At 37.5% G+C, this 72089-nt stretch overlaps 1 pseudogene; it reads right to left on the minus strand.

The window, feature by feature from the left end:
- Positions 1-35580: 35580 nt before the first annotated feature.
- Positions 35581-36864, minus strand: LOC140519336 (heme oxygenase 2 pseudogene; annotated as a pseudogene).
- Between the last annotated feature and the right edge of the window lie 35225 nt (positions 36865-72089).

Below are 72089 nucleotides of genomic sequence, written 5' to 3' on the forward strand. Positions count from 1 at the left end.
TTCTCATCTTCCACTTCAAATCCACCATCCTCAAATTATTTTTGCTTTTTATTTTTTTTGGAGGGGAGGGTTTTTTTTTTTTTTTGCCAGAACTACAATTATTTAAGTTAAAGAACTTCTACCAAAAGAGATCAGCACCATCTCTGCATTGCATAGATTCTTAGAGAGTTTCCTGGATCACTGAAAAGAACAGAGAAGCAATGTGGAATGGGAGATAAAAATGTGACTCTGGAGCCAGAAAGTCTTGAATTCAAATCCTGCCTCTGATATTTCCTAAGTAAGTGACAGAATCTTTCTGGGTGTCAGTTACGTCCTCTATAAAAAGATATTATAAGGATAGATTACCTCTAATGTCAATTACAGTCCTAAAATTTTATGGACAATTCCTGTATATTTTGGCCTCCTGACTTAATCTTGACAGGCCGGCAAAGTTGACATAAACAGGGTTTAACACTGTGGGTAAATTAGAAAAAAATAAAATTGTGTTTCAAAGATGTCAGGGAGGCAATGTCCACAGAAAAACAGAGTGGGACCATGTTTCTTAAGAGTAATCAAACATGTGGGTATCTCCAATTAAACTTCATCGATTTAGCTCAGGGGTCTGAGCACAGGAATAAAAATTAGGGTATCAATAGCAAAGATGCATGGGCTTTGACAGCAAAATTCCTTCCCTACCATGGCAAGTGGAGCAGTTTGCCAAGAGATTTATAACATTTCAAATTTGTCTAATTTTAAGTCTAGACTTTGGAAAACTGAAAAATTTCTGAAATAAAATTCTTTTTGAAAATTCAAGGTCAAAATGGTTGTTAGGTACTTGGAGAGACATCAAGGAGGTATGGTGTGGTAGAAAGAGCACTGGAATTGGAGTATAAAGTCTTGAATTTGATCTCTGTCTCCCACCCTTGTAACAAGGGCTTTGGACAAGTAGAGGCAGTTGTTGGTGCAATGGAAAGAATACTGGATGTGGAACCTGATTTTGCCATTTTACCTGGAATACTTTTTGCCATAGTCAAATCTAAAGAAATTGAGTTATTTTCTAGCTGTAGTGTTGGGAAAGACTTCTAACCTCTTTTAGTCTTAGCTCCCTGTAAAAAATGAGAAGGGCTATATGATATGCTTACTAAATCTTATCTGCCACTTAAATTATCTGAACCTCAATCTCATCATCTATAATATGAGAATAATAGTCCTCATAAAATCTGCCTCACAAGATTGTGGGAGTAGGGGAAGAGTAGTTTGTAAATCTGAAAGCACTCTAGTAACTCATAGGATACAATGAATATCTCTATTTTTGTCAAAAGAATCCCCATCCTTTTGGTCATCAAAGTGACTTAGAGGCAGTCTTGACCATTCTTCCTGGTTCAACCTCTAAACCCAATTAGTTACAGGTAGCTCTACAACACCATTGGTGTTTGTCCCATTTCTCTCCACTCACATGACTACCACCCCAGTTTAGTCTCTTCTCAAATTTTATTTGGATGACTGCAGTAAACTCTTAATTGGCCTCCCTTACACTAATCTCTCCCTTCTTCAAGCTATCCTCTAGACAGCTACCAAATTGATATTCCTAAAGCATAAGTAGGGTCATGTTACTCCTCTTTTCAAGAAGCTTCAGTGGTTCCCTATTGCTTCTAGGCTAAGACTCAAACTCCTCTGTTTGGCATTTAAAAACCCTCCACAACCTTTCTCCAATCTTAATTTCCAAATTTAATTCACAAATTTAATTCTTCTCCCCATCCAGCCCAGATAGTCTATCTGGGCTTCCCTCTAAATTGAATTCCATCTCCCAGTCTGGTGCTTTTGTGAATACAGGCTGATCCCAATGCCTGTAATAGCTCTCCTTTTCTCCCTCTGCTCCTTGGAATCCCTAACTGCGTTGAAGGCTCTGCTTAAATGCACTCTCCTACAAGAAGTCTTTCTTGATTCCCTGACTTTTTGTAACCCCAAATTACATTTTCCTAAAGACAAAGTCTCCCCTATCTCACCCAGCTTGGAAGTGCAGAAGTTACTCATGGGCTCAGTCCCTCTGAGGACTGACATGAAAGCTTTGACCTATTCTATTTCTGATCTGGACAGTTTTACTCCTACTTAGGCAACCTGGAGGCCCACTCCAGGCATATTGATGCCAGCCTTAGTACCGACATTGAATTGATCTAGTCCATTGCAGTTTAAAACCCTTGTGCTCAAGCCTCAACCAGCCTTAGCTTCCCCGTTAGCTGGAATGTGGGCCATAGGCCCACCCTCCACACTGACTTTATATATATCTTGCTTTTCCATAATTGTAAGCATAATTTTGCATCTCCAGTAGAATATCATGTCCTTTGAGGGAAGAGACTTCTGACTTTTGTCTTTGTATAAGCAGAGCCCAGTTCATTGCACACAGTAGGTGCTTAATAAATTCTTGTTGAATTAATTTTCCTGAAGTCATCATCAGGATGTAACACTCACCATGAAAAATGAGCGTGTGTCTTTTGAGGTAAATCACAATAATAAAATATATGGGTTTTTTGTTGTTGTCAAACAAGTTTATTCAACTGAAAAAAAATTCCCTCTCAAGCAAAATAAACTATGCCCCCAAAGCATTTACTTCACTTTGGCAGGCCCTGCTAAGAATGCAATTAACCAAGGCAATTAGGCATTCTTCTGCCTTGGTCCACAACTACCATCCCTCTGCCTCGCAGCATTAGCTTCTGGCCTCCAGGCTGAAAAATCTCTAACAACTTTATTCATATAAGCCAGCCTACAGTTCAATGGCGCTTCCTTTGACTATCTCCTCCAAATAAAAGGCCCCTTTCTTTGCCTTCCCCGAGCTTTATTCGCACTGAAAACACCACTTTGTGCACATGTTGTGTTAAAATAACAGATTTGTGTTCATTCCTGTAGGTTCCTGACGGGAGGAGTAATGAAAGCTATCTATGCTGCGGATGGCCAGGCGCCTTTTCCAGACAGAGCCGAGAGAGAAAGGGTCTCCAACAGAGGACCTTTGTACTGCAATGCAAATGAGCTTCTGAAAAAACCCACTGCAGACAATGCTTGGGGAGGGCTCTCCCAGAACCAATACATCTGCGGCTATTCTGTTAACTTGAGGTTTCTTACATTCTTTCTGGTGCACAAAACACTTGATGTTGACAGCTGTGAATTTTAAACAACTATTCTGTGTATGTTTTTCTAATTTTGTGTATTGAGATTGTTTCTCTGGGCTTTAGGGGGTTGTGGAGGGGGTGGGGTTGGAAGAGAAGTGTCTTAGATTCCATCACTTAGGGATTTCATGCCTTTCAAAAGTCACAGCAACTCTGATTGCTAAACAAAGTAGAAATTAAGTGTGCTTACAGGGCTGGGTTTAGAGTGGCTACAGAACACAGAATTCCTTTCTAAATGGAAAAGGTCACATGTGATTATCAGTCAAAATGAATTGGAGGCTGACAACTTGGCCTCGCTATGTAGACCTAAATCTTGATGTTGGAGTTTTTCTTTCTTTCTTTCTTTTTTTTTTGTTTGCAACCTTCTCATCCTGATCTGTGAAATGGGGCTATGACATCCTCCAGCGGTGCAAAAGCAAGAGTTAAACTGTTTCCATTTATATTTCCATCTCCAATTCCAAAGTGGTGGCAGCTTTTGCTTTCTCCTTTGAATAGCATGCAAGAGCTTGGTTGTGTGTGTGTTTTGTGTGTGTATGTGTGTGTGCGTATGCATGCACATGTATATTTTTAACAGCTCAGTGAAACAAAAAGCAACCCCAGAGGTATGCGGGGATTAAGAAGGCTTACCATGGTATTTATGAGAAGCTAACTGTGTTTTAGTTGGGGTTGCTTTTTGCCACGATGCTAATAAATATCTCAGGAAGCCTTGCTGTCTGTCCAGTAAGTGGTATACTTATGATACAGGAAAATGATTCATTACCCGGAATTGGTCTCACCAGAATTCCAGGTCAGTGTGGATGATTTTCTTGCACTCAGATTTGAAGGGAGAAGAGCAAGTCCTAAGAAAGAAAGCTTGGATCAGAGACTAAGTCCAAGAGGCAAACATTGTAGGCTCAGAACATACCAGAGATGGAAGGGGCCTTAGAACAAAGAACATTAGAACACTGGAAAGTTGTAGCATCAAATTAGTACTATAGGAGAAGGGAGCCTAGATTATAGAATGCTTAAATCTAGAACATTAGAACATAGAAAGCTAAAGCTGGAAGGGAACAAACAAGAGACCATCTGATCCAATCATCTCATTTTATAGCTAAGGAAACGGTTCCTTACACATTCAGTCCTAGTCTCTTACCCTTTCCTTTTGCATCTATAGGCCTGTAATAATAGGAATAAGTGTTCAGAGTTTTGCCATGGAGTCACTGGCTGACAGTCATTAAATAAAGATTTCATTCTATTCACTAGATTTTATTCTTCAGGGTAGTAGTGTACAGGAAAACATGTTATCGAGATCCACAAAAAAGGCTGAAATTTTAAATACTAGATAATCTCCTCTTCACCCAATTAACTGTGTGGGGTTGTTTGGTTTCAGGGAGCACAGCTGGATCCAAGGTATATTTGCTATGTAGCTGCCAGTGTTTATTTATTTATTTTTTTAACTATGACCGCTAAAAGAGAGTAGGGAAAATAAGCCAGAAAAAAAAAATGCAAGTTAAGAAATAAAGGATGCTGTGTTAGTCACTGACCTTAACTGTCAGAAGTTCTGTATTCAAAAGTTCAATTATTAGCTATTACTGCTGAAGTAACCTCAATGTTCTTATCTGTAAAATGGGGCTCCTAAAGCCTACATAAGTACTTAACAGAGTGAGGAAACAGCTTTGGCAACTCTAAACTATTGTACAAATGAGAACTAGTCTAACCATTATGTGACCAAATGGCCTGCATAGATCGCTGCCAAAACAAGGGCTTCATTCAATCTTCCAGCTGATAAGTTGTCCCAGAGCCTTTCTGCTTCATATGCAGCAACCAAAGAATGGTTTCTAAAGAGGACAGACGATGGAGAAGGGCTAACAGCTGCTCTGTAGTAATTAACTGGTCGTTACTTTTGTAAGGGGAGATTATTTTGGATGCTGTAAACAGATTCGAATAAAAATGTCAGCCTTCCCATTAGAGATGAAAGTTAGAAAAACTCGAATTAATCACTTTGACGGGATGGAGTATAAACACTTTCTGAGAAACCTCAATCTATTTTCTTTCTTCTTTGCTTGTTTTAGGGGAGCTTCTGTGGGGGAAAATATTTCTGGGCCAGAGCCCTAATTCATCTCCAAGTTCATTTTCAATGACAAAGTTACAAATCCTTAAAAGTAGGGCATAGGGACGGTCTCCTAAGAACACTGAAAAAATAAAGCTGCTCTAACAATAGGGTCTTTGAAAAATACAGCAGAAAGAGGAGTTCATTAGGGCTTTTTTTTCCCCTTTCTTCCCCCTTCTCAACAATGAATATTTCTGCTGCCAAACTTTCAGAAATAGGGTTGGTTTCCTTTCAAGTAATTGATGCAGACTTTCTTCAGCACTGAGTCCAGACAACTTCTCAAACGAGAAGCAGGAAATCACACCGTCAAAGGGAAACTGTGCATTCCTTCCTCCCAGGCTAAGTCAGCCCCTCACAAACACTAGATTTATACTACTGTTGCCAAAAACCTTGCATTTCCATGCCCTCCTGTTGCTAAGATAAAAGATGTTTCCTTCAGCCTCCAAAAGCTGTACTCACTTAAAACTCCAGCTATGTTCTGACAAAACACGCTGCTGTCACCCCAAATTGAGCAAATGAGCCTGTGTCTTCCAGTAGAAAGACGAAAAGAGTTATTGAATATCACCCGGGGAGCACAGAATGAACAGGCTTCCATTTCCCCCTGACCTTTGGGGGCATTTTCCCCCCTGAAATTGGCCTAGCCCTTTAGCTTTCATTTCTCACTCTGCTTGGTGTAACACAGGAAGGATAGTGAGGCCTGTTCTGTCCCAAACAGATCAAGTTTTGTTAAATCAGAATTTTTTTTGAGGGAAAAAAACAGAAACGGAAAAGGATGCTGTGATGAAAATGGAAAGGGGGCAAAGAGCTTTAACTTCAAATGCTCCTCTAAACTGGCGTTGAGGTGCAAAGCTAATTCTGGACTTTCTGTGTACATATATATATATATATATATATATATATATATATATATATATATATATATATATATATATATATATATATATATATATATATATATATATACACATACGTATGTATATATATATATATATACATACGTATGTATATATATATATATGTCTCTGTGTGTGTGTGTGTGTGTATGTAAAGTTGGGGGGGGGGAAGATGGAGATTATTACCAGCTCCCCTTCCCCCAAAAAGGCAAAAATTGAATCTGAATATGAGAAAAAGAGATTTTTTTGGGGGGGGGAAATCTTTTCATATAAAATTGTTATGTGAATACTATGTGTTTGCAAGTCATGGGATATCATGGTTTCCAAAGAACTGGAATAGAAGATAAAACAAAAATTAATGAAAATTACTGAATAAGAGATCAAGAAGCATTTATTAAATGCCTACTATGTGTCAGGCACTGTATGAGGCACTAAGAATAGGAAGACAATTCTGCCATATAACAATACTCATAGAATAAAAAGATAGTTCTCAGTTTAAGCAAGAAGTTCGGGGTCATTAAAAAATCTTTCTTTGAACTTTTTCAAAAGGCAACCCAATGCCCAGTCTTCCTTTTGTTTCATTCTGGGCCCAATGTATTGTCCATTGGCAGTGTCTGTCCAAGTTCTACATGCTGATTGACAAGTTCTATAGTCTATCTATCTAAAAGTATAATATAGTCTGGAGAAATAATCCCTTGTTCTTTAGTATGTGGAAGGTTAAGCCAAACTCTTGGATCTCCTGTTGGAAGCTACGCAGTGTTCCAGGGCTTGATGCAACCAGAAAGATGTCAAACAAAACAAAAGCATCTGAGGGAACATATCCAACCAGAGGGAATTCCTCTGCAACTTAATTCTATACTGAATGTTCTCCATGACAGCTGAGAAGAGCAAAGGATATTATCAAGGAAATATGTGATTAAAAAATGAATGGAGGGAGGGGAGAGAACAAGCATGTATTAAGTGTTTGCTGTGTGCCAGGCAAATGAATATTATGTCATTTGATTCTGACAACAACTCTCTGAGTAGGATGGGCAACATAATGAGAAGGGATAACCAGTGGAATGTCCATGTACTGTTGAAACCCTTTGGATGTCAAGAAAAGTTAGGAAGGCCACCAACACATTGGGTGGCCTCCTGAAAGAAACTCATGGGAGGATATGGACAAGAGTTGTGCAACATGGACGGGAATTAATAAGTTGTGATCTTCCTCAGTGAGAATACAGAATCATTTGAGTTAGTCTCTGGCTAACTACATTAAGTTTTTCTTAGAATGGAATAGAAATCCTGTCAAATAGAAACCTCTTCCCCCAAAGTAAATTTATCTTACTTTTACTTGTATAGTTGCATTTGTTTGGGATTTCAGAAATGTTTCCTTGTAAAATGTTGTCCTGCTTTTGGAAAACTTGCTACCTTCGGGGCACCATAGCACCTGTTAAGAAACCAGGAAGCTAATTCTCAAATAATTTCCCATTTGATAACACATTTCAAAGGAGTTTAGGTCAGATCATACACCTCCCTAAAGGATATCACTGTGTATGTCTCTCAAGAGAATATATGGAATATAGGGGCATTCTCAGGGTCTCAGTGGTTCTATGAAATCATGAATTAATTCTCTGGGGCATACAGTTCTAACAGAACAAAGTTTATGTAGCTATTTTAAGTATTATGGAAACCTAAGCAGACTGATGCTCAGGGGCTCATGTTTGGGTTTCAGTTGATCTAATGAACGATGTTGGAGCAAAGCTCCATGACATTACCATGGAGTTTGGCCATAGAGTATTAATGAGATATTTTTAAATGATGCTGATTTGGGGCAATGTTTTCATGTGATGTGCCTATACAAATAGTTTTCTTTACTGAGGTTGACAAAAGTTAGTTGGCAGATTTTTGTTTATTCATGATTTAAAAGAAAATTCAGCACCATTTGAATAATTCTGCACCAAGGTCATCCTCCACGGACTCACTGTGGCAGAGAGGAGATGCTGGATTTTCACAGGTTATACTGGCAGAGGGAAAACCCTGGTGGCTCTTGTCAAGAGGCAAAGGTTTTAAGTACAGGTCCAGGGATGGACTGTGTGTCTGTCATCTGAGGAACAACCTAATTCGGTTGGAAAAGTCTCATTGCCGTGGTGATGAATTTTTCTTCTATAAACTCTAAAAGGCCATTTGGCAGTGTGTTGAAGCGCTGGGTGCTTATTGGTTTAGGGAGTACTGACAGTGACAAACTCTCAAATATTTGAATTACTAAAAGAAGTGTCACATAAATATTTCCCTGTCCTAACCAAAAATTAAACTGGCATAGGAGACTGGATAGTTTAGCAAAAGAGAAAACTCTTGCTTTATAATTATTGCAGCTTAGATGGATAGTTCTACAACCACCACTTCCTGCTTTTCCTTCCCTTAGCTATGTATGGGACCCACATCTCTGGGTTGCCATTTTCTTTTTGCCCAACACCATATGGCCTTGGGTCTGCTCAACAAGGGAAGGTTGAAGATGTCTCTGAAGCCAGAGAAAGGGAACATCTTTGTACTCCCAGTAGATGACTATGGAAAAAATTCAAGGTTGGCTGATGGGACACAGACACTACATGGGATTTTTACCAGGAATCTTCTCAAAAACCAATGAAAGGCAGCAGGCCTGTTCTATGACTCGCACAGTTGGGTCTCTGGGAGACTACATGGCAGGAGTTTCATCTCTGAATATGAAAAACAGCATAACTTGAAGGAAGAAATATTGAGATAAGAGGCACAGAATTATAATTCTTCTCACAGATCCCAATCTTACATAGTGAGAGTCCCTCAGACATAGCTATGCCTAGCAGGGCTGGCTCCCAGCTATCAGGGACTCATTAGCCCTGATTTATTATAGCCCTTTGGGAAACACAGCACCAATAGCCTAGAGACATGAGAAGTAGGGATTATGGATTCACAGTATGCCTTCAGTTAATCTTTATTTTGTTTTCCCCTCTTTTACTAAGGCTAAATCACACTTTATGACAGAGAAATAATGTCTTGATCTAGGGTGGTGAGGAAACTAGAAACAGTGCCATAGGAGGATACATTGAAATGATTAGGAATATTTTGCTTGAAGAAGATAAGACTTGGAAGAGACATATTTTCTATTTTCAAGTGTAGGAAAGACTACGTTTTGGAAGAGAGATTAATTAGTGTTCTTCCCCCAGAGCAGGGGTTCTTAGCCTTTTTTGTGACATGGACCCTTTTGGTAGTCTGGTAAAATCTATGGATCCCATATCAGAATATTTCTAAGTGCATAAATAAAATACACAGGAGTACATAGGAAGGAAACCAATTATATCTAAAGGTAGTCATATTTATTTTAAAGTTCATAGATACCAGGTTCAGAACCACTGCCCTAAAGGGAAGAATGGGCAAACAGAACAAACAAATAAAGTGATTTATGCATTTATACCCATAACGACTTAGCAGCAAAAGAATTTTAGCACCCATGTGCTCATCCACATTTAACTTACACTGTATTGCTTTGGGCAAGTCACTTACCCTCCCCGGGTCTCAGTTTTCTCTTTTGTAAAATTCAGGGAGTTGGGTTAGTTCTATGATGTCCTTGGAGTTCTAGGACACTATGATTTGTGGTCCTACTCATGATTGGTGCAGTCAAATGCTAGCCTGCGGTTTGGTTACCCTGTGATGCATTTATAAAAGGTGCAAGCTCCTAATGTAATTTGGGGTAAAGAACAACATAAACTGCAAGGTTTAGGAACTGTTCAGGTCAATCAGCAGTCCTGTTGGTTGTTCAGCTCCTAGGCTGACCTTATATCTTGTGGAGCGTGCCCTCAAACAGAACAAAGAAGTCCTTGTTGTCTATGCTGCAGATATGACAACCTAACCAGTCACTTTGCTGCCTGGACCAGAGACCATATATTTTTGGGGAGTTTTAACCTTTTCATCTCTGCAAGTTCAGCCTTCAGACCCCCTATGATGAGTCTCACCTGGCCCTCTACTTTAGTCAGTCCTTAGCTAAGCTTTATGTCACTTCGAGGTCATATTCTTGACAACAGTGCACACATACCTCTCCTCTCTTCTCCCTTTCTAGTTCTGGAATAATGATTAAATAGACACTGCCATTGCTTCTGGAAGAGGTGTGCCTATCTACTTCACTCTGGCCCTACAGACCATCACTGTAACTTGCCAGATCAAAATGCTGCTTCCTGACCACCAGTCTCCAATATGCATATGTCCTATCCTGTCCTGTCCTGTCTTTTCCTTTCCCCAAATCTTAAATTTACTGCACTCTGAAACTGGGGTGCCAGTGGGCTCCTGCCTAAGGGCTCTTCTGGACCCTCCTGGTTTTAGAGTGATTATCAATAGTACCTGTTGCTGTTTCCCTCCCAGTCTGATGTCTTTCTTTTTCTTGGTCTCATTAAAGGGGCCATGCCCTGGCTACTTCTTAAACAGGCCTATTCAATGAATGGGCATTACCTCACCCTAAGTGAGTACCTGCATGGACCTTGGCTAGAGGGGCCAAGGTCTCCCAGTGCATCCTGGGCCATCTCCAGTCATCCTGAGGAATATCAGGTCACTGGATGCAGATGGCTGTAGAGGAGAAGTGAGGCTAATGACCCGCACAGCCCTCCGTCACTCAAAACAAAGTCAAGTGCAAGTCATGTCATCATTTCGCTGATGGCATGGTCTTCTTAGGCAACAAAGGACGAACACAATGTCAACATGTTAGAATGTAAGCCCCTTGAGGTCAGAGACTGTGCTTTTGTAGGTGTAAAGACAATGCTTACTAAATACTAAGCACTGAATTTCTTTTTAACTAACTCAGTTGTTCATTCACTCTTGCTGTAGTCTTCATTTTATTTTATTTTTGAATAATATTTTATTTTTTCCCAATTATATGCAAAAATAATTTTAACATTAATTTTTAAATTTTGAGTTCCAAATTCTGTTGCTCCCTCCTTTTCCTCTCCACCTCTCTGAGACAGTAAGTAATTTGATATAGGTTATACATTAATAATCATGCAAAACATATTTCCATATTAGTCATGTTGTGAGATGACACAGACCAAAAAAGAAAAGAAAAACCACCAATAAAGTGAAGAATGGTATGTTTCAGTGTGCATTCAGACTCCATCAGTTCTTTCCCTGGTGGTGGATGATATTTTTCATCAAGAGTCTTTTGGAATTGACTTGGATCATTGTCTTCCTGAATATAGCTAATCATTTATAGCTGATCATCATGCAACATTACTGTCACTATGTACAGTGTTCTCCTGGTTCTGCTCACTTCATTTTGCATCCATCCATGAAAATTCTTTCCAAGTTTTTCTGAGATCATCCTGCTCATCATTTCTTATAGCACAGTAGCATCACATTACAATCATATACCACAACTTGTCTAGCCATTCCCCAATTGATGAACATCCCCTTTATTTCTAGTTCTTTGCCATCACAAAAGAGCTGCTATAAATAGTTTTGTACAAATAATTTTAATATATCCTTTAATCTCTTTGAGATACAAACCTAGTAATGGTATTGTTGGATCAAAAAGTATGCAACTTTGCAACCCTTTGGAGATAGTTCCAAATTGCTCTCCAGAAGGGTTAGATCAGTTCACAACTCCACCAAATATGCATTAGTGTCCTGATTTTCCCACATCCCCTCTAACATTTATTATTTTCCTTTTCTGTCACATTAGCCAGTCTGATAGCCATGAGGTTGTATCCTTCATTTAAAAATAAAACTATAATTAGTGAACTATAACTAGTGAATGTGAGACATTTCTTCTTCTTAACTTATTTTGAGTGTTCACAGTAGTCTGACCCAGGAGCAATGGATTTCCATTGCTGTCGAAATGGAAGAAGAAATGTCCTTCACAATTACAGCTGTTTAACAATACAATGTGTGTGTGTGTGTGTGTGTGTGTGTGTGTGTGTGAGAGAGAGAGAGAGAGAGAGAGAGAGAGAGAGAGAGAGAGAGAGAGAGAGAGAGAGAGAGAGAGAGAGAGAGAGAGAGAGAGAGAGAGAGATCTCCTGTATGAGTATAGGCCCTCAGGCCCTCAAATAGTGCCTGGATTCCATCTGTTTGGGATGTTGGAGATGTTATGGACTATTCTAGACCTCTTCTTAGATTTTGTGATTTGAATTAAATGATGTTTTAGCAGAACCCATACAAAAAATATAAACTACATACTATTGGGGCCTGGATTATTATCATGAACTCCAAGTTTGCACCCAACCCATGTTACATTGAATAACCCATCTCTGAGGTGTTTCAGACTTACTCCCTTGTGAACAAAGGCAGAAAAGATTAAGTTAGCTTTTGAGGGAGAAAAAAGTACATTTCAAACCCTAGTGGGGAAATTTCATCACCACATATTCCAAAGGCATCTGTTTTCCTTTTAACCTGGAAAAGTTCACGGTCTTCCTGCTAACATTCTATCTATCATAGGTGCATTCTTAGGCCTCACTCTGGTCCTGGATATCAGTTCTCTTTCAAGATGCTAAAAAAGAAGATAAAATGAGTAACAAGTCGACTGTGGTTTCTAGTTTGTTTCTGTTCAGCAGCTCTTGGTATTGTGAATAGCCACTTCTCAGAGACAACTGAAAATTCAGTCTCCATGTCAGCAAAACATACGTCAGCAATACAGTGGGTCTTGGGGAAAGCATAACTCTCTCAATCAACAGCCATGATGAGGCCTTGTTTAAGATTTAAATTGCTTCTGATTTCTCCTAGATAATTCTACTTTAACATTGAGAGCCAGTGCAATGGGCATTCTGCTTGGTAAGCATATCTTATGTCATCTAGAGATCATCCTTGAAAAATTGGCAGAAGGAGCCTAAAAGATAAGTCTAAGCCAATCTGATCTGATGACATAGATTAAGAGAGTCTAACAGCAATTCTATAGCTGAATAAAATGGGGGAGGATGGTGGGGCTGAAGGTGGGAGATAAACGAGTGAGCCATTCATTTACTGCAATTCCGCAAAACTTCCTTATCACCTTGCTCTGCCCTTAAGTTTGAGTTTTGGTAGTGAGTATGCTTTATTTTCTTTCCATTAGCTGTTATTAAAGCCCTTTCTTCCTGTCCACATCTTTTTTTATTCATGACATCTACTTCTACCTTGAATGAGCCAGGAGTAAGTAAGCCATGGGCTTTACCATGGGCCAGGAAAATTTTAGTGTGTGGAGTTGAGATCTACAGAGACTGAATAGTAGAGAGACCAGAATGGGCTACTACTCTGATAACTCTGGGATATGGCCCACATTAGAGAGAAAACAGAAAATGGCAAATGGGACTAGACGAGAGCCGCATCCCCTTTCTGCTTAAATTTATTCCTTTAGAGCATTCAATTGACAAGGCAGTGTGGTGTAGTGAGTACAGGTAGGGCTTCATAGCCAGGAGGAGCTGGCTTCAAATTCTGTTTCTGACACATAATGACTACCTGACCCTGTCATTTAATCTCTAAGTGGTCTGAGAAACTCTCTAAGACTATAAGTTGAAGAGAAGGGGCTAAACTTCTTTGGCTGAGGGAATTTCTTCACCTGGGAATTCCCTAGTACACCAACGAAATCAGAAATCTGAGCTCAAGTACTATTCATTTGGTTCACCTATTCATTCAGAATGTACTCTAATATTTTATCACGTGCCTTTTATGTGCAGGACACATGTTTAAAGCACTGGGAAAACGAAGATGAAAAATCACAAAGTCCTTCCTTCAGGGAGTTTATAGTTTACTTGAGGGATAAAATAGGCACATAAATAAGTATAATTCAAGAAAGTATGTAGGGTATGTGTGTTTCTGTGTGTGTATGAGTGTGTGAGAGAAGGAAAGACAAAGAGAGAGAGAGAGAGAGTGAGAGAGAGAGAGAGAGAGAGAGAGAGAGAGAGAGAGAGAGAGAGAGAGAGCGCTCATGGAAGCAGTGGGTCTTGAATGAAAAGCAGAATTTCAATGGGCTGACATAAGGAAGGTGTGCAATACAGGTATTGGAGGACTGTCTACGCAAAGGCTGGAAGTGATATATTAAGATCACCGAACTGTTAATTGCCCTGTTTCCCTGGAATGTGAGCTAAGTGAAGAGGAATAAAGTAAAATAAGACTAGAGAGGCAGATTGTAGAGAACCATAGATAGATGATTTGGAATTTACATTTTATTCTTTGGGTAATAGGGAACCACTGAAGGCTTTTGAGCAAGGTATGTACAAGGACTGATTTGTACATTAGAAAAATTACTTGAGCAGTGATCAGCAGGATGGGCTAGAGAAAGGTGTGCCTGGGGGCAGGGAAGGTGCATTAGAAGTACTAGTACAAGAATACAGATTAAAGGAGTTGAAAAACTATATGGAAGTGATTGCAGTGGAATGGAGAGGAGGGGATAGAAATGAGAGATGTTATGGAGGTGGGATTGATGGAACTTGGCAACTCTTTTGGATATGGGGAATGAGGAAGAGAAAAGAGTCAAAGATGATTCCAGCGCAGCAAAAATCCATCTTTGTTCACTCATTCATTCATTCATTTGTTCATTCATTCGTTCATTATGTGCTAGTAGTGTGTCAGGTACTGGAGATGCAAAAACAAAACAAAATATCTCTTGCCTTTGGGAAGCTTAAATTCTACTAGGGAAGGGGAAAATATACACATAAAATTAAGTATTAAATAGGTACACAGTAAATGCAAAGTAATTTGTTCTAAGTACTATTATAAACTGGGGAAATCATATGGAACTTACAACCCATGACACAAAGAGACTCTACAGATTGGAGGTGACAGAAATTTGCAAAAACTGAAGAAGCCATTTGTCAGTCAGTATGGATTGTTCTCTTGGCCCAGTTGTAGGAAAGATTATTTGACCTTAAAATAACCTAAAATTAATAATGACTCAGTCTCTCTGTTATTATGAATAACTTCTTCAAGAATTCAACTGATTATAAAGATGATATAAAAGGCGGAAGTCCCAAATTGAAAAATTTCATTGAAAGGTCTTTGGTAATAACTTCAAAATAAAAGAATATTAGTGGTGGTAGAAAATATTACAAAAATTTTGAAAAACTACATAAGGCCAAATTAATGTTTGTTTCTATGAATTCTAAATTTATGATAGGTTTGGGTCACTCATTATGGCCATGAAAAAAGGGTACGGTGAAATTGCTATTATTCAGAATGACCATGGAATGGAGGATTTCTGGTTAATAGATTCCCCAAAATTCTTCTACCCTCTGTTGTTGGACATAAAAAAAAATTTTTAGCCTATTTTTCAACCTCAGAAAAAAGAGCTTAGCAAAAATAATGGAATCTTATTTTGGTGATGAGACTTCTTCTAGGGTTATCGAGGCTATTTACTTACTATCTCTGAGTCTTTCTTTCTCTGATGGAGAAGGGGTGGATGATCTCTAAGACATTTTCTAGCCCCCAGATTCTATGACCTTAACTTGAATTTTTATCACAAAATCCCATAATGTTGAAGACGTAACAAAAATATGTATTGAACATGGGCTATCACTTAAGAAATATTTAAGTGCCTAGTGTGTGCCCTGTATATATCTTGCAAACTTTGTCCTAAAAATAGACTGTGCAAAAACATTCCAGTTGATTAAAGTTTGTCTTTACTATACTTCCACAGAGACATTTTTTTCAAGGTTGTAGAAAAGTCTTGTTCACAGAGAGGGAATCTTATTGAAATATTTTAAGAGGGGGACAAACCAATCAACACACATTTAATAAAGTCTACTATGTTGTAGGCAATGTGTTTAAACAATGAGGATCTAAATATAAAAGTGAGACATTTCCCTCAAGGAGATTATACTTGAATGTCCAAAAGGAAATTTAAAAATCCAGTCATTCATTCAGTGATTTCCAAATATCAGATGTTTTACACAGTGTAGTCCAAACCTGCAGATCATTGACATTTCATCCAGATGCTTTGGCAACAAAAGTAGAGCCCCTTGTGAAGTAAGGATAGGGTGAGAGGTGGTTTCTATTGGCTCAAAGAAAACCAGTTTTGTTGGTGGGGAAGTGTTTGTTTTACAAGCTATAGTAATTTCTCTCACCCATTTATCCTTTTCAACACATACCCTCATTTCCTTGTAACATGAGAAGGTCTGTATATTCTTTCATACGTGTATTAAAGACTTTTAAAGACTTAGAACAAGAAACTAGGACCTAGTGATGGCAAAATATTTGCACATTTATTTTTTTCTTGCATTAAATCAGAATTATGAACATTTCCAAAATAAAGGAGGGAAGGGTAAAATTAAATTTACAGTGACATTCTTAAGGTAGATGAATGGAGTTTTCCAAGCTCCATGTTTTTCTTCTCTGGAATAATTTTGGGAAATCTTTAATGGATAGTTATAGAAATAACTGCTTTATTAGGTGGATATATATATATGTAATATATATACATGATATACTTATTTCGTTTTAGGTAAAGATCAAGTCATAAGATTTGGAGTCAGGATGATTCTAGCTCTGCAACTTACTATGTGTGTGAACTCTGGAAAACTTTGATAAAATGAGAGAAGTATGGAATAATGGCGAGAGTCCTGAACTTGGGGTAAGATCTGGGTGCAATTCCTGCTCCTAACACTTACTAGTTGTGTTACTCTAGGCAAATCAGAACATCCTAGTGCTCTGAGCCGTTCTCTAAGACAGAATTCCCAAACTTTTTAGTCTCAGGATACTCTTGATACTCTTAAAAATTATTGAAGACTTCCCCCCCGCAAAGAACTTTTGCTTATGTGAGTTATATATTTTGATATTTACCACATTAGAAATCATAACATCCTAGTATTATTATGAAAATAGTTTCAAATTCATGGACTGCCTGAAATGACCTTGGAGACTCCAAAGGGTCCCTGAATGACACTTTGAGAACCACTGCTCTTGGATTTGATTTTTCTGGGGGTGGTGGTGGTGGAGGGAGTTCCCATCACACACTGGGAGTTCCTATCTCTTAAAAAATGAGGAAATTGGGTTAGATAATCTCTAAGGTCCCTTTTGGCTGTAACTTCAATTATAGTAATTTCTATTTTTGTTTGTGATTCTGCAATGATAAGATATATGATATTAGAGTAAATGACTCTTGCACTTGATTTTGTTCTATCTCAAGATGGTATTTTAACTCAACAAACCAGGATAAATGTATTTTTAAGGCTTCCCCATATTTAAAATAAAATTAAATAACATTAAACAAGACTAGAAATGTACAGTTGAGCACCTGTATCCCATTATCTATTGCCTTTTGGATATTTTAAACTGGAAGTCCTGTAGACATCTCAAACCTAAGCTTTCAAGTGCAGAACTCATTATTTTTTTCTTCCAAATCCAATCCTCTTCCACTTCACCTCCCGCTTCAAACGTTTCACCATTCTTGAGGTTAACCAGGTTGGTTAACACTGGGAGTCATCTTCAACTCCTCCCTCAAATTTACTTCCACATATCCAGTTTCCAAATCATGTCATGCCTCACAATATTTCTCATATATTACCTCTTCTCTCTATATAGCTACTGCTCTAATTCAGGCCCTTATCACCTTTTCAAACGAGATAATGTAAAGTATTTAGCATAGTAGCTGATTCATAGTAGGTGTTATAAAATGCTTAGCCTCTTTCTCCTCACTCTCCCTTTCAAATAGCCTCCTAATAGGTCTCCCTAACTCATCTTATTCAATTACAACCCATCCTTTACACTGTTACTGAAGTGATTTTTCCCACAGAATAGATTTAACCATGCATTCCTTCCCCAATAAGATCCAATGGCTCCCTATTACCTGAAAGATTAACTATAAACTCCCCTGTTTTGTACTTAGAGTTCTTCCAACCTGGCCCAAGTCTGCCTTTCCAGGTGTCTTATATTTTACTCCTCTCCATGAACTGTACAATTCAACCACACTAACTTTATTTCTACTTCTCACTCTCAACATTGCATCTTTGGAAATCCTTGATTTCCTTCAAGACTGACCTCAAGTGTCATCTACTACAGGAAGCCTTTCCTGGTCCCACCGGCTATTAGCGACTTCACCCCTACACTTTGTATGTGTTTTTTATACGTTCTTATACATGTTATCTTCCCTATTAGAAAATGAGCTTCTTGAAAACTTTTTGTCTTTGTAGGTCCATAGCCTATAGGAATGCCTGCCACATAGCAGACAATAAGTACTTGTGTATAGATGAATTGGTTGAAAGTAAATATTAAGGTGGCTATACAGAGATACTATCTGTTAGGCTTTCATTGACCACTCAAAAGCAATACATGAAAATTCTCAGACATAGAACAGAGAAAGTTGTGGAAATATTTACTTTACAACAAAATGCCACATAAAATATATTCTAAGTTAATTGGTGTGTTTTGTTTTCACATGACAAACATTTGCAAATTATTTCTCACTTTGTGAGAGTTCTCTTGTGACAAAGTAATATAGTTAAATAAAACAAATTATATAGTGACATTATCTGAAAAAAATGCAATTTTTCACATCTGTGGTATGCTCACCTCTCTATTTAAAAAAAATAACAGAAATCCATTTTCTCACCCTCTCATTTTCGTAAGTCACTGAAAAAAGAAAAGAAAAAAAATTCCTTGTAACAAATATGCATAATTAAGCGAAACAAATTCCCTCAATAGCTGTATTTCATATACGCATAATATATTATCATATCATATCACATCACTATCATTATGTTTTATATGATTATATTATGTATATGTATGTATGTGCATATATATACATGTTTGTGTGTGTATGTATATGTGTGTATATATATATATATATATATTCTGTTCCCTAAATCTGTCACCTCTCCATAATGGACAGCATGTTTCATCACCATTTATCTTGTTTGAATCTCACAATAACCCTATGAGGGAGGCATTACAAGTATTATCGTTCCAATTTTACAGATAAGAAAACTGAGGCTTAGAGAGGAGCCCATCGACATACAGCTACTGTCCCAGACAGAATATAGCTCTGCATTTTCCAAGTCCAGCACTGTGTGTACCTTCAATGCTCCTACTTTTTAACTCTCCTGAAGACTAAGCTAAAAGGAAAACATAGACTTCATTTTCTCTCAGAATCTTTTAAGAAACATGATAACTGTAAAAACAGCAGATTTATTTGTTAATGTGTGTATAACATTGGTATTGATTCTAGGCTGACAGTACAATTATTTATTTTGACACTGCAACATCTTTAGTGAGAAAATCCCAGTGCTCAGGTGCCCTGCGCTGTTCATTCAGGCAGAGAATTCTTGTCAAATATTTTAATGAGAGGAAAAGCATGGCAGTCAAGATTAAAAGCCAAGGTGACCTTTAGCTGTGCAAAAACAATGTGGATCCCCTTACAATCTTTTATAAGGTCATCCTATCCTTTAAAAAAATTCATCCTGTCAAGGAGAGATGATAATAAAGTAGACAATTTGGAAAGCATCTTAAAATAATCATCCTTCTAAAAATTAAACTTCCATTATTGCATGCATTTTTAATTTGCACAGGGTTATTTACCTACTTTTGTAGCTTCAGAGAAATGAGTCATATTTACAATGGCCCAATCTGAGAGTTGATCAGAAAAATTCGTCCATGTAGAGTCAAAAGACCAGAATTTGGGTCCCAACTTTATCATATGTTACTGTGGGATTCTGAAAAATCACCTCACATCTTTAAGCCTCAGTTTTCCTGTCTGACAAATGAGAGTCATAGTACCTGCCATATCAACTTCAGTGTTGTTGGGAGGATCAAATTAAGTCCTGTCTGTGAATCATCATCATCATCGTATATTTTCAGTGAGCCTCCAGAAGGTAAATATATAGCCTAATACTTTTATTCAGTCACAAAATGTTTTAAAGTATGCATCTGTGTAATAATCTGCAGAACATTAAAATTTTTTAAAAAATAGTAAAATAATAACTTGTCTCAGGATAGTTTCTATATAAAATCCATCAAACAAGATGTGAAAACTTATTTTCTATAAAAATAACCATTATAGGGATAGGGATTGGACTTGCCATTTCATTGATATAAGTAACTCCCTGGTAAGAAAACTTCTCTACCAATGCAGGTGGGTGCCTTCTCTCCAGCTTATGGTCTTATGCAGTTTCCTAGAGCTAGAGTACATTGTTAAATGCTTGACAACCAATTCTCTAAGGGAAGAAAGTATGCAAAACACGCTTTTAAGTTTAATTTAATTTGTATATTAACATTTTCTCCATCACTTTCTGAAGTCTAGATAATAAGCAAAATAATAAATCAAAACTTGATTTGTAACAGTTGCCAATTTCTGAGGTGTATTTAAACGCACATGATGAAAATTTAACAGTCTGTACTTTCAAGCTGGTTAGAGCTGGCTCCAACCCACCCTTGCCTAGTTAGAGCACTCAAAAGTTGAACGATGTGCCCAGAGTCACACAGTATGTATCAGAGGTAGTCCTTGAATTCAGGTCTTCACGGTTTTGAAGTCAGCTTGAAATTCACTACATCATGCTGACTCTTAATAATATAAAAGTCACCACTACTACCATTACTACTATACCTTAAAATATCCCTGAGAATTCAACAACTAATCTATACTGGAAATGAACCATTATCACAGAAAAACTGTTGCATACAGCACTGATCTACAAACACTTAAGAGCAATCTTTTTAATAGATATCTTTGAGGTACGTGGAACAAAATGCTTTCAAAATGTAGAGACCTAGAAGAAGAGATCAAAGTCACATAGGAACAAGATGGGAATGTATTTTCCTTATCATCCTATCTGCTACTAAAGTTGTTCCCAAGATTCTTTCAGTAAGCTTACTTACACATGCCAATACTTTTATTTGAATCATTAAAAAACAATCATTTTATTCACCTGCACAGTACACCATAGAACATTAAATATAACTTGCCTCCAGACCATCTCTATTTGAATTTTATTTACAACTCCCCCCCAAACAAACAAGCCAAAACAACCCATCAAAATAAAAACAACAATAATAACTTATACTTATAGACTATTTTAGGTTTTTCAAAATATTTTATGTGCTTTATTTTTGGAGGGTTGGCAATTGGGGTTAAGCGACTTGCCCAGGGTCGCCCATCTAGTGAGTGTCAAAGTGTCTGAGGGCAAATATGAACTCAGATTCTCCTGACTCCAGGGCCGGCGCTATATTCACTGTGCCACCTAGCTTCCACAGTTTTATGGTTTTTGATCCTAATGACAAGTCTGTGAGATAGGGACTATTCTTATTTACATTTCATAGATTAAGAAAATGAGTCTTATCCCTAAACCCTTCCAAATTCCTTTAAATAATGACTAAACAAATTCTGGAGTGGTAGAATCCATAAAAAGATGGAGTGAAACAATTTTCCCATCCAAGACAACTTAGAAGGTTGACATGAAAGGCCTTTTGCACCAGGGTGAGAGAGGAACACATACCAGCACAGATTGGGCCAGAGCAAACCAGAAGCAGGCCTAGAGCAACTGAATCAGTGGCAGCAGTGGCAGTTTCCAGACCTCTCAGCCCACAGATAGTAAGGGGATCAGACAATGGGTCAGAAGGAAATTGACAGAGGTCCCTTTGCTGGCACCAGGGGCAGGACTCTGTTTCCTTACCTATACTTGAATCTGGGTCACAGTACTGGGTTTTAGAACCAGTGTGAGAAGGAGCCCTAGCACAGTAGAGCTTGTAGCTGCAAGAGGGCAGGGACCCTGGTCACAGTTCCTGGGTTAAAAAGAGTGTTTGTGGTCACTCACAAACAAGTGTAAAATACAGGAGATACAGTAAAATACAGTAATGTGTTTAACACCTTTCCCTAGATTATATCACTTTGAAAGAATCAAGAACTTAAAGGTCTCCAGAATTACCTCTGAAAATAGCTGAACAAAAAACCCTGAAGTTTGGGAAGTTGTTCCTTCCCTTTGGGGAGCTTTAGCACAGAGCTAAAAGTCAAGAAGTAAGCATGAAAATGATAAACATCAGAAAAAAATAGTCTGACCCTGGAAAGTAATTATGGTGACAAGGACAGAAGAAGACAACAAAGTCAAAATTCCTGTATTCAAAGCCTCAAAGAAAAATATGAATTGATCTCAGGCCATGGAAGAGCTCACAAAGGATTTTAAAAATCAAGTAAGAGAGGTAAAATACAAGTTGGGGAAAAAATGAGAGTGATACAAAAAAATCATAAAAAAAGAGTCAATAGCTTGATAAAGCAGACACAAAAAATACCAAAGAAAATATATTTTAAAACAGAATAGACCAAATAGTAAAAGAGGCACAGAAATCCAGTGAAGAGAAGAATGCTTTGAAAAGCAGAATTGGCCAAACAGAAAAGGAGGCACAGAAGCTCACTGAAGAAATAATTCCTTAAAAGTTAGATTTGGGCAAGTGGAGACTAACAACTTTATGAGATATCAAAAACAATTAATCAAAAATCAAAAGAATGAAAAAATAGAAGAAAATATGAAATATCTCATTGGAAAAAACAGTTTACCTGGAAAATAGATCCAGGAGAGGTGATTTAGGAACTATTGGACTAGCTAAAAGTCATTATAAAAAAAAAACCAAGACATCATCTTTCAAGAAATTATCAAGAAAACTGGCCTGATATTCTAAAATCAGAGGGTACCAATCACCTCCTAAAAGAGATACCAAAATAAAAACTCCCAGAAATATGATAGCCAGATTCCAAACTTTTCAGATCAAGGAGAAAATATTGCAAGTAGTCAAAAAGAAACAATTCGAATATTGTGGAGCCAGAATCAGGATAACACAAGATTTTGCAGTTTCTAGTTCAAAGGATCAGAGGGTTTGAAATATGGAGGGTAATCCTAGAGGGCAAAAGAGCTAAGATTACAATCAACAATCACATACCCACAAAACTGAGTATAGTCCTTTGGGGGTTGGGGGGAATGGACATTCAATGAAATAGAGGACTTAGAAGCATTTCTGATGAAAAGATGAGAGCTGAATAGAAAACTTGACTTTCAAATACAAGACTCAAGAGAAGCTTAAAAAGATAAACAGGAAAGAGAAATCATAAGGGGTATGATAAGGTTAAACTATTTATATTCTTACATGGAAAATGATATTTATAACTACTAAAAACTATCTCATTATTAGGACAGTTAAAAGGAGCATACATAGACACAAAGCAGAGGTGTGAGTTGAATATGATGGTGTGATTATCTAAAAAGATAAAATTAAGAAATGAGAAAGAAGAATGCACTAGAGAAGGGGAAAGGGAGAGGTAGAATGGGATAAATTATCTGACAGAAAAGAGTCCTGAAAGAGATTTTACAATGATGGGGAACATGAGAGCAATGAGGAAGGGAACACATGAACCTTACTTTAATGGGAATTGGCTCAAAGAGGGAATAATATACATACACAGGTAAGTGTAGAAATCTATCTTATTTATATATGAAAGTAGGAAGGGAAGGGGATAAGAGAAGGGGTGGAGTTGATGGAAGGTAAAAGGCAATAAAGGGGGAGGTAAAAGTCAGAAGCAAAACACTTTTGAGAAAGGACAGGGTAAAAGGAGACTGAGTAGGATAAACAGGTGGAAAATAGAGGAAAATACATATTGGCAATCATTACTGTGAAAAAAAAAATTTTTACAGTGAGTTTCTCTGATAAAGACTTCATTTCCAAGACATAGAAAACTGAATCAAATTTATGGAAATAAGAGCCATTCCTTAATTGATAAATGGTCAAAGGAAATGTACAGGCAGTTTTCAGACAAAGTAATCAAAGCTCTCTATAGTCATATTAAAATGCTCCAAATCACTATCAACGAGAGAAATGTAAATCAAAACAATTCTGACCTGCTATCTCACACTTGTCAAATTGGTTAATATGACCGAAAAGGAAAATGACAAATGTTGGAGGGGATGTGGGAAAATTAAAATATTAATACTCTATCAATGAAATTGCATACTATTTCAACCATTCTGGAGAGCAATTTGGAAATATGCCCAAAAGGCTATAAAACCATGCATTCCCTTTGACCAAGCAATACCACTACTAGGTCTGTATCCCAAGGAGATAAAAAAAAAAAAAAAACAAAAAGGAAAAGGGCCTATATGTACAGAAATATAGCAGCTATTCTAGTGTTGACAAAGAATTGGAAATTGAGAAGATATCCATCAATTGGGGAATGGCTGAAGAAGTTGTTGTATATGATTGTCATGGAATACTATTGTGCTTTAAGAAATAGTTAGGATGCTCTTAGAAAAACATGAAAAGACTTACATGAATGAGGCAAAGTGAAATGAGCCGAACCAGGAGAACACTGTATACAATAACAGCAATATCATATGATGATCTGCTATGAATAACTTAGCTGTTCTCAGCAATAAAGATCCAAGACAATTCTGTAGGACTTGTGATGAAAGGCATTGTCCATCTCTAGAGAAAAACCTGGTAGAGCCTGAATGCAGATGAAAGATACTTTTTCTTTGAGTTCCTTCTTTTTCATTTTTTGTGTGTTTTCTTTTACAGAATGACTTACATGAAAATGTGCTTTGCATGACAACACATGTATAACTGATGTCAAATTGTTTGCTTTTTTGGTGGAGGGGAGAGGGAGGGAGAGAATTTGGAGCTCAAAACTTGAAAAAAAAAGAATATAAAATTGTTTTTACATGTAATTTGGAAAAAACCAAAATATTAAATAATTTTTAATTGAGTCTCAGAGAAGGTAAATGGCTTGCTTGGGGCCACGTATCTAGTGAGGATTAGACATAGAGTCTCTCCTTGATTCCACATCTCAGGCTCTATCCACTCTGCCATTTTATAACTTCTAGAATTTAGAACTGGAAGGAACCTTCATTTATCTAACCTTTTCCACCACCTCCCTCCTCTTCCAGTTGACCCTCTATTAATTTAGGATGGATTAGATATGTTGGGCTATTGTGAACCATGATGCAGTCACTGAGTACAAAACACAGGCCCACAAAATCATAAAATCTATGAAGAAATAATCTTTTTTCCATTTTCAGGTTCCATATTTTACTTCCTCCTTCATGATCTAGCTTCTCCCTACTTTCCCAGGATTATTTCATGCTTTTCCCTTTTATATTGGTCTATTATATAGTTATTAGCCCAGATTTAGAATAAACACTTTTATTTTCATTCTAATGCTAGATCAAGGCTTATCAACCTTTTTGTGTGTTACAGACCCCTCTGGTAGTCTGGTGAAATCTATGGACTATTCTGAATAGTGCTTTTAAATGCAAACTAAAATAAAATAAAATAAAATATATAGGATTGAAAAGGAAATAAATTTAACGAAATAAAGATGTTGCAGTTTTTGCCCATTTAAGTTCATGAACCCCATGAAATATACTAGGTTAAGAATCCCTGATTAAGACAAAAACACTTGTTAGGAAAACGAAGGAAGTGAGAAATAACAAAATGATCCCTTACATTGTTAGAAGGATACACTACTTACAATGCACCTACAATCATGCTGTCTTTCCATCTTTGCAATAGTCAGAGAAGGGATAGTTATCCCCATTTTACAGATGGGGAAAATGAAGCCCAGAAAACAGAAGGGACATATCTATGGTCACTCTGAGAGTTAGCTACAGGACAAGGACTGGAACCCCAGTTTTCTGACATCTAGTTTTATGCTTTTTTCACAGATTCAGCCTATTTCCTAATCTGGGGCTTCAAACTCTCAGTCCCCATGATAAGGGATTAAAAGACAAACTGTACCCAGGTGATTAGGGACAACAAAAAGGGTCACCATGACTGTCTCTCAGTGGGAAATTAATCGCTTACAGTGAACATCTCTAACTTGGAAAGTCAGTCCTGAGGCAGGGCCTTCTCCTAATGTCAACCTTGCACAAACAGTGACAACAGCAATAATGAAGCTGCCAATCCTGTGGGTATGCTGGCCGCATCTGCCAGGAGCCCACCTTGTGAACTGTCAGCTGCTTAAAATGCCGATCTTGGGTCTCAGCAAGATGTCACTCGCTCCCCCAGTGCAGAAACTGTAGTGGCTGTTAACCACTCATTTATGTGAATTAGGGCCCAGGATGTTTAAAAAAAAAACCCTTCTTTTCTAAGAGGAAGGCAGGAAGGAAATAGGAAAGAAAGAAAGAAAGGAAGGAAGGAAGGAAGGAAGAAAGAAAGAATGAAAGAAAGAGAAAAAGAAAAAGGAAGAGAGGGAAGGAAAGATGGCAGGAAGGAAGGGAAGAGAATTCTTTGCAAAAAGTATATAGATACTCACTGGAGGTCAAGAATTATCATGGGTCAAGTAGCTCAGGATCAAGTAATCTTATCATTTTCTTTTCAGAGACCATGTGCTGGGCTGTCTAGTGGTGTGTGTGTGTGTGTGTGTGTGTGTGTGTGTGTGTGCGCGCGCGCGCGTGTGTGTGTGTGTGTGTGTGCGCAAATGTGTGGCTTAAATATGGCAGTAGAGGCATAGAAGGAAAGAAAGACTTCTTTTTCTCTTCTTTCTTCCCCCTCCCCCACATTACCACAAGCCTTGGTATTAAGTAAAGCTGTAGTACCAGCCACCCACGTGCTACCTAAAAGGGGAAAGCAGTATCACTGGAATAGGCAGAGCTCCACACTCTAGCCTCAGGTTCTCTGGGAGATGCTCTTGTGCTTCTAAGGTGTGCTTTTACCCTGGAAGCATGGCTGTAGGGCATGCCCTAATGCTAGTTATTACCCTGTAGCTAGAAACAAGGGACAGAATCACCCCTTGGAATGTTCTATAGGATTGTTTTTGTGAGGAAAGTCCTTTGTAAACGTTAAAGCATTACAAAGAAAAGATAGTCTACCATAATTATTGTTGGTATTATCAGTCCTAATAAGAAATTTTTGTGCCTCAGGCAGGCAGGGCAGAAAAGGTGATGGGAGCTCACCTGAGGCAGGACTGCAAAAGGGGTAGAAATATGCCTCAGTTCTGTGCTATCAATGCCCTATACATTTCAACACTAGGGGCAATAGTCCTAGTTACCTCATCCTAGCTAGGACTGAGCATTATGATAATGATGAAGTTAATGATAATGATAGAATCTCTGAAATCTTTCATACCACATAATCACCATTATGGGGCGGAAGGGATCCTAGTAGGAATTAGAGCAGAGCAGAACCTGCTCTTCCCATTCTCCTAAGAGAATCTGGTCCATTCAGTCATTAAGCTGGAAACTAAACAAGCCAAGTTATGGCATGAATAAATCAAGATGGCAGATGCCATGCAGATCAGCCTTCCCTAAAGCATCAATAATGTCTCATGTTTCATGTAGAATATGATTATGACAAGAAGGAGCCTTCACGACACCAACATTCAGGCACAGGAATGACAGAAATTGTAAAGGTGCTATGTCGAGCTGTTACTATGGGTTGGATCATTGAGGAAATATAGCTTCACCAACAGTTCTATTACAATGAAGCTGGGCTATAATTCTAATTTTACTTCAAAAAGTCTTCCAAATCTTAATAGGTTTTTTTTAGCTATTTTTATTCCAAGAGAGTCATTGCTACTTTTTCTAACACAGTGCATTTCTTAAACTTTCTCCAGAATAGCAATACTGCTATCAAACTTTTAGTCATAAGGTAAATTTCTTCTCTCCTATGCGTGCAAAATAGGTTAGTGTACTGAACATTTTTATTAAAATAAGGGCTTTAGAACATTATAATATAAAAAGTGACTGAAAAGTTGTTTTATTTTCTCTTTAATTGTACCTAGAAAAAGTGGGTCTATACTTTCCCCCAAAAAATTCTATAGTAATTTTAAGCTTCAACTCAATTCAACCACCATTTAAGTACAAAGGCAATCTGGTACTTTGGCAAGACCTCCAGAGAAAGTGCTGGAGTCAGAGGATGTGGGTTCAAATCCTATCTGTCTTAATTATTAACAAAAATACTTGGTAATCTTACCTTTCAGATATATTAAACTATGTTTGAGGATATCTCTTTTAAAGCAACTATATATAATATTGATACTGTGATATGTAATACATTGAAGAGATGGACATTTGAAGTCTGAAGAGGTCCAAATCCAGCTTCTGAAACTTACTATCTATATGATGTTGGAAAAGTCATTGAACCTCTTTGGGCCTCAGTTTCCTTATCTGTAAAATGGGACAATTGGATTAGATGGCTCTTAAAAGTTCCTTCCAGCTGCAAATCCATGATCTTAAGGTCATAGAATTCTAGAACATTGGAGAATATATACTCTTCATTTTATGGCAGAAATTCTTAGTTTAATATTTTTTCCCTCTGAGAAATATCCTGATTGGAAGAATAGAATCACTCTTATTTTCAAGCAAATGGAGTGGTACCATGTTCTCCTTTGGTACTTCACTGAGATCTAGAGGTGACCTTAGGTACCTGAAAGCTAAGCCAGCAATTCTGGTAGGACATCCGCTAATAGAAATGCTTCAAGCTTGGGCCAGCTAACACTCAATTTATCTTTTTTGGGGGATTAACCTAACTCACCTTACAGAAGACTATCACCAGGCTGTTTACAGAGTGATGAATTAATTATTGGGCATACCATCTTTTGAACTGTCTCCTAACTTGTAAGGGGGTTAATGGTTGTATGGCTAGGTCCACATTATTGGGAATAATGAATTCCCATGAAGTAGTTGAATTTGTAGTTATAATTTTATATAAAATATAGTAATTGGTTCCAATCCAATGGAAATACGTAGTGAGAATTCAAATGACTACTTCACAGAATTCATTATTGCACTAATTTGGACCTATAACTATAGTGGCTGAGTGAATATCCTCATCAGTGAAATAATGGATCCTTGAATTATAGATCTGGATACGACATCAATTGGTACATAATTAGCAATTAATAAATACTTTTTCATTCATTCACCTTCTTTTTGAAGTCAGAATATATGTTCAAGTTGTGACTGTGTGGCCTTAGAAAAGTCACGATCTCTCTGATCTTCCTTTCCTTATCTGTAAAATAAGGGAGTTGATCTCAATGATGTATACGGTGACTTCTAATATTCCAGGACTTTTTACAGGTTAATTGCAGTCTAATTATGTTTCCCCTGTTCCAGCTAAGGAATTACAGTCCAGTTTCAGTGTTTAAACTGTGTCTACACTTTATAAAATGAAGTATAAATCTGGTAGTTGTCTAGAAAGTTTGATCAATGTCAACAAGCAGACAGTTGCCAAACCTCTTCTTCAATTTGTGCTGAGTGGAAACAGCTTGAGAAAATCCCATGCTAGGAATATGTGTTAAAAAATTCTGAGAGAATATTTTAGCAGCTGACCATTTCGACATTTGTGAAAACAGAATCAGATCACTACTTATGAGGTAGAGAGTGAATGAATGAATGATAAAGCACTTCTTAACTGCAATGTGCTAAGTATTGTGCTAAGTTTCAGAGTAACAAGTAGAAAAAAGAGATATTCTCTCCTCTTAATGAGTTGACGATCTAACTGGAAGAATACAATGCTGGACAGATATAAAGGTCTAGAGATTCTATGGGTGAATTGAAGTATCTGCCCAGGAGGGTGAGAAGCTTGGAGGAAACTGGCCTATCACTACTGGGAAGTGTGAAGTAAGTTTAAGAGCTATAGTGGGTTGGGAATTCTGAGATATCACTGGAAGGGGTGGGGATCTTAGTTAATAATGCAGGGAAAAGAGGAATGGAAAACTGGCGAGGAGGTGGATGGATTCTGGACAGCCTTTGGTTGGAGTGAGAGAGATGCCCCATTTGGTGCTATCTCTGACCTGGACCCTAAAAGAGTCCTAGCTGGGGTGATGTAAGATTAAAAATAAAAAAATATTTATAAGGAAAAGCTTTGTAAAAAGAAAATCTTCAGTTGAAAGGCATAAAATCTTTGTTTTTTTTAATGTGTGGGATGGGGAGAAAGTATTTTTGGAGTATAGTAGAATGTAGTACATAACAAAACCATACACACATATACACATACGCACATATACATATTATTGTTGTTCAGCCATTTTAGTCATGTCCAACTTTTTGGGACCCCACTTGGGATTTTCTTGGTAAAAACACTGTGGTTTGCCATTTTCTTCTCATTTTACAGATGAGGAAACTGAGGCAAACCATGACTTGCTGAGAATCACACAGTAAGTGTATGAGGTTGGATTTGAACTCAGCAAGGTGAATCTTCCTGAGTCTAGACCTGGAACTCTATCCACTTTGTCACCTAGCTGCTTTCACGTACATATACATCCACTCATACACACAGATGCATACAAAGAGAGACAGGGACAGTGTGGCATAATGGATAGAGATCTGCCTTTTGGAGACAAGAAGAAAGACTGAGTTATGATGCATACTAGCTATGTGAACTTGGTCAAGTTACTTAAATAGGTCTCGGGTGGGGAAATCTGCAGGCTCAAGGTCACCTGTGGCCCTCTAGGTCCTCAGTTGTGGTCCTTTTACTGAATCCAAACTTTATCTGTTCTGTGAAGTTTAGATTCAGTCAAAGGACCTCACCTGAGGATCTAGAGGGCCACATGTGGCCTTGAGGCCTCAGGTTCCCCACCTCTCCTTTAGGTAATACTTTAAGCCTATTAGTTGTGGAGAATGTGCCAACTTCCATTAGTAAAGGGAATTTCCTCATACAGAAATTGTCTATACTCATGAAATTATAGATCCATTCTCTATCCCTTATATATGCATCCATCCATCCATCCATCCATCCATCTATCTATCTATCTATCTATCTATCTATCTATCTATCTATCTATCTATCTATCTAAAATAGGGACTGGATCTGTAATAAATGTGCATGTTTATGTACATACGTACATACATACACATACTCATATATACATACATATGTGTGTATATATCTGTATGAATTAAGGAAAGAAAGAAGGAAGGAAACAAGCACATATTTGGCACCTCCTATATACCTGATACTGTGCTAAGCACTTGAGAAAGACTATCTCATTTGATCCTCACACCAACCCTGGGAGGCAGGTGCTATTATTATTTTCCCATTTTACAGTTAAGGAAACTGAGGAAGACAGATGTTAAATGACTTCTCCAGAATCACACAGCTAGTGTCTGATGCCAGATTTGAACTCAGGTCTTCTTGACTCCAGGCTGGATGCTCTATCCACTGCACCATACTGATAGATTGACCATGGTCAGTCCTCCTGACTCAGAGGTTAGACTTTCTACTAAACTACAATTGCCTTTGATACACACACACAAATTCCAAATTTCATCACTTTCACTTTTCTAGAAGAGATTCTGGTCATTTCTGCTCCTATATTCCTATATACTGAAGTTCATCTTCAGTCAGATTTCTCCAGCTTTAACATGAGCTTTCCTGCTGTTTATTCATCATTATATCTATTAGGTATTATTACTGATAACTATTTTAAGAGGGTTTTTTTTAATCTGAGTATTCTAATCCAAGGTCTAAGAGGCACAGCTATCTAGAGCTCCCCATTTTCATGAAGAAATTGAATGAACAAAAATGTTTTATTTCTTTAACTCTGTGCTCTGAATTTGAGACTTCAGGAAATATGCCAGACAACTTAAATTGACTCCATTTAGATTTGTTAAGCCATCAAAAAGAAATTTTCTAAGCATGTTTTTTTAATACTCCAAAAAAGCCTTTCAGGTGCCAGTATAAAATTAGGTTTTCTATTATTGTGTTTGTTGACTACAAAATTAAACAACAGCTTTTATATTATGGTTTTTAAATCATCAACCACCCTTGACAATGAACATATTTGAAACCATTGTGAGCAGACAGAAATCTCAGATGCAGCTAGCATGATTGTTTATTTAACTATCCCCTGCTTATTTTCTGATCAAGCTTTAAAAGATCATAGGTCAAAAATCATAGAAATAATAATGTATTGACACTGGTTTCATTTCTCTCTTGTTACAAAGCCATATTCAGATATGTTAATATAAAGATGTACAATATTACAGAAAGGGCACCCCAACTGACAGTGTGATCCAGGCTGTTGAAAGGCTCAGTTATTGTAGTGGTTGTCATTCAGCTATATTACAGGGCTCTCATCGGTCTTTTTGTGTGGGAGTCTTTGGTGAGAGTCAAGTCTAAACTGATAAGGCCTTAGAGACATAATCAGTGGCCTTCATTTTCCATTGACAGCACCAAGCAACCAATTCACAAACATTTTCATATTAATATCGAGCAATTTCCCTACATTCTAATCCATCAAAGTAGGCTATTAATCCTTGCTGTACTGTTCTCCATTCAAATGCTAACAATATTCTTCTCACAAGCTAAAACATTTGTCCTACAGCCTCTCACACAAAGACACTGCTTTGTCAGCAATGATTGATCAGAGTGCTAATAGGAAGGATGCAATGTAAATTATATCAATGATACTGTACATATGTAGAGAGGAAAATCTTTTTAAAAGATCATTTGTATGCTAAAGATAATGAAAACTATCCCAAGGTAGAATAGCCTTAATTTTCTTCTCTAAAAGAATATTCTTCATGGTGGTTAATATGGAAATCTATCATGATTTATAAAAGTACAAATGCTGTCACTGAGTTGCCAAAAATTAAAATATACCCTGGTTTTTTTAAAAAAAGGAAAGAAAGGAAGGAATAAAAAACATTGAAATTTCTCATAGGAAACCTTGTTAAAGTGTATCATAAGTACTAGATGACAATTGGTAATATTATTAAACATTAATTTTTCTTTTCCAGAATAACAGAATAATTTTGTATGGGAGAGGGGAGGCATTTCATAATTCAGGATGAAAGTAGTATAAAACTTACTACATATATAAAGGTCTACAGCATGAATTCCTGGGGTAATACTATTTAGTGTGCCACTGATGCTGTTAAGAACTAGGCCACAAATGGTAACATTGACAGTGACTAGGACCATATTATTAAATAGCTTAATTTACATTGTAAGCTCCAGACTTCTGGTAAGAGAGCTGAGTGAGTGGTAGTATCTAAGCCTAGCCTTCTATATCATGCCAGAGCAACAACTAACGTGCCAAATAAAATTAAAAGAACAATATAAATGAAAAAAAAGAAATAAATACAGAAAAACTGGGAGAGAGAATAAAGAGACAATGAGCAAAAAAAAAAAGCCCTAATATAATAAATATGATAGGGTAAAATGAAATGAGTAGAAACCTCTAGGGTGGAAATGGGGAGAAAAATAATTCTATCAAAACAACTAGAAGATCTGAGGAGAAAACACATTCATAAGTACATCCAATATGGTTGAGATATTCAATAAAAGACTTATCTATGAAGACGGAGAAAAAAATCTTTTAAAGGAGAATAAAAGCTATGAATGTGAGACTCAAAAGCTTAGAAAACATGGTGGAAAATTTAAACAAAACAATGAACTTTATGAAAAAAGAATGAAATAAATGGAACACAAAAATATAAGGATAGTAAGAGAAAGGAAAAGAATGATAAAAGCCCCATGTGCCAGACAATGTGCTAAATGCTTTACAAATATTCAGAGAAAAACCAAAAAATTGTTAAAACTAAAATGCTTGAGGTCTTTGCAGAATAAGACAACTGAAAAAATTTAGTAAAAAAAAAAAATCCGATATTTATCAGCATAGTACAAAACCATTATAAAACAAAGGTCCTAAATACCATGTCTTAGGAAATCATGTAAGTAAATTAACTAGGAGTATTATAAACATGTGACAAAGTGTAGATTGATGGAATCCTTAGGACACAATCAGAGAGGATTACCTCATCCCAAAATGTAGTTGCTATATTTCAGAGGTGCAATAAGAAAAAAAATCTTCCGAGTAACTAGGGGGAAGTAATTCACATATCAAACACACCTACAATATTATACACTGAAAACTAAAGGATATTAGCTTGAACACTAAAACAGCACAACTGACAAAAATGAGCATGTTTCCCCATGAGAGAAGGTGAATCTTCACCATGTTAACAGATGTTCTTTTATTCATATTTTTAAAATAATATTTTATTTTTCCCAATTACATGTAAAAATAAATTTTAACATTCATTTAAAAAAATTGAGTTCCAAATTCTCTTTCTTTCTTGATTTCTCCCCCTCCCTGAGATGGTAAGCAATTTGATATGTCATATATGTGCAATTATGCAAATTCTACATTAGTCATGTTTTGAAATGAGACAGAGACCAAAAAAAAAATAACAAGAAAAAATAAATTGAAAAATAATATGTTTTCATCTGCATTCAGACTCCATAAGTTCCTTTTCTGGTAGTGGACTGAATTTTTCATAATGAGTCCTTTGTAATTGTCTTAGATCACCATATTGCTGAGAATAGCTAACTCATTCACATTCATCATTGTATAATTGTATAATATCGTGCTTACTGTGTACAATGTTCTCCTGGTTCTGCTCACTTCATTTTGCATGCATTCATGATGTCTTTTGAAGTTTTTTTTTTTCAGAAATCATCACACTCATTTCTTACAGCACATTTGTACTCCATCACAGTCATATACCATAAATTCTTCAGCCATTCCTCAATTGATGACATGCCCCCAATTTCTTTGCCACCATAAAAAGAACTATTATAAATATTTCTGTACATATATGTCCTTTTCCCTTTTTAAAAAAACATCTTTCTGGAATACAGACCTAGTAGTTGTACTGCTGGATCGAAAGATAAGCATAGTTTTATAGTCTTTGGGCACAGTTTTAAATTGCTCTCCAGAATGATTAGATCAGTTCACAACTCCTCCAACAGTGCATTAATGTCCCAGTTTTCCCACATCCCTTCCAACATCCAACTTTTCTCCTTTTCTATCATATTAGCCAGTTTGATAGATATGAGGTAGTACCTCTGAGTTATTTTAATTTGCATTTCTCTAATCAAGTGTTAGAGTCTTTTTCATATGACTGTAGATAGCTTTAATTTCTTTTTTCTGAAAACTGCCTGTTATTTTATTCCTTTTTAGAAAATCAGCCCTAGGTAAAGTTTTTGATGTTTAAATTCAGCAAATAGAATTTTTTTTTTTCAAGTATAAACTTTATTGGATGCTTTAGCATTTACATTGGTTACATGAGAAGCCAAATTCTTTGCTCCTGTTGTTCTGTCCAGGACAGATAGCAAGGGCTGGTCTGCTGAAGGAAGAAAATGAAAATCTTCCTCAGAGTCTAGGGCACAAGCCTGGTTCCCAGGCCCAGAAACACAAGCTCTTTTCCTCCCAGGGCTATCTGTACCCCTGCCTTTGGTGTGGTGGACACAGTGTAGCAGCTTTATTCTTTTGCTCTCTCCCCTCCTTCCACCCCAACAGGTTACCATTGTTCTGAGTGAAGCATCTCATCGACTGAATGATCAACACAAACCTGAGTGATGAGAGACGAGAAGGAAGAGCCCTAAGTACATGGTGGAGCCCTTAGGGGAGGAGCTGACTCCACCAGGCTGAGGGAAACTGCTCCTCTATGCTAGAGGTTTTTGGATCTCAGCTGCGCTTCCTATATCGCTAAGTTCTGGGTTGGAGTCCTCCTCTGGGTTTAGATTGCTGGGGAGATCCATGAGTTACAGAATCATATTGCAGAGAGCAGTCTGTTGGGCATTGACTTTAGTGTCTGGTTTTATTGGTTTTATTGGTTTCTTGTTTTCTCAAACCCAGCTTTAAAAAAAAAGTCACCTGAGGTGATGGGTTTAGTCAGTGGGGTTAGGGTAGGGATAGGGTGGTTGACTGGGATTATGCCTGGGAAGTACCAGGGTCACAGGCTCCTCCTTCACATGAAGTACCAGGCCATCAGTCCAGAAGCCAGGGCCACAATAGCAGCAAGGATGAGTTGAAGGTTGAGCTGCCTCATTACAGCCGTGACATTTTTGAAGGGGCAGTCACTACCCTCGTGGGTACCTTGTTGAGCAGCATAGTAGGGGCATTTTCGCACATCTCCTTTCCCATCATGTACTGGGAGCTCTCCATCCTGGGATTCTGTGGCCAGCAAAGAGCCAGCCTTGTCCAGTTCATTGAAAATCTGCATGTTGTACTCGAAGGCCCTGTTAGCCTCCTCGACAATTTTCTCCTTGGTCTTCAGATCCAGGTCCAGGGCATTCATCCGAGCCCGATAAAACTGCTTGAACTGCTGGGCATTGTCTACATTCTCAAATATGTAAAACTGGGTCCCTTCTCCTGTGCTTGGCAGCTTCAGTACCCGCTGCGCCACCTTCTTCAGTACCTGGCCCCCAGAAATGTTCCCCATGTACCGTGTGTAAGCATGGGCCACTAGGAGCTCTGGCTCGTGCTGCCCCACGTGATGGATCCGGTCTACATAGCTCTGGGTGGCCTCTGAGCACTTCACTTTCTCCCTCCACTCCTCCCCAAAGAAATACTCCATGTCCTTGGTCAGTGCCTCCTTGCGGTGCAGCTCCGTGGGGAAATACAAGGGAGCAAAGGCTGGGTGGTCCTTGTTAAAGTCCATCTCCTCTTCCAGGGCTGAATACGTGAAATAAAGTGCAGTGGTAGCTAGCTTAAAGAGATCCTTCTTGATGTGACCTTTTAAGAAATCTTTGACAAACTGAGTGTTCTCTGCACGGTCATGAGACTCCTTTGTTCCTTCCTTTAGAAGCTCAGAAAGGTCCATTTGGCATGGTTTTCCCATTCGGGTCCTCCAGAGGTTTTTTTTTCAGATTCATCCATTCCATCTGATGGTGTCTCCAATTCAGATGACATTTTGGCTTACCGCAGCTCTTCAAACTTTCTTTCACCCCTCTGGTCCTGCAGGGAGACATTCAGGGAAAGCTAGTGAGGTTTTCCTGAATGTCCACACAGGATCACAGTCTCTTCTGGATTACCCATGACGCGTTCTGCTGTCCGCTGGCGTCGCCGCCTCGCCGGAGCTGCCCAGCAAATAGAAATTTTAAAAGATGAATAGGACTACATAGAGGAAAAAAAGTGTGATAAGTCAATGCTTACACAATTTAAGAAGACAAGATAACTGATCTTCAGAAATTCCACCTTGTCTGAGGGTCATTGAGAGAATAAACACCGGTAATTTGAAGGGCTAACCAGATAGATGAAAATCAGAAGGAAATAAAACATCTGAAGGAGAGAGGAAGAAGATCAGTAGAAAAAGTAAAAAAGTTTATCTGAGATTGTTCAAGGAAGTATAAGAAAGATGATATCAATAAAAGTAGAAGGTTCTTGATCTGGGCTAAGGAACAAAGATAAGCTATATGTTCCTATATTTGAGGGTAGAATTGGGATTCTTCCAGCAAAAAGGACATGATCATATCTTGTGGAGATCTTTTAAAACAAATAACAGATCAGAACTTGGTAGAAGAAAGCCAAATTTAAAAATCATATCCCTTATTAATATACTAAGCAACCATAAAAATTTTAAAAAGTTTGTGGAATATATTAGAAAGTAAACTCAGTAATCCGTTTCTAATAAGAAACATGTTTAAGATTCCAGCATGCATATAGATATAAAGAAAGTGAGTGAAAAATGTTATTATGCTTTAGCTGAATCCACAAAAGAGTAGATATTGTAATCATGATTTCACATAATGCAATAACAAAAGTAGATGTATAGAGACAAACTATAAATTACAAATTCTATTTTTTTTCTGGGTGTAGGACAGTTTTTTATTTTCTCCACAATAGAAACTGCATAACAGGAAGAGAACTTAAAGACATACATGAACAAATACAGGACACATAAAACATTCCAATAGATCACTACAATCACTGTAATTCCTGGAAAGGTAAAGTTTCTCTGTTTTCATTTTTAAATTTTTGTTTTGTTTATTTTTAATTTAATTTTATTTTCACTTTCAGATTCTCTCCCTCTCTTACTCCCCTCTCCACCCATTGAGAAAGTAAGAAATAAAAAGTCCATTACAAATATGAATTCATAAACAAGATAAATTTCAGCAATAATCGTTTAAAAAAATAAGAAGAAAAAGAAAGAAAAAGCAACATGCTTCAGTCTGCTGTCTGAGTTTACAGTTTTCTATCTGGAGGTGGATATCATTTTTCATCACAAATCTTTTGGAACTGTGGTGGGTCATTATGTCGATCAGACTTACTAAATCTTTCACTGATGATTTTATGACATTGCTGTTACTGTATAAATTGTTCTTCTGGTTCTGCTCATTTCATTTTGTTTCAGTTAACACGAGTCTTCCCAGGTTTTTCTGAAACTATCTATCCCCTTCATCTTTTCTGAGGGCACAATCGTATTCCATCACATTCATATTGCAACTTTTTTAGCCATTCTCCAATTGATGGACATCCCCTCAGTTTCCAATTCTTTGCCACCACAACTACTAGATATTTACAAATATATGGCTATAAATATTTTTGCATACATGGTTTTTTTCTTTATCACTTTGAGGTATAGACATAGTAGCAGTATGGGTCTTTGCTGAGTCAAAGGGTACACAGAATTTAATAGCTTTGGAAGTATATTTTCAAATTGCTTTCCAGAACTTTGGGCTAGTTCATAGCTCTGCCAGTCCATGTTAATACACTGACTTTCCAACATCCCCTTCAGCATCTGTCATTTCCCTTTTCTGCCATGTTAGTCAATCTGATGGATTTGAGGTGATACCTCAAAGTTGTTTTAATTTGTATTTGTTGTTGTTCTTCTTCTAAATTACATGGCTCTTAAAAGCAGCACAAATGTTGAAACTATTGATATTAAATATATCAGAACTGAGTGGCAAAATAACTAAATACTTAAACAGAAATATAAGTGAAGTACAAAAGGTAATAAGGCAATAATTGTTCTAGACTTTGGAATATTATAAGTAGAACAGAAAAATAAACAAAAGGAAATCATAGATCTGAACAGAATGTTAGAAAAACTAGACTTGAGAGTCATGTTGTAATTACCTTAGAGAATGTAACCTTTTTCCCCCAGCATTACACGTTGCCTTTACAAAAAAAATAGGCATATGTTATGGCATATGCTAGGCATAAAGAACTTATAAATAAGTGCAGAAATATCAAACACATTCTTTATGGACCACAACAGTAAAATTATAAATAGCAATATAATTATGAACAAAATATGAAGATCTAGATGGAAACAAAAAATTCTTTTAAAAAAAGAAGTTAAATAATAAACTACACAAATGAAATGAAATCGAAGAAACTGGTAACAGAAAGGCAACACATGAAAATGTGAGATGTAGCTAAAGGAGTCCTTTGAGCAAAATGTTTATATTTGAACACATATTCATCATGTGTGTGTTAGATTTGGAGTCAGAGAATCCAAATATCAGTTCTCCTACTTTTACCTGTATGACCTTGAGCAAATCATATAACCTTTCCAAGTCTCAGTTTCCTCATCCACAAAATGAGGAAATTGGACTAGAAAAGCTTCTAACTATATGTCTATGATTGTCCTCAATTAACAAATAGGGAAAGGCGAGAGCTAATGTGCATAAAGTTTAAAGTTTAAAAAGCCCTACAAAATAAGCAAATTAATAATCCACAATCACAAAAGAGGGAATTTTGAAAATCAAAGCAGAGTTAAGCAAAATTTAAAGCAAAAATACAACAGATAAAACAAAATGATGTTTTTAAAGACTACACAAATTTTTTAAAAATCATTAGCTTATTTGATTTTTTGTTTAAGTACCACAAACTCTTATAGAACATTTTCTGTCACTTAAACTATTCTGGTATTCTCCAAAATGCCAAGCTCAGAGAAAGGTCAAATGTATTTTAGTGGATATAAAGCATTTTTTTGTTGATCAGATCAGATCAATCAATTCAACGATATACATACTTAATGTGTATAGGGAATCATAGTAGTGTTTAGGATAGATAAAATTTTTAGATCTTTAGATAGATAAAATTTTGGATCACTCATTCATTCTAAAAAGGCAAATAAGGTATATTGGATTAAATATAGGTCTTGGAGTCAATAATTCACCCCCAATGCTATTTGCCTGAACATGAACATATCACATGACTTCTCTGAGTCTTAGTTGTGTTATCTGTAAAAAAGGACTAATAATTTCTTTAGTAATACTCATTTGGATTGTTAATATTACTGATTAATATATTAATGAATTAATGTATGCAAACTACTTTGCAAACTTGAAATCACTAAATAAATATCAGCTATTGTTACAGTTGTTATTATTGTAGTAACCAATGCATGTTTACTGAGCACTTACTACCTATGAAGTACCATATTAGGGGATAGAAGGACTATAAAGTAGTTTAAGACAGGGATAAGGTGTCTTGGACTTAGAAGGTGTGGCTTCATGTCTCAGCTCCAACTTTTACTGGTTCCATTACCCTAGCTATGGAGGTCATTTAGTTTCTCTCAAACCATTTTATTAATTTTAAAATGAGGACAGTAGCATTTCTACCACCTACTTTTGTGAATCTTCAAGTGCAATGGAAATGGGAGTTTTTGCTGTTATTGCTGTTACTGAATGTGGATCTATGGATTTATAGGAGGGGTTCCCAGCCTTGGCTCTGTGAACTTTAAATATATTTGTATGGCTCCCTTTCAATATAATTGGTTTCCTTCATAATCATGTGTGTTTTTTTTTTTGTATTTATAAATTGTTGATGTTTGTCCTTTTTTGAAGAGGACCAATGACATCACAAGGATGATGTCTCGACTTGTGTGTGGATTGGATTTAGGTGAGGCAGAATTGAGCGAAGTTGTCAGCCTCGATCTCTTTTCCAGAATCATCTAAGTCCAGTAGCAAGACAATCAAGATGACTGGTGATGATCTGGGATGCAATGGATGACCTTGGTATCTTTGATGTTTGATCAAGCTCCACAGTGCCTGCTTCAGTCACCTTCAGCTACATTAGAACAAATTGCTTTCATCCTCCCATTCTTCTGGAGGATGTCTTTCCATGCTTGGGGTATTTAAAAATATTATCCTGAGAAAGGGCTTATGGATTTCACCATTTGCCAAGGGGGTCTGTGACACAAACCTTGCTCCTTGAACTCATAGATATTGGTGCTTTCTCCATCAGGGCAGAGTAAATGTTGCCCTGTTCTGGGTAATTCTTGCCTACCTACAACCTTTCATAAATCCATAGAAGATCTATCCAATACTCTAGGGTCCTTCTTCTAGGTGTTTTAATATTTTGTGAATATTGTTTCAACCCAAGATATTCACCTGTTATCCTTTATTTTCATTACAGGACTATTTAACTTTTTATCCAGGCATCCATTCCTTTGCTGATACATATTTTTTGCTCTTACGTATGTCATTGTTGACAATATGCCACAATTTATTTACCCCTTTTCATGAAGTTTTGCTTTGCTCTATAGGTCAGCTGCTGCCTATAATTTAAGAGATGAAATAGTTAGTAATTGGGACTGGATCTGTGATTTCAGTGGTACAGGGAACTTCCAGATGTGGAAACTCCTGCCAATGCAGGTCATCACCTTCTCTGCAGCTTAGAGTCTGAGAATCGCTTAAGGCATGGGGACAATAAGTGATTTGTCTAATGCTTCACAATCAGTATGGCAAGGATGAGACTTGAACTCATGTCTTCGCTGATGTAAGGCCAGTTCCCTGTATCACACTGCCTTTCTGGTAAAAATAGAGCAGTAAGGTAAATAGTTGAAATTTTGGCCTATCTAGAAACCTATTCGGATGATTTTTTTATTAGGGATATACAGATTCTATTAGTGTTTAACATAATTTATCAACTTGAAATAGAAATGTGCAAACATGCTAACGTGTAATTTGGGTAGTATTTTCAGTGAAGACAGTTCATTAAAACTTTATTAGTAAACTCATATTGAACAGAAAGGTTTTCATTAGGATTTTCAAATAAGAAATGAGTTTGAACTTGATAGCTTTTCCTTTTCTCTTCCCTTCCCTTCCCTTCCCTTCCCTTCCCTTTCCTAAAAAAAAGCAAGGAAAAACTGTTGGCAGTTTGTTCTGAAGCATTAGCAGGGGTCTCATCCAACATCACTTTGCGTAATTTATCTGTGAGTTTCCTTAAAACAAGTCCTTATTTGTTAATTGTGTTTACAATTGATGGTACCATCTACTCATAACAAAACAATCACTCAGGAGCCTTTTCACCCTGGTTGCTGAAAAGGATGGGAAAACCAGTGGGTTGATAATTATTCAAGGTCAGACCCTCAGTTGGATGCCAGAAGGATAAAAAGAAAGAAAGAAAGAAAGCAAACACCAAAGGTTAGCCAATACTTTGCAAACACTTGTTTAAGGATTTCCTAATTACTGTAAGTGGTTCCTCTAGCCCTGGCACTTAAAAGGCAGTTGGTATATGATGTCACCCTTCCCTCCCACCCCATTATCTCTACAGTTAATTTGCAGTATTAGGAGAAAAAGCAAGAGAATAGTTGAAATCATCAACATCCCCAAGTCTTCAAAGATAATTCCTTTTTCAACTCCCCATGAGCATATCATGCACTCAGTTGGGTTTTTAAATGCCACTAAACAGTAATACCACCAGCTGGATTGTGTACTGAGGCCCATTCTTCCAAGAAACTCAAAACAATTCCCGAGTGTCATCTCATTAATCATTACTCTGAGCCTCTGGGGCAGGGAGGTTCATATAGTTGGTTATAATTAGAAATGCATATTGATTACTCCTAAAATTCTGTTCACATAGGTTGTTTCTATATTACTAATCTGGTAGTAGAACATATTTTCTATCACTTGGGTGGGAGATAGAAGTGGCATGGATTTCCCCAGATCCACATGGTTTCATGGAGTTGTGGGCAGTGTATTGTAGTGACAGAAAACGTTATACAGTAGAAAAACCTCTGGATTTGGAGTCAGGAGAACTCATTGCTACTTCCTACTTGATGACGTGTAGATTACTTTCTTTCTTAGGGCCTCAGTTTCCTTATTTGCTAGTAAAAATTTGGACTAGTTGATATTGAAAGTCTTTTATATCTTTTGATCCTATTTCAAATCTTATTACTCACTGAAAATTTCTGCCAGAGGTTTTTTTAAAAATTTAATTTAACTTTTTTTTTGCCTGTAGAAGGAGAGCCTCTAGTGACCAGAGACCTCAAACTACAAATTAGTCCACTGTAGAAACTCTTATGAGAACATTTCCACAATTGAGGATTGAATATGCCACCAAGGCAGAATTTCAGCTCCTAAATAGAAAAAGAGGAATGGTGTTTATCAATTGGGTCAGATGTTTATCCTGGGGCTTATTTTAGCCCTGACTCTCTACACCGCCAAAATGATGCTGCAAGTAGATTTTTGTAAATCTAAGCATCCTTTATCCATCGAAGTAAAGAAGGAGCCTGGGGTGAATTTTTCATACAAATGTAGAAATGATGGAGATCACTCCACAAGTAGCAATGAGACATTTATCTCTCAGTAAATGTAAGTAGAGAGAGTAGAATTTGTCCCAACTGTACAGTACAATAGGAGTAGCAAAAACTGCTCCCCCTTACTTTGACCAATGTTCTTTTAGGGTTCACTTTGGCTTGTAAACCAATATGATATGTGAGCATCACAAATGTTTATGCTGATATATGGTCTCTGCTTCCTTCCCACAGTGGCTTCAAGTAGGTCTCTGCATCTATAAGAAAAGCTACAAGCTCTGAACTCCAGACACCTCAGAAATGAATACAGAATTTCCTACCATGCACACTGTCTCTCTATTATGGTGTGCTGTATACCACTTGGAGCCACCTATATTTCCATGGTTCATGTGACTCTATACCTCTGGTAGCCCCTATAAACCCAGAGACTCTAACAGCCAGAACGGTCTATCTTTGATGCATTTTATTGATATTCCTCCACTTAGTTCTGGGAACTGTTTGTCAGGTTTTTGATTCATTCAGGAATGTACAGGAACAGGTGGAAATGAAAGAATTGCAAAAAGTGATTTGCTATACCTAAGGGGTATTACACAAAGGGTGGACTTTAGATTAAGGTATTAATTTGTGAAGTCTTAAATAAAATTCAGAATTGGCTGTATAATTCCGGCATTTTCCCAAATTGGCCAGCTCTGTAGTTTCAATGGTGTAGAGAATTCTTTGTGATTTCAAACAACCAGTGCAGGCTGGTACCTACTCTGCAACTTATAATCCATTTAGAGGGTTTTCTGGGGCAGTGAGGAATCAAATGACCTTCACAGGGTCACACAGCAAGTATATGTCAGAAGAAGGGCTTGAACACAGGCCTTCCAACTTTGAGGCAAGCTCCCTATCCACTATGTCTCTTGGTTTGGGTAACAGCAAAAGCATTTAGCAAACTTTTATTAAATTCTGAATGAAGTCCCTTATTCTAAACACTGAGGTAATTTACATAAGACATAGCCATTATCCTAAGGAGCTTATAGTCTAGTGGTGGAGTATCATATAAACAGACATAGATATAATATACATGATTACATTATAAGTACAATAGAGAGGTGTGGAACAAAGAAGGGGGTATTGTTACAAACCATTTAAATGAAGAAAAACAATAAAGAAAGCATATGAGTCAGACTTTAAAACGTGGTAAGAGATTCAGTAAGAGAAAGAAGACATTTGGAGATCCTAGATTTTAGAGCTGGAAGGGACCTTAGATACCATCAAGTCTAACCTTATCATTTTATAGATTAAGAAACTGAGATTCAAAGAGGTTAAATGGCTTTTCTGGGATTAAATAGCTTGCAAAATAGGACTTAAACTCAAGTCTTTCTGATTCCAAGTACAGTGTCCTAGTCACCAAATCATACTGCCTCTCTGAACATGGATGGTACCAACTCTTCACATGTGAACATTTTGATTGCTTAAAGGGAGAGAAAATGAATATTTGTGTAAGGCAAAATGATAAAAATCAGCTTGAGAAGAAACACAGTTTTTCACATAAAATGTTGAGGAAAGACACAGGCTCTTCTAAGAAACTGAAAGGGAACTACTCCTTAGATAAATGTACTACAGTGACCCATTTGAAGACAGAGAAATGCCTGAGATGGTAATGGTTGCAGAACATTGTGGCCCAGCAGCTCATTTGCATATGTCTGTTTTCCTGGCTTTTAAAGTTACAAATGAGAAACTAAAAATCAACTGGTTACTAAAGGATGATTATATAAGAATTACTGAGGTCACATCTGACAGAAAAGTAGGTATTTTGACTTTCCCATTGTGTTAGAGATATATTAGGAGGGTATTCTAAATGGAAACATTTAGAAATATAGGGGAAAAAAAGAATAGAAAAAGAGAAGAGGAAGATACTGAGATGAGAAATCTGGGACAGAAGTCATAGGACTTGAAAAAGAAAGTTGTTTATAGAAAACAGAATATGGAAGCTGACAAAAGTTCCAGGTAGGCTTTGTGGCTGCTTTTTGGGGAACTGTGCTGATTGGAAGCGAGGCACTGCTTCGCTGAGAGCTGACTGACTCATGGGAAGAGAGCTGAATTCTACTGCTGTGTGGAGAGTTGTCTGGGCTTATTTTTCTCTAGCGTCATCTATATAGCCTAAGAGAAGGGGAACCTCTCAAGGTGTCAATGTTGGTCCTTTACTGATTGGAGGAGAAACAGAATAGGAAAGATTAGCTCTGTACTTCCTTTTCTGTGAAAAAGAGGCTTTGATTTGTTTTGTACTGGTTGAACAAAGTAGCATCCCTCTTATTTGAAGGCAACTTGAGAGGGTGAAATTCTTTAAAGCCCAAGAGCAGACCTAAAGAACTTGGAAACTTAAGGGAACTCTTTAGTGTGCTTAAAAGAGTTCGTCATTGTTTCAGAAGCCCAAGAGTATTGGCAAAGTGGTTTTGTCTACAAGACTTGTGAGGACCAAAAAGGGAGCATCTGGTAGGTATGCATTTTGGCCCAGCTGGTGATACATGAAACAGACTATTCCCAAAAGATACCCAGTACATCAAGGCTTGCCATCCAGAGCTGTGAGTTGCCTTAGGAATGTAAGTTTTCCTATTTATACACCTTCCTGTTTGGTTTCTGTAAGTTTGTGGCTGCTCTCCTGAATGAACAATTTTGTGTTTGTGGGATGGTGTGACCCACATTTGTGGGCGAACTCTTTAATTTCAATCATTCCTGTTCTTGCCTTCTGATGAGCAAATGTTATGAGTAGTTTTGCTTTTACTTCATCATTAAGGAAATGTTCCATGTTTAAGAGTCAGTGGTGTCATGGTGGCTGATTTTATGTAAACGGGGGTTCAAGGACTACCATGGAAAATAGAACAAGTATATCCCTCATAAGCCAGGATTACCTTTAGTACCCTGAGAAAGAGTTTGAGAAGTAGTCCAGTAACCATGGACATGGTCATCTTTCTGGGGATATTAACCCACACCTATCAAAGTGGGTAGAAGTAGAATGAGCAAACTAACCTCAGTTCAAGGAAAGAGAAAGAGTAGGGAGAGTTGTCATTTTAATGTCATACCTGAACTACAAGGTCCATGCAAGTGGATCTGATCCCCAAGTTTGTGCTACAAAAGCATAGGAACAGCATTAGCAAAGTCACCAAATCAGGATGGTGCAGTATGTGTTCAGGCAACAGATGATACTTGTTTAGCTGAAGTAGACAAATAAAGAAGGCTGGAAAACAAAGATATACCATACTATAGAGGACCTTAAGTAGCAGGCAGAAGAATCTTGACTCTCTTTAGTAGGCAACCAGGAGCCACTGAAGATTTTTTAGCACAATAATAGAATATTAAACATTCTCAAATAACTCCACATGCATAAAATACAATTGTGGAATATTTCTGAGTAATTTAGTTGATTTGAAGTTTCCAGACCTTCCAGCAATAACTAAAATATGCAATGCAATGAATAAAATAAATATGTAACCTGAAGTCTCACTCTTTATTTAGAACCAAGAACAGGAAAATGCTACCTATAACTGATAGACCAAAAGTTATTACTTCATTCACTTAAGCATTTTACATAAGGTAATTCTCTGATGATAAATCACGTTGAAATTGATTTCAGTTTAAAAATGGGGAAAAAAATCTATATCAAAATGTGAAAGCTGGAAGATTTGCAGAACTGAATTATTGGGGCGCATGTGTTAACAGCTGATGACAAATTGAAAAATAACCATGTACTCACTTCTAGAAAATAAATCTCATTCTCTGAATCTTCCATTATGCAAAGGCAAATAACAAACTACCTCTCCTTTCATTAGGAAAACTCATTTGCATCAACATTTATACTTACATATGTAATAATGCATTGCTCCAGACTGAATACCAGGTGGTAATTCAATCAAAAAGCTCAGTTGATCTGCTATAATAAACAGCTAAAAATGCAAACAAAACCTCAGGAATCCATCACTTTCTGACTGTTCAGCCAGGGCCAGATTTTGTTGTTTTGCACCATATGCATTGGTGTAGTACTCCACACACAAATACACATACACACACATTCCCTCTCTTCACAGACATGTGGCAATTTGAATTGATCACACACACAGCAGGTTTGAATGATCACCATAACTGAATGAGAAGATACTCTTAGCACATAATGAAAAGATGTTTCTGAAAAGTAAGGAAGAAAGATTAAACTTTTGTCCTGAAGCAGAGATTGTATTAGCATACAACTCTATGCATTTCACAGGATACTTGACTTAAAGTTGGAAGGGACCTTGGAGATCATCTAATTAGCTCATCTTACAGATAAGGAAATTGAAGTCCAGAGACAGGGTGGAATTTGTCCAAAATCATATTGTCAGTAAGCAGCACACCTGGGATTTGAACTCTCTCATTTGACTCTAAATTCAGTATTCCTTCCAATATTTGGGAGAAGTCTATTCAAACCCAGCATGATTTTAAAGTAATCAGTTATAGATTTAGGTCCAGACAGGACCTTCAGTCATCCAGTTCATTTTAAAGATAAGGAAACTGAGATTAAAAGAAGTGAAGGAATTTGCACAAAAGCACACAAACAGTTAATGGCAGTCAGGATTCAAACCTTTGTCTCGTGGTTTCAAAGCAAGTACACCACACTGCCTCCTTGCCATGGAGCATCTAATTCCAAAGAAAGCCCCCCTAGCTGTTAGTTGTTAGGAAGCCCTTGCATATGTTAAGCAGATATAATGTGATCATTATGGCCTTAGAATCAGGATTCTTTTAACTGATATTTTTGTCTGAAATGTCTTATCTTTTTTCTCCTTGCACATGAAAACAGTGGGAGATACAGGATCATAGATTGAGAACTGGAATGGACCTTAAAAGGTCATCTAGTTTGATTCCATCATTTTGTATAAGTGAAGAAACTCAGACTCAGAGAGCCAACGTCTTCCCCGTGGACACACAGCTTGGAGTTGGCCAAGCCACAATTTGAATCAAATTTCTTTTCTCCCAGACATGAAAACCTAAGCCATGAAGCCCACCAAGATCAGCTTTGGAAAAGGTGATTCTATATTGATTTTGGTCACTGGCAATTACCCTGTTTCATCAAACCAAGTTTGGTTTCTCAGGTTGCATTACCTTTAATCTCCTCTTCTTAAGCAGCTGTCTAACTAAATATGTTTTCTTTAAATGATCTTTATAGTCATCTGCTGACTCATATTAAGGGATGTATGAAACCCAGCGAATTTACTGCGTACAGAAGCTTAGGTAGATCATGAGAAAACTATATCAAACTATAGGAACCCAAAACAGAGTGAAAATATGTGTGGGAGATAACTTCTTTTTTTTTTTTTCAGAAAAGTGAGTGGTAGAATTATCACTAGATGAACTGGATTCAAATCCTAATTCTGCTGTTTAGTACTCCACAACCTTGAGCAAAAATTTTTACATATCTGGTCCTCAGTTTTCTCAACTGTAAAATGGTATTACATGGCCGCTCAGGTCCCTTCTAGCTTTAAATTCAATGATCTTAAGGAAGAAGAATATGTAGATCTGCCCAGGTAAACACTGAGAATAGAATTATAAAGTGTTGAGACTGGGTGGAGGCCTCCTGTCTAATTTTTTCATCCAATACATGAGGAAATTGAGAACTAGCAAGGTGAAGAGGACCAACAGGTAGGAAATAACAGAGCTGCAATTCATGCTCGTGTCCTCCAGCTCTGAGTCAAACACTATTTCAAAATTTAAAACCAAAAATTGAGATAAGGAAACAGAATTGCTGAGAAATATAGAAATGAATAGGGGTAGCTATTATCAAGGGAAGGAAAAGAAGTGGAGAGAAGTTGTGAGGACAGTTATATTCCTTCAAAATGGCCAGGATGTGTAATTCAGGACAATAAAGTCAAGTCAACAAGCATCTTATTAACTGCTTTTAATGTATCAGATACAGTGCTAAGCTTCGGGAATACAAGAACAAATGGAAAGAAGATAGTCCCTACCTTCCAAGAACTTACAGTCTATTGAATCAATACAGGTACTCCTCATCTTGACTCAGAAGGTAATCCCTTTCAGATCTAATTGATAGTCATCAAGACTTGCTGTGGGACTTCCAGAAGTGAAGCCAAGATGGCAGAGTAAAGAAAGCACTCAGCTGTACTATTCCAACATTTTCCTCCAAACAACTGTAAAATGTCTCAAATTGAATTCTGATGTGCCAGAGCCCAAAAAAAAAAAAAAAAAAAAAAAAAGCTCAGAGTCCTTGTAGGTCAAGACAACACAAGCAATTGGAAAGAGACCTCTGTGACATGAGCATGGAGGCTGACCTAGAGTCTGCATGAGTGAAGCACCAAGGGTGGGACTAGATGGTAGTGACATAAGTTGCAGCTGCTTTGGAACTCTTAAGCCAGACATGGTAAGGGGATCTAGCAACTAGTCAGAAAGAGATTATAGGGTACCCCTGTGCAATCACTGGTTGCAGGACCAGATGTTATTTGGCAGTTCATTTGCCTATACCCACTTATGGGTCATAGTTCAAGGGCAAAGAGGAGTACTTTCTGTTAAGAGAATGTGAGAGCCCCAAGGGGCATTATCATTTCTAGTCCCAGTGGAGGAGGGGACCTGAGAAGCAAATCTTGGGGGATCAGGGGCCCTTCCTGGGTAAGGATCATCATACTGACCAAGAGAGCTGTGACCACATCTGTCTCCAGATCAAACCACCTTCAAAGCACTGAAAACTTCCAAACCCCCAGAATTGGTTCTGAAAATAGCAGTGCAAAAAAGACTGACACTTAAGACAGAACTCTTCCCCATCCCCACACCAGGAACAGAGACAAAATTTCCAAATCAACCAAGAGTGGGAAAACAAGCAAACAACCAAAAAGAATTTAACCATAAAAAGCCATTATCATGGCAGGGAATATCAAGACACAAACTCAGAAGAAGACAATCAAGTCAAAATAGCTACGAGAAAAGCTTCACAGAAAAATGGGAAGTAGAAACAAACCCAACAATTCCTGGGAGAACTTAAAAAATATTTCTAAAATCAAATAATAGAGTTAGAGGAAAAATTAAGTAAAAACAATGAAAGCAAGGGAAGAAAATTATGAAAACACAATTAAGAGTCTGTTAAAAAAAGACAAAAATACTGAAGAAAATAACACTTTCAGTAAGAGAATTTGGACAAATGGAAAAAGAGGTTCAAAAGCTCACTGAAAAAAATCTCCTTAAAAATAAGTGGAAAGTAATGAGTCCATGAGACATCAAGTAACAAAGAAGCAAAGGCAAAAGAATGAAAAAATAGAAAAAAATTGAAATATCTCATAGGAAAAACAATTGACCTGGAAAACAGATCAAGAGCAGATTATTTAAGAACTATTAGACTACCTGAAAGCCACAAAAAAAAAAAGCCTAGATATTATATTTTAAGAAATTATCAAGGAAAACTTCCCCCAACATCTTAGATCTATGGAGTAAAATCGAAATTGAAAGAATCCATTGATCAATTCCTGAAAGAGATCTCCAAATGAAAACTTTTACAAATATTATAGTCAAATCCCAAAGATCCCAGGTCAAAGAGAAAATACTTCAAGTAGCCAGGAAGAAACAATTCATATGTTATACAGTGGTCAGGATCACATAATATTCAGTTGCTTCCATGTTAAAGTATTGGAATATGATTTTCCAGAAGGCAAAGGAGCTAGGATTACAATCAAAAAAACCTACCAAGAGAAACTGAGTAATATCCTTCATTGGAAGAAAAGTGCATATTTAATGAAATAGAGGACTTTTAAGCATTCTTGATGATGACATTTAAACACAAGATTCAAGAGAAGCACAAAAAGATAAACATGAAAAATCATAAGGATCTCAATAAAGTTCACATAGTTTACATTCTTATATGAGAAGATAATACATGTAACTCCTAAAAGCCTTATCATTATAAGGACAGCTAAAAGGAATTTATATAGACAGAAGGGTGTAGGGTGTTCAGGGAAGACTAGTACCCCTGGTATAAGAGCTGCTGAACCCTTTCAGGGCTACTTTCCACCCCTGGTAGCCTACTGATTCACCCAACTCTTACCTCTTTTGCCATCAAAACTAGTTAAGTCCACAAGCTTGGATGCCTACCAAAAGGAGTGAAAGAAAGACACATGACAACATAATTTCCAGTGGTAGCAAAGTGCCATGCCACCATCATCAGTCCATGTGCTCCCATTATGATGAAAACTGATGAGGTTAAAGAAAAATTTTATGAAGATCTGGAAACCCTCATCATCAATGTGCGAAAAGAGGACAAGCTTATAGTTGTAAGTGACTTTAATTTCAGAGTAGATACAGATTATCAGAAATGACAGAGTCCTAGGGAGGAATGGAGTCAAAAACAAGAGTAACAGTGACTTACTCCTGAAGGTTTTTGCATCTCAGGATTTTCTTATCACTAACACTGTCTTCTTTTTATCTAAATGCAATAAAACTTCATGGATGCACCCTTGAAGCAAATGTTGACATTTAACAGACTGTCATTATAAAGAGAAGAAAGAGACAGGCTGTGAGACTGCCAAAGGCAATATGTGGTGCAGAGTGCTGGACCACTCACAGACTTGTCCTCTCTAAGCTAAACATTCATATTTAACAAAAGGGGCAGCCTCAAGGCAAGATGACTACCAGAAGACTTAATGTCAGCAGATTAGAGTGCTTCTCCGAGCATAGTTTCTTGTTAACTTGGAGGGAAAGCTGAGCCCACACACAGCTGACAACAGTGTGGCAGAAAAGGAATGAGTAGTGTAGGTAGCTTTCAGAGTTTTGGTGTAGAGCAGCACATTCACTCCAGAATACTCTCAAACATCAAGATTGTTTTGTTGAAAATGATGAGGAAATTCAGAAACTACAAAATGAAAAACCAAAATGCCACAGAGTTACCAGCAGGATAGTTTGTTCATCTCTAAAAAGGCAGTGTTAAACTCCATCAAAAATTAAAGTGCAAGCAAAATGTAGAGAGATGTAGGATTCTTGGATCAGTATGAAGGCAGATGAAATTCAGTTTTACACTGAGAATAACAATCCAAAACACTTATGGGCCAAAGATCTATGGTCTATCTCAACTTCTCAGTGCTGATGGAGTTCAAGGATACCTTTATTGTCCATCTCTATAAAGGAAAGGGAAAAAAGGTTGTCTTGTGACTATCATGAAGAGGGATTTCTATCTCTTAGTCTTTGCTGTCAAGATTCTTGCCTGAATCCTCCTTAATGGGTTGATTCTTCACCTGAAAGATGGTCATCTACCTGAGAGCTAGCATGGCTTCAAAAAGGGCCAATGTATGGTTGATATAGTGTTTGCTGCCCAGCAATGCAAGGAGAAGTTCCAGGAGCAGAATGCAGGTCTGTATGCATTTTTCATCAATCTAATGAAGACCTTTGACATTGTCAGTTGTATGGACTTGTGGAAAATTATGGCAAAATTTGGTAGCTCAGAGAAACTCATAAGTACTGTATGTAAGTTTCATGACAACGTGCTTGCCTGAGTTCTGGTTAATGGACAATGATCTCATACTTTCCCAGTTACCAGTGGAGTGAAGCAAGGCTATGTGCTTGCTCCCATGCTTTTTAGTATGATGTTTTCTGTGGTGTTGTCAGATGTCTTCAATGAGAAAGAAAATGACATAAAGATCAGCTACCACACAGATGGTAAATTATTTAACTTTAAAAGATTATAAGCTGAGACTAAATTAGAGAGGGAAATGGTATGCAACCTTTTGTTTGTAGATGATTGCATACTCAATGCAGCCTCTGAGGCAATTTTCTAATGATTGTGCTAATTTTGGCCTAATAATTTATACCTAGAAAACAGAGGTTCTCCACCAGTTATACCATACCATCCATAAATGGAACCATTGGTTACAGCAAATGGAGAAACTTTGATTGCTGTGGATAAGTTCACTTACCTTGGCAGTATTCTTTCCAGGGATGTACACACAGATGATGAGGATGGTGCATACATTGCCAGAACTAGCTCAGTGTTTGAAAGGCTCTGAAGGAAAGTGTGGGAAAGAAGAGGTATTAGATTGACTACCAAACTGAAGGCCTACAGAGCTGTTTTTCTGACTTCCTTGTTGTATGCCTGTGAAACCTGGATAGTATACTAGCACCATCCCAGGAAACTGAATTGTTTCCATTTGAAATGTCTTAGGAAGATTCTGAAGATCACCTGGCAGGATAAGATGTCAGATACTGAGGTTCTTTCTCCAACTGCCAAACAATCAAACACTACTGCAGACAGTGCAACATCAATAGGTTGACCATGTTATTCAAATGCCAAAAGTATGTTTGCCTTAAAGACTATTTTGTGGAGAACTCACACAAAGCAAGTGGTCACATGGAGGTCAGAAGAAGCAATACAAGGGCATTCTCAATGTGTCTGGAGAACTTTAGAATTGATTGTGAGACATGGGAGACACTGGCACAAGATCACCCAGCATGATGTGCCTCCAACAAAGAAAGTGATGTACTATATGAACAAAGCAGAATTGCAGTAGCTCAAACAAAATGTCAGGTGCACAAATTTAGTGCTATCTACATTCCAAATGTTCATATGAATTATTTGTGCTCAACCTGTGGTAGAAAATTCCACATTCTTACTGTTCTGATCAACTACTACACTCCATCTTGACGCTAACACAGTGATATCATTCTGGTCTTCTTTGAGGGAAAAGGACAACAGATAGAGCCAAGATGGTGGAGAGAAGGCAACAACTCACCTGAGCTCTCTCCCAAACTCCTCTGAACACCTTTAAATAACGCTGTAACACAATTACTGAAGTGATAGAACCCACAAAAGGACAGGGCAAATTAATTTTCCAGCTAAAAACAACTTAGAAAGTTGGCAGGAAAGGTCTATCACACCAGGGTGAGAGTGGAGCACAGTCCAGTGCAGTTTGCTCCAGCACAGACTGAGCCCAGCAAACCAGGAGTAGGTCTTGGGAATTTGCAAGGTCAGCAGCTGCTTCTGGAGCTCTCACCCCACAGACAGTAAGGGGCAGGCAGTCAAACAACTGATCAGAAGGACATTACAAGGGTCTCTTTGCTGGCACTGGGGACAGGACTCTGTTGTTTTGCTCACATCTCAGTTGCAGTCCTGGGTGGCAGTCTCAGGGCAAAGATGAACACTAGCATAGCGGACCTTGTAGCTACAGTGGAACAGGGACCCTTGTCACAGTTCCAGGATAGAACAGAGTCCTTGTGGTTGCTCACAGACCAGAGCACAGGTCAGGAGAGAAGTAAACACCTCTCCTTAGATCATATCATCTTGGAAGAACTGAAAACTTACAGGTCCCTAGAAGTATCTATGAAAACAGCTGCATAGAAACCTGAAGATCTGGACAGTATGCCCTCCCTGGAAGCAGAGTTTCACTCTAAGAAAGAATTAAAAGTCAAGAAATAGACTGGAGAATGAAGGACAATAACCAACACAGACTATGGTCATGGATGTGAGTCTATTGTGTTGGAATGATTTTCAAAAAAATAATGAAGGGGTGAGAAAGAGGAATGCAGTGGGAGAAGGCTGCAGGGAGAGGCAGAATGGTGAAAATCTCACATAAAAGAAGGCAAGGAAGAACTTTTACAATGGAAGGGAAAGTGGGGGAAGGAGGGTGGTGGACAATTCTTGAACCTCACTCTAATCAGAATTTGTTCAAAGAGGGAAGAATATATACACACACACTCAGTTGTATATAGAAATGTAACTTACCCAACAGGGAGATAGGAAAGGAAGGGGGACAAGAGAAAAGGGGGAGGGGGTTAATAAAAGGGAGGCAGTGTTTAGAAGCAAAATAGACTTTTGAGGAAGAACAGAATAGAGAGAGGAAGAAAATGAATGGTATGGAAGGAAATATACAGTTCATAATCATAACTATGAATGTGAACAGGATGAACTCACTCATTAAATGTAAGTGGACAGCACAGTGGATTAGAAACCAAAATCCAGCAACATGTTGCTTATAAGAGACACATTTGAAACAGAGACACACAGAGTTAAAATAACGGGCTGGAGCAGAATTTAATATGCTTCAGTTAAATTTTAAAAAGGTAGGGGTAAGAATCGTGCTGTCATATAAAGCAAAAGTACAAATAAACCTAATTAAAGAGGATAATCAGGGAAATCATATTTTGCTAAAATGTACCATAGACAATGACATATCAAAAATTTTTACTGGAAGTTTCTCTAATAAAGGCATTTTTTCTCAAATATACACTGAGTATCGAATTGAATTAAATTTGTAAAAATAAGAGCCGTACCTCAATTGACAAAGGGTCAAAGGATATAAATAGGCAGTTTTTGGAAGAAGAAATCAAAGCTATCCATGCCACCACTAGGTCTGTGTCTCAAAGAGATCATACAAAAAGGAAAAGGACTCACACGTACAAACATTTTTATAGAGGCTCTTTTAGTGATGGCAAAGAATTGGAAATTGAGGGTGCTCATCAATTGGGGAATGGCTGAACAAGTTGTAGTATGTGGAATGTAATGGAATACTATTGTATTATAAGAAATGACGAACAGGTAGACTTCAGAAAAACCCAGAAAGACTTACTTACAAAGAACTGATGCTAAATGAAGTGAACAGAATCAGGAGAACATTGTACACAATAACAGCAACATTGTGTGATTATCAACTGTGACAGACTTAGCTCTTAGTAATACAATAATCGAAGACAATTCCAAAATATTCATAATGGAAAATGCTATCCACATACAAAGAACCATTTATGCAGTGTGAATACAGATTGAAGCATACTATTTTCATTTTTTTTGTTTTTCTTTCTTGTAGTTTTCCCTTTTTGTTCTGATTCTTCTTTTACAACATGACTAATGTAGAAATATGTTTATCATGATTGCACATGTATAGCCTATATCACATTACTTGCTTTCTTGAGGAAGGGGTAGGGAAGGGAGGGAGGGAGAAAAAAATTTAAAATTAAAAATCTTACAAAAGTTAATGTTTAAAACTATCTTTACACATAATTAGAAAAAAATAAAATATTATTAAGTGGGAAAAGTAGATCTGCAGTTCATGTACAATCAACTTGTTTTTCCTAAAATGCTTGTTTTATTTCTTATATTCAGAATAAAAGAAATCAAAGCTATCTATAGTCATATGAAATAATGCTCCAAATCACTATTGTTTATAGAAATTCAAATTAAAACAACTCTGAAGTACCATCTCACACATATTAAAAATGACAAATGTTGGAGGGGATGAGGGAAAAATAAATGTACTAATAAATTGTTGGTGGAGTAGTGAACTGCTACAATCATTCTGGAAAACAATTTGGAAATATATGGAAAGGGCTATAAAATTGCGTACATTCTTTGGCCCAGCAATATCACCACTAGTTCTATATTCCAAAGAGACTTGTTTTTAAAAGGGAAAATAATCTATAGGTAGTGTGTGTGTATGTGTATGTGGGTATGGGTGTGGGTGTGGGTGTGTATGAACTCTTTCTGTGGTGGCAAAGAAACAGAAATGGGTAGATGTTCATCAGTTAGGGATTTGGCTGAATAAGTTCTAGTGTATGATTGTGATGGAGTATTATTATACTCTGGGAAATGATAATGAAGTAGTTTCAGAAAAACATGGTAAGACCTATATGAACTAATGCAAGGTAAAGTGAGAAGAACTGGGAAATGGTACATGGTAACTGTAATGTTGGAAAGATGATCCATGGTGAAAGACTTGGCTTCTCTGATCAGGACAATTATCCAAGACAATTCCAAAAACCTCATGATGAAAAAATGCTACCCATTTCCAGAGAGATACCTGATGAACCCTAAGTGCAAATTGAAGTATAGTTTTCTCATTTTATTTTTCTTGCTTTTTAAAAATTATGGCTAGAATGGAAATATGTTTTGCATGATTTCACATGTATAATTGACATAATATTATTTGCCTTTTCAGCGCGTAGGGGAGGAGGTGGGAGGGATGGAGAGAACTTGGAACTCAAAATTTGAATAGAAAAGAATGTGAAAAATAAATAAATAATAAATTTAGAACATTTACAAAATAATTTGGTGTCATGGTATTAAAATCACTAAACTATACATACCCATTGACTGACCAATATCAGAAGAACATTGAAGACAGGAAAGGACAATAAATATCCAAAAATATTCCCCACAGCACTTTTTATGGTTTCAAAGAACTGGAAACAAGGGAGATACCCATTTTTTGGGAGGAGGTAGCTGGGCAAGTCATCTTATGTGAAGATACAAGGAGTTCAGGGAAACTTGGGAAAATATGTATGAGCTGAGGCAGAGCAAGGGAAGGGGAACCAAGATCAATAAGTACAATAATTCAAAGGAAATGTACATCAAAAAACACCAGAACTCTGATCAATGAAATCACTGATCATGATTTCAGATGGATTTTAGAGGTAAACACACCTCTTTCCTGTAGAAAAAGAGGTAACGTATTGGCACAAGATAAAGTATATATTGTCAGACATAGCTAACATGTTGGTTTGTTTGCTTAAACCATATTTCTTTATTACGAGGGACAGTTCTTGGGAGTGAGGGGTAGAGACTAAGCTAAGATTAGAAAATGAAAGTGACACTTTAAAAAGCCATCAATAAAACATTTTTTTTTTTTAAAAGATGATATTAAAGTAGGATGAGGAAACTCAGGTCTGAATTTGGCAAAACTCACTGTGAAAGCTTATGCAAATCCTGCACTTTATTTTGCCAAGCCTCAGTTTCCTCACCTGTAAAATGTGGATAATGATACCTACCTACCTCACAGGGTTGCTGTGAGTATCAAATAAGATAATATATGGGAATACCCCACAAAGCCTGAGTCATCCGTTTCTGGGCACAACTCCTTGGAAGGAACCCATTTTTGAAATTCAGCACAGTTCAGACTTTTCATCAAATCTTCTGGTTCAGGATTGCCAAATAGCAATAAGGCACAACGAAATTAAGGATTTTTATTTTGTTGTTGTGGGGTAGAATACGGGAATGGAAGCTCCTACCTATTATAAAGTCCACCCTTAGCATAACAAAGCTTTTCATCGCTTACTAATGGCTCCCTGTCAGGAGCGCTCAGAACTATTATCACGGCTCTGCCCCTTCACATGGGCCTTTCAAACATCACTGTTTCACTTAATTCTTTCACCTCCTTCAGTTCAGACGCAATAAAAACCTTTCACTGGCTGACAACTCAAAAGGCAGACTTGCCTCCAACTGCTGTATAATTCAGGAGGTCCTTTCTCATTTTAATTGGCTATCTAATTGGAATGTTTATGGGATGTGAGATAGCTTGGGATGAAAAGGCAGGGCCAGCAATTATGTGGCCGGCATTCCTATCTGGCAGAGTTAATAGTTTGAAAAAAAAAATCTAAAGTTCACTGGAATGCCATGGTTTTGTTCTTCCAGAAATACCTTGATTTGAAACAATGTAATCCCCAAGTCAGAAATTATGTCACGCTGGGTTTCTCTGGCTGCGGGTTTGAGCTTTTTGATGTTAGCATCACATGAAGAACAGGAGGCTAGCTGGTGCTTGTCAGGTTTATAACTGTTCCCTCTCTCACTGGCTGGAGATAAGGCTGTGCTGTAGGCTTGATGGACTTTCGATGAATGACTTCATTCTGGTAGATGAGGTCACCGGAGTCAAGGCAATAAAGTTTCTGATATTCACATGAAAGCAGGTTTTCAAAGCTGCCAGTCCCTTCAAAGACAATAGCCCAAGTGTCCCCACTGGCCTATGGGAGGCCCCAGGATCATTAGAGCTGGGTCCATCACCAGCCCTGTTTTTTACATGCTGAATGGATTCTGAATCCCAGCACTGCCCTTCCCCCAAAGGCAAGTGGAATATAAGCAATTGGCCAGTTCAGGTATTTTGACCCCAAATAGGATTTGTTTTGGATGAGTTTTCTACATTTTTTTCCAACTCATCTGATTGTTACCATATTTTTTTTTTGTTAGAAAAAAGTAGTTATCAGACAAACTAATTAACTAAGTAGCTAACCTTTTCCCTAACCCTGGTTAAATTCACACTATTGTTTTTTTTTTCTTTCTTTTTTAAATCAGTCTACATATTTCAAGGAGTCATAGCATTCATAGCTGGAAAGCATCTTAGAGATCTTCTCACCCAAGGTTTCTCAAACTTACGTTTTTGTTTATGACCTGACCAGAGGAATAGTGGTATGCTTGGAGGAGAGTTGGGAGAAATACACAGGATTTGACTGGAGATATCAATTACATACAATTTTCAGGACACAGAGAACCTCATGATACACCAATGTACAGTTTGAAACAACTTTGTGTGTCTACGTATCTGTGGTTGCTGGGTCCCCTTCATTAGATTTTGACCTCTTTTTTTTTCTGATGTGGAATCACATGACTGTACCACATGTATCTGTTAACACTTGGTTTTATACAATCTCATGATTCCCTAATCCTTCCATGTCTTTGAGTTTTCTATACCCAATAAGTCTATAAAGGTCATGGTTGGATCTGAATTTATGAAAGATGAACTGAATTTCTGAAAGATGAAGCCTTGAGACTGAAAAGACCAATTAGGAGACTATTGTAATATTCCAGGCCATTGGTAATGATGGTCTTTGTTCATGGAAAGAAGATGATATTTAGAGAAGTTGTTGAAATAGAAGTGAAGAGATTTATTGATTAGGTCATCATCCATATCCTAGCACTAAGCATGGATATGCTCCAGGTTTCTGTCCTGGACTCTGTCCTCTCTTCTTCTTATATTGCGTTTTCATGATCTTATCAGTTCCTATTCATTCAATTGTCATCTCTGTAACAGGTGATTTCCAAGCCAACATCTAGCTCTCCTCTGTCTCCTGAGTTCCGTTGTTACATCTCTAACTTCTATTGGATATTCCACCTGCATGTCACATAGGAATTTTGTACTCAATATGCCCCAAAAGAAACTCATTACCTTTCCTCCTAAACCTGTCCACCTCAAATTCCCTATTATTATCAAGGGCATCATTGCTCTTCCAATCACCCAAGCAACTGAAGTATCATGCTTGACTCTTCACTCTCACAAACCACTGCTCACCCTCTCTGTTTGGTAGGAAGAAAGGAAACAGACATTTATTAAACACTTACTATATGCCAAACACTATGTTTAATACTGAATATAACAAATACAATAAAAAAGAAAAGCATTCTCTGTCCTCAAGGAGATTACATTTTAATAGAGGAGGGAAAGGACAATATACAGAAGCAGTTGGAGTGGACTGAGAAAAGATATCTGGTTTGGGATCATACTTTGGTAACAGGGCCAGAAGAAAAATGAAGGTAGGCTGCCTCAGGACCTTCCACAGAATGAAGGCTTCAGGAAGAACTCACCAATGGGGAAATAAGGGGGCAGAGAAATATTCCAGGGTGAGCAGTATGTTCTAGAGCAAGGATGCCTCAGGTATTAAAGAATATTCCAGGATAAGCCAGAAGTAGAGAAGGTCTGGTTCTGAAGTCCAGAAAGTCAGGAACAGAAAAATAATTAGTTTACAAGTCTTGTTGTTTCTACCTTCAAAACATCTTTCACAACCTTCCCCTTCTTGACATTTATACTACAATCACCACAGTTCAGACCCATAACTCTTCTCATCTGAACTGTTGCACTAGCCTCTTAATTGGCCTTCTTCCTCATATCTCCCCTCTACACAGCTGCCAAAGTGAATATTCATAAAGCACAGCTCTAAGTAGGACTTCTGGGAATCAAGATGACAGAGTAGTCAGTAAATTGCCATAACTCTCCCATATTCACCTCCAAACAACCATAATATGGCACCCCCAAATAAATCCTGGAATAGCAGAACTGGAAAAAAACAGGGTGAAATAATCTTTGATCCCAAGAAACTTGGAAGATCACAGGAGAGGTCTGTATCACTTGAGTAAAATGGGAGTTCAGTCCAGGACAGGAAGCATCCCAGCAAGCTCGCAGGAAGCCCCACCTCAACAAACCAGTGGGAGATCCTCAGTCCCAGTTCTGTGGAATAGGCAAATTCCAACACCAGGAACCCCACATACCTCAGGATAGCCAGGGGAATGGGCAGACTTCAGCAATGTTTCAGTATAGCCCAGGGCACAAAGGTAAACTTCAATCCTACAGGTGCCTAAGCAAACAGGCATCTGCCAGCTTTGGCCCTGCCACATGCTTCAGCATAGCCCTGGGCAAACAAGCTGCTGCCAGCAGCCAGACCACCACTTACTTCACTGTAGCCCTGTGAGAATGTATAAGCACCCCACTGGCCTCAGCACATGGTAGACATCACTGCTAGGACCCTGGTTCATTACCAGGTAAGCTGCCAGACCTCTACAGCCTCCAGCAGCACCAGTCACCCCATGCTACACCCCCTCAGAGCAGCACCAAACACTAGGGTACCCTGTGGTCCTCAGGGCAGTAGTGCAGCAGGCCCTGGCACAAGAGACTCGAGGGAGTCCTCCTTCTACACTGGATACAGAGCTCAAATGTAAAAGAAAGGGAAAAGGCAAAAAAAAAAAAAAAAGATGAGCAAAAACAACCACAAAAACATCTGACTATAGAAAGTTATCATGGTAACAGGGAAGAGCAAGACACAAACTCAGAAGAGAACAGCAATGTCAAAACACCTATGGGCAAAACCCTAAAGAAAAATGGGAAGTGGTCGTAAGCCCAGAAAGGACTCATGGAAGAGATCAAAATGGAACTTACAAATCATATAAGAGAGATAGAAGAAAAACTAGGAAAAGAAAAGATATTGATGAGAGAGAATTAAGAAAAAAGACTCAACAGCTTAGGAAATGAAAGCAACTGCCTAAAAAGTAGAATTGACTAAATGGAAAAAGAGATTTCAAAAGCCACTGAAGAAAACAACTCCTTAAAAAGTACAATTGGCCAAACAGAAAAGAGAGTACAGAAGCTAATTGAGGAAAACAACTCCTTAAAAGTTAGAATTGGGCAAGTGAAAGCTAATGACTCTATTAGACATGAAAAATCAATCAAACAAATTCAAAAGAATGAAAAAATAGAAGAAAAGGTAAAACATATCAATAGAAAAACAACTGACCTGAAAAAAATAGATCCAGGAGAGATAAAATCAGAATCACTGGAATACTGAAAGTCATAATCAAAAGGAATACCTGGACATCATCTTTCAAGAAATTATCAAGGAAATCTGCCCTGATATGCTAGAACCAGAGGGCAAAATAGGCATTGAAAGAATCCACCAATTACCTTAGGAAGAGGAGGAAAGAGATCTCCAAATAAAAAATCTAATGAGCAATACAGCCAAATTTCAGAACTATCAGGTCAAAGAAAAAAATGCTGCAAGTGGCCAGAAAGAAGCAATTTAAATATTGTGAAGCCACAATCAGGATTACACGGGACTTAGCTACTATAACATTAAAAGACTGGAGGTCATAGAACACAATATTCTGGAAGGCAAAGGAAAACCAAGAATCACTTGCCTGGTGAAATTAATTATAATACATCAAGGGAAATACTGGTCATTCAATGAAACAGAAGAATTTCAAACTTTCATAAGGGGAAGACCAGAATTGAACCAAAAATTTGATCTCCAATATCACGACCCAAGAGAAGCATAAACAGGTAAAAAGAGAAAAGAAAATCAAAGGGTTTCAATACAACTAGACTGTTTATATCCCTATATGAAAAGATGATACTTGTAATTCTTTGAAAACTGTATTACTAATAGTACAGTTATAGAGAGAGGGTTTGGGTATAAGGTGAATTTGAGGGAATGACATAAAAATAATTAAGGGTTGAGAAAGAAGAGTGCACTGGGTGCAGAAGGAAGGGAGAGGTAGAATAGAATAAAATATTTCACATGAAGAGGTGCAAAAGACCTATTACAGTGGAGGGGAAAATGGGAGGGTGGGTAACGGACATTGCTTGAACCTTACTCTCATCAGTATTGGCTCAAAGAGGGAATGATATACACAATCAGATGAATGTGAAAATCTATCTTACCCAACAGGGAAGTAAGAGGGAAGAAGATTAAGTAAATGGTGGGGGACTGACAGGAAGGAGGGCAGATTGGGGGAGGTAGTAGACAGAAGCAAAACAGTGGCAAGGAGGGAAAGAGTAAAAGGAGAGAGAGGACAAACAGGAGGAAAAATAGGATGGTAGGAAATAAACAGTTAATCATACCTGTGACTATGAATGGGATGAACTCTCCCATAAAATGGAAATGGATAGGAGAGTGAATCAAAAACCAGAATCCTACAATATATTGTTTACAAGAAACACACTTGAAGCAGAGAGACACACTCAGGATAAAGATAAGAGGTTGGAGCAGAATCTATTATGTTTGAACCTAAGTTAAAAAAACAACAACAGGGGTAGCAATCCTAATCTCAGAGAAAGTAAAAGTAAAAATAGACCCTAATTAAAAGAGATAAGGAAAGAAATGACATCTTGCTAAAATGTATCATAGACAATGAACTAATATCAATATTAAACATATATGCACCAAGTGGTATAGCATCCAAATTCTTAAAGGAGAAGATAAATGAGTTACAGGAAGAAATAGCAAACCTATACTAGTGGGAGGGGACCTCAACTCTCCTCTCTCAGAACTCAATAAATCTAACCAAAAATAAACATGAAAGAAACTAAGGAGGTAAAAAGAATGTTAAAAAAGTAAGCTATGACAGACCTTTGGAGAAAACTGAATGGGAACAGAAAGGAATATACCTTTCTCTCAGTAGCACATGGCACTTACGCAAAAATTGATCTTGTAATAGGGCATAAGACCTCAAAATCAAATGTTGTAAGGCAGAAATATTAAATGTATTCTTTTCAGATCATAATGCAATAAAAATTATATTCAGCAAAGGGCAGTGGAAAGTTAGATTAAAAATTAATTGGAAGATAAATAATCTAATCCTAAAGAATACATGAGTCAAAAAACAAATCATAGCAATAATTAATAATTTCATTAAAGTGACAACAATGAGACATCATCCTAAAATTTATGGGATGTAGTACTTAGGGGAAAATTGGTTTCTCTAAATTCTTCCATCAACAAAATAGATAAAGAGCAGATCAGTGAACTGGGCATGTAACTAAAACAAACTTTAAAAAGAACAAATTAAAAATCCCTAATTGACAACCAAATTGGAAATCCTGAAAATCAAAGGTGAGAATAATAAAATTGAAAGCAAGAAAGCTATTTAGCTAACAAATAATATGAGGAGCTAGTTTTGTGAGGGGGGGGAGAACCTAATAAGGTAGATAGGGTATTGGTGAATTTGATTTTTTTTAAAAAAGAAAACCCAATATCTAGTATCAAAAAATGAAAAGAATGAAACCACCAACAATGAAGAAGAAATTAAAGCAATCATTAGGAAACACTTTATATAATTATATTCCAATAAATCTGAAAATTTGAATGATATCAATGAATGCTAATGAAAATATAAATTATCTGGATTAACAGATCAACTAATAGAATGCCTAATTAGCCCTATGTTAGAAAAATAAATTAAACAAGTCATTAATGAACTCCCTAAGAAAAATGTCCCTAAAGCCCAACTCTGACCATTTGTTACTTCTCTGCTAAAGAAGCTTCAATAGCACCTCCTTATTGCTTCTGGATACAATAGCAATTTCTGTGTTTGGCATTTAAATCCCTCCACAGCCTCTTTCCAGGATATTACATATCATCCCTCTTTAGCACTCTATGACATAGCCAAATTGGCCTATTTGAGACATCCTGTACACTCCATCTCTCATTTTTACGGTTTTGCATAAGTCATATTCCATGCCTAGAATACTCTTCAAACCCCTAGATTCCCTTCAAAGTTACTTCAGTTGAAGACCTCTATGAGGCCTTTCCTGCTCTCCCCGCCACCCAATGCTGCCTCTAATTTACTTTATAATACATGTATTTATCTGGGAAATATATCAGTGCAATAGAACATGAGCATCTTGAGGACAGGAGCTATCTCACTTTTCCCTTTGCATCGTGAGTAACTAAAACAATGCCTGACACAGAGTAGCTGTATAATAAATATCTGCTGACTGATTGATCAGAAACCATTACAAACAGTAGCCAGAACACCTTATCAAAGACTATTCCCAACATAAAGAAGGATTGCAGGTCTTTTTTGTTGCGTTCAGATAGAATAATTTCTGACAGTTGTAACATTCTGAAAAGGCTTTACTTACACTCTAATAAAAGGATTTGTTCTGTGAAGTTTGGATTCAGTCAAAGGGCCACACTTGAGGATCTAGAGGGCCACATGTGGTCTTAAGGCCGCAGGTTCCCCACCCCTGATTAGAGCATGGACTCCCCAAACCCTATAATTATGTTTCCTCTTTCATTCCCAAGTCTAGTTTTTTTTTCTTTTTTCTTTACAGTTCCAAAATTCAATCCTTCAATCATCATTTCTTCTCTCTGTGCCTTGGTGTCTTTGTAGAAAGAGCCGGTTCATTAGGATGATCTACAAGTTTCCTTCAGCATCTAACATTCCATGAGACAACTGTGTGCAGAGAGAGCTGTACTAACTGCTTTAGGGGCTGAGGGGAAGGAGAAGGATATCATTTTAAAGTGCTCAGAGTTCCTAATAATGAACAGCTGTCCTCAGTTAAATAAACAAATTATCTGATTGAAAATAAAAACGCCACCAAAGGTACAATCTTCTAATTAGCCCATAACTAAGTTTATCTTGACCCACTGAATACTTCAGGGAATTCCGGTGCAATTTAACCTCTCATCAATTTTCTTGCTTTAAGCTGCCTTCACATTTCTACAGCATATTATCATCTCCGCCATTGTCATTAGGCCGATAATCTCTTCCCCCTTCCCAGGAAAAATTCCCTTCCATTTCTGGATAAAGACACTACAGAAATAATTTAACGACCCCCAGCATGCAGGATTAGACCTCAGATTTGGTCGTGAACTTCTCTCCAAAAGCCACTCACCTACCATTATATTGAACGCAAGGTTACGGAAAATGCTGTGAAAGCCATTTGCCTGCCTCGGTGGATAAATGCCTTGCCAAACCTCACTGTTCTTGGCAGCTTTTTAAATGTGCTAATAGGCTTTCCTGGGCACCATACAGAAGTGTAGCTCACTATCAAACAGGGGAAAGATCACCTACTGCTGTGACCCTGTGGATAGATAAGTTGTGCACTGCTCTCCTCTGTGTTTCTCCTCACCTGTTTATTTTTAAGTAGCAGGCAGTTGTAGTTTGTAGAGGCTACCAGGAATGATCTCCTTAAGGGGGGGGAAACCCCAAAACTAAGCTAAAAGAACTCTTTTCCATAGTTTGGTCATAGATGGAATTCAGACTGCTCATGACTTTCCTGTTTCAGGGCAGAGAAACCAAGGACAATTGGAAGAAGTTTCCAAGTGCCCTCAGAAGACCTTTTATTCAGTAGCTTCAGAAAAAGCAGTTTCAGACACTTACTAGCAATGTGACCCAGAGCAAGTCACTTAACCTCTATTTGCCTCAGTTTCCTCAATTGTAAAATGGGGATAATAATAGCACCTGCTTCCCAAGATTGTTGTTAGGATCAAATGGGATATTTGTAAAGTGCTAACTTAGCTTTGCATTACAGTTCATAGTATTTAGAACTGGAAACGACCTTTGAAATTATTTATTCCAATCCTTTACCCTTCCAAATGAGGAAATCAAAGCCCAGAGAGAGGAAGTAGCCTTAATATAAATGAAAAATCCACATTTGGATAGTGCTTTAAGGTTTGCAAAGTGCTTGAAAAGGTCAGGCCAATTCTTGACTCTGGAAAGTGAGGACCAATTTTGGAATCCCTATTCCTGCTCCAAGGCTAGGTCTACAATATTCTAGACGTATGGGAGAAGCTTATTCTGGAACCCATCTACATTTAACTCCTCTTCCCTCCCTCCCTCCTTTATGATCCCAGGTTTGAGTACCCCTGGAAATATTATTAAGTGCTTTCATTAGGATAATCTTGGCATCTGAATCCTGAATACCACTGATTCTTCTAGAATAGATTTACAACCTCATGAAAGAGTTTGACCTAACCATCCACTTAGGAAAAATCAAATGGATGAAGAATGTCTCTTGTCCAGATGATGAAATGTGATTAGATGAACAAACTAGAGAGCCAATCCATTAATATCTGTCTTGACCAGATGTTACAAATGGAAGAGGTGGGCCTAGAATTAAAAAGGAAAAGAACAAACTGGCTTGTTTTAGGAAATAGCAAAATTCCTTTAGTAACCTAAAGCTTCTAGAAATAAGTCTATTTTTAAAAATACCAATATTGTACTGATGGTTTTATTTGGCTGTAAGTCATAGAATGCTAGTAAAAGAATATTTAAAGGACATCACTCAGGGGTCAGTGGAGAAATTCATGGGAGGTATGAATGGGATGTAACACATAACAAAGAGACACAAAGAATTACAATAAAAGGTGTCATCTAAGATATGTAGGATTAAAAAGAAGGTGGGCTGCTCATATGGCAAGAATATGGGATACATAGTAGATAGTCCACGTGTTCCACTCCTATCCTCATAATGTTGGGAGAAAACAAAGATGCTTTCCAGGACATTGTGACTCTGTGGTGAACTTTAAAGAGGGTATGGACAAAAGTTATGTGGACTAGGCAGGTACGAATGGACTACACTTTGCAGCCTTGGAGGCAGCACCCATATTAATGAGATCACAGATTCCTTTGGGTAATCCTAGCACAGATTTTTAAGCTGTAACTCCCCAAGCTGTTTCCTCCCATCTTACATTCACTCAAGGCTATTACAACCATTGAATTGGCCAAAGACTTCAAGAGGCACTCACACCTGAGTTGGCTGTACTTCTACAGTTAGATATGAATGCCAGGATTTCCCCTTATTTTCTGTTTGCTTGACTATAGAAAGAGGAGAAAATAAGCTAGCCCCTGTAGAGACCAGGGATGCAGGGAGAATCCCAGGATTAACCTGAATTTCCACATCCAGATGGTTATACATACATAGATTTATACACATAAAATATGCCATTTATGTTATATTATATTGTGCTGTATCATGTATCATTATATATGTTACATATGATATAATATAAATGTTACATATCATCTATCATCTTTCTCTCTCTCTCTCTCTCTCTCTCTCTCTCTTTCTATGTCCCAAACAACCCTTTCAAAATATGGAGGGCCCAGAGGCATAAAAATAAAAGAAAACACCAAGAGCTCAGCCTAGAAGTCAAAATATGGAGGCAGTAAAAGCATTTTCCAACATTTACCAAATAAGTTGGCTTAATTCCACAATGGGTATTTACAAAAGGTATCAGAGACCTCTGTCGATCCCTTAAGTATTATGTTTACATACTTCAGCCAACCCTTCTAAGATCATAGGATTGGGAGCTAGATGGCACTTTAGAGATGGTCCATGTCCAACTCTTTCTATTTGTTTAATATTAATGCTTTGCGTTAGTTGAGGGTGAATGACTCAGAGGGCTTTGCTCTGTGGAAAATACAGAAGGCTTCTCTGGCCCACTTCTTGACACCGGTAAAAAACGCTATGCTAGTACTATTTAGAGGGTGGGTAGTCTGGTGAGCTATTTATTTTGCAATTAAAGATTAAACGATTCTGAGTGCTCATACTTCTTCACTAAACTAATTTCAGAGGTGGCTTGCCCAGGGTTCCTTGGATACAAGTGGGTCCCACAAAGGTTAGATAGCTATTGGAAGATAAGCTATGATGCTTCCCCACACCCCTTGGTCTTGTTTAACTATAAGGGCTATAAGGTCATGAAAGCCACTGGTTTTCTGGATCACATAATTCTCATCTCAGAGAGAATGCACTAAGATTAAAGACGACTGGGAAAAACTTCTTGTAGCAGTTGGAACTTTAGCTGGAACTTAAAGGAATCCAGAGAAGCCAGGTGGGTGATGAGGAGGAAGAGAATTCTGGGGATGAGAGACAGTCAGTGAAAACTGAGAGTTGGGAGATGAGTGTCAGGTTTGAGGAACAGTAAGAGGACAGATTTTGAGGAGGGCAGTAAAGTGTAAGGAGCCTGGAAAGGTAGGCAGGGGACAGTTTATGAGGGCCTTTTAATTACAATAAAACAAGTTGACATTAAGGAATACATAATATATTAATATACACATGCAATCCATCCACACACAATATACATACTCTACACATATGCATTTCTGCATACATGTCTCTATATCTATCCATACTCTTTTCTCAGTCCTCAATCTTCTTGACCTCTCTGCAGCAGCTGACCCTACACTGCTGACCATCTTCTCCTCCTGGACACTCTCTTCTCTCTGGGTTTTTGAGCACACTCCTCTCTGCTGGTTCTCTAGCTACCTGTTGACTATTCAACTTCATTTCCTGGTTCTTCATCCATATCATAGCAGCTTACTCTGACTGTGCCCCAAAGAACTCTCTTGGGCCCCCTTTTTTCTCTGTTTTCTGTCTCAAAGACCTCAGTAGCTCCTACGAGTTTAACTATCATTTCTATGCTGATAATTTAGTGATCTACATATCTGGCCTCAGTATCTCCTCTGAACATCAGTCCCAAATCACCAGTTTCCCACTAAACATTGAAAACCAGATGTTTTGGATATATCTCAAATTCAGCAGGTCCAAAATGGAACTCTTTATTTTCCTTCCAAATCCATCCATCTACTGAACTTCCTTATTTCTGTCTAGGGCACTACTAATCTTCCCATCTCCCAGATTTATAACTTCACCATTATCTTTGACTCCTCAACCAACATATGCAATCAGTTGTCAAATCTTTCCTCCACAACACTTCTGCCATCTGATCCCTTTACCCTATTCACATAGCCACCAACCTAGTTCAGAATCTCATCACTGTTTGCCTGTATTGTAAAAGTCTCCTAATTACTCCTCCTGACTCATGTCTCTCCCCACTCCGGTCTATCTTCTATGAAGCTGCCAGTGATTTTCTGTAGATCAAAATCTGATGAGTTTAAGTACCCCTGGAAACTTCTGTGGCTCCCTATTGCTCCTAAACAATGTACATTCTGGCTTTTAAAACCCTTTACAAATTGGTTCCCAAATGTCTTTCTAGAACCATCATATGTTACTGCCCTTCCTGTAGTCTGGCTCAGCCTAATAAATCTTCTCTTTTTGTCCTTCACACACGGCACTTCTCCCGTCTCTGTGTCTTTGCACAGGACATCTGTCAATACCTGAATGAATTCCCTTATCATTTCCACTTCATAGAGCTTCTCTCTTCTTTCAAGTTGGAGCCCAAGCACCACCTTCTGCATGAAACCTTTCTAGATCTCCCCTGCTAGTGCCCTACCTCCCCAACCACCTTGCATTTATTTCATATTTATTCTGTATGTACTTACCTACATGCATGTCATCTTTTTCAATGGAATATAAACTTCTTAAAAAGTTTTTTTTTGTTTTTGTTTCCCTAGCGCCTATCACAGCGTATGGCATATAAGTGCTTAATAATGCTTGATGGTTGACTGTTATATACACCCATACATACACACCCATATACACAAATGTACATATCATACAATAAAACTTCCAGGGGTGTTCTGGGGTCATCCTTGTCTTTTATACCTTTTTTTTTTAGCCATAAGACTGATATATATATACATATATATTTATATATGCATATATGTGTGTGTGTGCATGTGTATGCATGCATGTATAAGTATATATGTATACACATATACACATATCTACATATATATATGCGTGTATGTGTATGTGTATGTTTGTGTATCACTGAAGCTTAGAAGGAACTCCCTAAAGTGCTATAAGGCTTTATCTTACGTTCAGCACACTATACTAATAAAGGTTGGAAATTTCATGAAAGCACTTTAGAGAGACTTTTTTCAGAAGGATTAGGAATAAAAAAGAGTTTCCTGGATGACCCTCCGTTAAACAGAAAATGCAATTAAACTAGAAAAGTACATTCTCTCAAGCATTCTGAATACCTGAGGTCTTGCTATTCAAGTGTTCCTGTTTTAATTCAAGTATGTGCTCTGTAGAAGCTTGATCTTGACTTTGCTGCTTATCACTTGTGTGACCTGAAATAAATATCTGGGTCTCAGTTTCCTCCTCTGTAAAGTCAGGAGGTTGAACTAGATGAATGGTAAAATCCCTTCCACCTCTAAATCTGTACTCCTGGTATCTCTCTAGTGTGCATAATTCTTGAAATCTCCCTTTCCTTAGTATTTGCTTTTTCCTCCTCAAGAAATGCAAAATGATTTTCCCTTTAGCCTTATAGCAGCCTGGTGAAGGGAGTCCATTTAAAAGGAAGTTGTGACTCGCCTCTTCTCTTTAAAGTCCTCATCCATATCATTTGGATTGTCATGGGGTGCCTTGGGCAGATGCATTAATTTCTTTTTCCCTTGGAATAAAATACCGAGAATGGACAATATATTTCAAGGAGAGTCACAATGCCCCTTAAGAAGAAATGCATGAACTCATAACTTTGAACTTAGGCTATTTAGCATCACATTAAAAATATTCAAAATATAAATCAAAATTCATAGGTCTAAGTAATATTCGATTTAGAATTTATGGCATTTTCAAATAGGATGATTTCCTCAAATGCGCAATAAATTTAGTTTTCTGGAATTGCACTTGGCACCTCATCCTGACAGTTGCTTTATCTACACAGCCCACCGAAGCCTAGTCACTTTATATCATCTGAATTCACAAATCAACTGTCGTCTTCACTTCACTGATTCATTGCTGATGGGCCTTTCACAAGGTAAAAAAAAATAAAAAATAAAAACCTTTCCAAGTTGACAAGAGAAATAAATGACGAGGTGAGCGTAGTCTATCCATCCTGCTGTTCTATTGTACTGCCTATAGTGATACAT

Source organism: Notamacropus eugenii, chromosome 1 (assembly GCF_028372415.1).
Source record: "Notamacropus eugenii isolate mMacEug1 chromosome 1, mMacEug1.pri_v2, whole genome shotgun sequence".
Classification (NCBI taxonomy): Eukaryota; Metazoa; Chordata; class Mammalia; order Diprotodontia; family Macropodidae; genus Notamacropus; species Notamacropus eugenii.